Here is a 72,089-nt window from a genome sequence, read left to right on the forward strand (position 1 = left end):
TTGATTTTTTTCCCCCTCAGTCAGGTCTCTGTCTGGCATGTTTTTAATATCTTTGTGGAATAGTTGTGTGGGAGAACTCAGCTATACTATCTTGTTACTCTGCCATCTTGGTTGGTCCTTTTTGCTATGAAATTTCAAAACAGCTGGTACGCATTATTGCATTACCATAATTTTTTATCACTTAATAAATTATTTTGGCATCTGAAAGCAAGTATCCTTGGCACTTTTAATATTAGAAACAAATATAAATAAAATAAGAAAAAATATGGAGAACCTACTTCAAGTCCTTTTGGGGGAGAAGGAAGTTGGTAATTTTAGCTGCCAGACTGAACTGTCTCTGTACCAGGAAGGAGAAGAGCAGAGAATGGGGCATCATTTCCAGAAAGATCAACAAGCACATATGGTTTTTTACCCCTGGCTGAAGTTCCAGTTGACTGCTGCTAGACTCAGCCACTGTCAGTTAGCTAGGAAGCTCTGCACATTCAGAGTGACAGAACTTCAGGCTCCCCTTTGTTCTAGGGTTCTCGCCCTGGTTATTCTACTAGAGGCTTCAGAATAGGGGTGGGAGAAGTCTTTTTGGTCCCAGAAAACACAGGGATTTGAGGCATAGTAGTTGTCTTTAGCCTCCTCATGTTAACGGTGCAGATGTTGGCCTACCAAAGTCTCTGCCCTGAGGAAAATCTGGGGGTGGGGGGTAATTGAAAACCCAGGGTCCCCTTTCTCTCAGGAACCAGTGCTATTTTGCCTTTTAGCTGTCTCTACTTTGCTCCCTGCATTGCCCCCATCTCCACACATGCTTCAGTCCACCTCCCCCTCAAACACCATCCCAAATCTCCCTTCCTCTTATATGGCTCGGTAGGATGAGTATCTGTTGCTGTTTGTCGGTTATGGGTGTGAGGGGGCAGAGTTCAGACTGAGCCTAGGTAGGATTTGAACCCAGGTCTCCCTGACCCCAAGCCTGGTACTCCATCCACTATGTAACACTGCCTAAGAGCTCTAAAAGAGTTTTTAAACATGTGGTATTGTGGAAGATCACAGGATTTGGAGTTAAAGGGCCTAGATTTAGATCTTGACTCTCATACTTACTATTCTCTTGACTTTGGACATCCCACTTAACGTCTGTGTGCCTTGTTTCCTCACCTGTAAAATGAAGGGATTGGACTAGATCACCTCCGATCCCCTTCAGCTCTAAATCTGTGACCCTACAAAACCATGAAGACGATCATGGCAAAGTCAAGATAATTTAACACCTATGGGAGGTATCCTATAACTTTAAAGGAGATGGTACAGCCAAATTTTGAAAACCCTTATTTGCTGAAAAAAAAAAAGGTGGGGCTGGTGTCTTGCCATGAGCAACCATCCTACTATTCAGAACTCTGGTTTGGTTCAGAGGAAACCAGCTGCTGTGTGCAGTTGGGGGATTGCATGTCTGTCAAAGGGTAGACCCGCCCATTAACCAAGACCAGTTTTAGTTTTTATTTTTAAGAAAGTTTAACAATGACTAGGCAGGGGCAAGGGAGAGAAGAGAACAAGGCTAGATATATTCAGAGAACTAGACTCCCTTTGCACATGCGTTTAAAATGAAAAAAAAAAAAAGCAAACCACCGCATCCCCTGGTAGGAATCTTATCTTTTTTATTTCCATCTCTTTACAGGTAATACCACCTATGATGATATTTGTTATGTATCATCACTGTACTCCTAACAGAGCTGCTGAGAATGCAGAAAGTTATCCTAGGCAGTCTTCCCTAGGATCTTTTTTACAGCAACACCGGTGGACTTCTTATTCCCTATAAGCAAGGGAATTTGGGTAGTTCTAGGTTGGTTTGTTTGGGTTTAAGCAACTATTTACCAAGTAAGACTACAAAGCACAGATTAACACAAAGAGTTTGTCTGCACATGAATTAAACTATCTGCATGTCTTATGAAGAATGCAACATATACTAATATTCAAAATATTATTCAACCAGAATCCCACTTTTAAAAGATGATTAAATTAACTTTACAAATATTTTAGACGGCACTATAATGATCAATTTTTCTCATATTTTTTAAAATACACACTGCAAAAATATTTCTACTTTTCCATTCTAATAATACTGTACATAAAAAGCTATCAGATTGCTATAATTTACACACACATTCTCTCAGCTGTCTTTTTACTCACCCATATGTTTAACCTTTATTCAGGCTTTAGACCATATTGATCTGGCACTTCAAATAAAAAGGTAGTGGTTTTGTGTGTTTTTTTTTTAAAGGGGAATGATAGTCTTCCTTAGGGAAATGATTTGTTAGTAAGGCAAAATTATGCAACATGAATAGAACAGAAAAAGTCCATGACATGATGATGAATGATAAGTCACCAGGAGCAATTCTTTTGAAGGAAAGGTTCACAACCAAGCCAAGAAATTTCTTGCCATGTGAAAATGACATACATAACTTTTCTTTTAGCTTGGCTGCTCCTGTTACTATTCAGCAATCTCGGCATTTCAGGATTGTGAGGTTATAAGCCTGTTAGAAAGCAGAGATTCTTTAACTGTATTTGAATGATTTGTACTCCACTGGGATGGACACCACAGTATTGTTGCCTTTGTGATGGGGGCTGGACAACACCTGAATTTCCCTGATGTGAATCTTTACGTCCTAGTTTGTACTTTGGGATGATGATATTTAAAGTAAAGAGTATGCTGATGTTCTAATTTTTTTTCCTTTACTTTTTTTTAGAAAAAAAAATCTCTTCACTCCAGTTCCAGGTTATGGTGCTATCCAACTGTCCCCGTCTACTAAATGAGCTGCCTCAGAGGAATCGTTCCTGCCCCGTCGGATTCTTGACCAGGCAGTTGCAGCAGCACTGTATGGCTTGCCACCAGCTACTGTACTTTAAGGGCTCCACGTTGGACTTTGTGATCATCCCCTTAGAGCTGGAAAGGTAGAAAGCACAGGTAGGAATCAAAATCACCCTAGACCAGCTTCTCCGACAGTTGCTCTATTGCCAACACCCCCCAATGACATGCAAGCCTCCTTTGTGTTCTTGAAAGTGCTCATACCACAAAGGTGCTGGTGCATCAAGAAGATTCAGCCTAAGTTTTTTCTCCATGATGTAGACTGCTCCTCCTCCAAGGGGCTAGGAGGTCAGACTACAGGATTAAAATAGTCCCTCTGCTATTATACCATGTGCTGGGTGTTTGTTTCTCTCTTGACCATCAAAAGTTCACCTCAGATGAAAGAAAGTTGTGGTTGAAAGACCTGCCTCATTCAGAGTAAGGCACTGTCTGACATGGGGTTAGGATTGCAATGTAATTCCTAAATTCATTTCCCTACCCCTAGGGATATGACAGGGAGGAGAAAGCAAGTCTGACACTTTTAGATTCCCTTATGATGAATGTGTTAAGATGAAATATGCATATTAGGGTGATGGCCATTTTACTGATTTTAGAGATGAATATGCTTAAAATGGAAGATTAATTGCTTTTTTTTTTTATTAAAGATGAAGAAGCTGTCCTAAAATCAGACATGTACAGATACAGCTTTCTGCCTATTACCACATATATTTAACTTTCCAGTTAGACTTTCTACCCCTATTTTACAAGTACCTTCTTTTATCATTCCCATGAAGGGCACAATTCATACTTCTGGGGAACAAACTAAATCAGTTAACTTCCAGTTTTGATGCAGCTCTGAATTTTTTCTGTTGGAGCATCTACGTAATGTAAGATGGAGAAGTCATAAGAAAGCTTTTGCCTTGAAACAAACTAGAAAATCACAGCTAGTGAAATGGCCATTATCAGGGTTAGTCATTTATAAGGAGGCCAAATAAGCCACTGTTTTTTCTCTTTTTTTCTTTTTTCCCCAAAAGCCAGTTGCCTTTCTAAGCCTTCCATACTGAAACATCATTATTCACTTGTTTTCTCTAGCCAGTGATGTTTTTGTCTTTGTATAGGTAGTGAATGAATTTCAACCAGATGTTCAGAGGCTAGTAAAGTTATTGGCTATGAATTGTCCTTTTGCACATGTCAACTTTTGAATATCTGAACCAGGAGCCATAGGAGTACCTGGAAGAGGCCATAATTTAATTGTACCAAGGAGATGGCATGTAGGGAGTTGTCATTCATTGTTCCCTTAGGGTTGGCCAAATACCCTCTCTCTTTTTCCTCTTTGCCACCTAGGAGTTTCATAGTTTTGTATAGTCAAATGTAAATGCATCACAATTTTTTGAGTTGGTCTGGTTGTATGGTGCTTTTCTTTAGTTTTACTTCATTGTTTTTAGGAAAACAACTTCTATCCCAACACATATACTTAGTGAATGAGTCCTGGAATGTTAGAGCTAGACTTCACCTTTAGAAATTATCTGGTTTATGGTTTAACACTTTTTTATAGATGAGGAAACTGAAGCCTAGAGAGAGGAAGTGACTGGCCAGTTTAGGGGCAGTTAGTAAGAGGGACAGAATAAAAACCCATGTCTCCTGATGGCCAGTCCAGTGTTGTTTCTCTGAAACAGTCACTTTATGTGAACTTTAAATGTGATGAAATGTTATCTGAAATGATTCATTATTAAGCAGTTTAAGGCATATATAAATGCATACACATATATATGTACATATGGTATATATTTAGGTATATTTACATAAATATATACAAGTATAAATAAATTTATATTTATTTATATTTTTCTTGCGTGGCTGTGAGGTAAACAGATAGACTATCTATCTATCCATCCATCTATCTATCTATCTATCTATCTATCCATCCATCCATCTAGATATTTCACAACTTGGCAGAGAAAACTAGCAACTCTTTCATCTCCTCTTTTAAAATTTGATTATCTTAAGTCATTACTTATCAACCATGCTTTGGTCTCCAACTATCTCCATTAGAGACTCTGTAGAGATAAAAACCATTTGTGACTTCAGTATTACTGTTTGGGATCAGAGCCTATTCCCTACCCACCCACCCCCCTGCCCATTTCAGTCTCACACAGAACATTACTGTACAGTTGAACAAATCACTCTTCCATAACTATCTAGGCAATGAAAGTGATATTGTAGTCTAGGCCTGTATATCTCTAGCCCTCTTGATTTAAGGCCAACATCCCAATACATCTGCTCAGGAAGCATGAAAAGGCTCAGTCAAAATGTCTTCCTAGTTAGAAAGCTCCATGGCTTGGCTTTTCAGCTAAATGGTGCTTTGGATGAATTGCCTATATTTTAATGCAATGGGCTCAAAAGTCAGTGCCTTGGGAGTGACTTTTCCTGCCCTTTTGATGCCCTCAAACAGTGTTTCCACAAAAGAAAAGAGTGGAAAATATTAAATGTTTTGCCTTTTGCCCTGACAATCTGTCTTCCATTCTCTTGAATGGCCTCATTTTCTGGAATTCTTGATACCCTCCTAGGATGGTTTGACCACAGGAGTATACACGGCGGGGGGGAGGGTGTCAGGCCATTTATTTATAGCTATACCCTTTTGTTAAGTTCCTAGCTATTTTTGCTTCTTGCTGAGGCATCAAAGCCAACAGGTCTGATGGCAAAGTGTCCAGTATGTAAATAACAGTCATACTTGGGAATACCCAAACTGGCCAAGACAAACCATCGGGCTGAGAAGGGGAACCTCCATTGGAGTTTGCATTATATGGAATTGGTTACCACCATCAAACAGTATAATCCAAGTTGATTTGCCAGCTTCATAAATTCTCACTGAAACTAAGCCTTAGGATTCATGCTCAGAACCAGATGTTCTGAGCCTACATGGATCAGGAAACCTAGGACTTTTGGTCTGTTTAAAATTCCTCTACTGCACATCTTTCTGCCATGACATGACAGAGTATTTATTCCCAGCTTCTGCTGTCTAACCTTTAATGAATCTTGCAATTGACTCTTCCCTGAATTCAGTATATACACAATAAAACCCAAAGGCAGGAGTTCCAGGAAGAATTATGCAAAATTAATACTCAGGTTGTGAATGAACCTGCCATGAGAATAAAACAAAAAGGACATGGAAGTCTTATAACTGTGCTGGGAAAACATTTTCTGGGAGACCTTATTTCTAGATGGAAAAATATGACAGCATCTAAGTACCTTACATATAGTAAACATTTCCCAGATGTTTTTAAAATTTAATAGGTAGCATGATCAAATGCAGGAAGCAGTATCACGGGCCCTTCCCAAACAGTCTGATCACAAGCCACCACACAGACTAATGAGTAAAGTTATATAGTTCACTAACTATTTTATGTCCATTCCTACCAGCCTCTGAAGTCCTACTTCCTCTATGAAATCATCCCTGACTACTCCATGAAAGAGACTGGTCTCCCCCTTCTGTATGAATCTATTCTTTTTAAACACTTACTCGTGTTTTGATTGTTCTTTACTTTATAATATATTTATATTCTTGGAGGGCAGGGTCTGTATTTTATCCTTTGGTCTGGACCATTGGGCTTAGTACAGGACTGAGGACATAAGAAATGACCAATAAATACTTGTGGATTGGTTGATACACTCTTCTTCTCCATTCCCTATTTCCTTCCTTCACCAATCAGGGAAACAGCCAAGTGACACAAAGACGCGCAGCAGGAAGCCACCATCCCTTTTTGCCCTCGAGTATCTAACTCTTGCAGTTTTCACACGGCCAGGCGAGCACACTATTGTCTAACTCAACATAAATGCCACTGCTCTTGGGTTTTGTTTTGTTTTTAGCAAATAAGCACATCTAGTAATGCTGTTAGGTTGGAGAAGTTATTGCCAAAAAAAAAGACACCACAAAACTCAAAAAAAAGTGAAATTTAATAAAAGAGATGAGTACAAGGTGAACAGAAAGGTACAAAAACAATCAATAAATGAATGTATGAATGAAGCAGTTTGTAAAAGCATGTTAATGTTACAAATCAGAAAGTCCTTACCCAATGACACTCATAATCTTTAATGTAAACTGTTTCATTCATATTTAGACACACACACATAGAAAGTCTGCAAAATTCAAATCATCCAAAATTGTTTTACATGTAAATTTACTTCACAAAATTCATGATAGGAAAAGCTAAGATGATCCCAAAAAGTATCCCTATAATGCCAACCAATAGACATATGTAGGCAGAACCCTGAACATCCATTCCCCACAATTCCCCACTTTGGAATAGGCAGTCATTCTTTATATGTCAAGAAATAAGAGTCATGTTGGTTAGTGTCATACCATAATGGTAGATTGTTAAATAATACATAGATTTTCAACTCACCTCATGCACCAAGGATTACTAGTCTGGTTTCATTAAAAAAAAAAAAGCCAAAAAACTCAATCAAAAGCTCAACAACAAAAACCCAAACACAAATAAACACAAGAAAATTAATACATGTATAAGCTTATGCTGACATGTGTGACTTGCTGAGGGGCAGGTAATAGGTAAGGCTAATAAGACTGAGAGTTAAGATTTCATGAAACAAAGACAGCCTAGATGGAACCTCAAAGTTCACTTTTTTCTGTCAGAAACATCTGGAATCCATGTGCTTGTGGGCAGCCAATCAGGATACAGTTATTTATATCTCCATGCCCTTGGACATCCACATTCCAGACCTCAGTATTGCTGACCTCACAAAGGCAGTCAGTAGTTGCTGACTGGTCTTCTGGCTCATTTTCAAGTTCCAACATTCACACCCACACTCTATCTAGTAATAAACACATTGTTCTATTTTCCTACAGAACCTGTGAATGTATTGAACCACTGGCCCTCTCAACAAATTTAGCTGAGAGGGGCAAGTCATCATGATCTTTTGGATCTCAAACATTAAAGGAAAGCCAAGAAACTGCTGCGCTCTATGACTGTCTAACACGCACGAATTTGCCTTATTTTCTCCTGAGGTCTCCACTTTCACGATAATGTGAATTTAATAAATTCATAAAAATAGCTAACCTCTCTTCTCAAATAACTTGAGAATTAGTATATCTGCCCTATCCCAGGGTGAGCTCAGCTCCCAATACATAGATGCTGCTTCTTAGGACAGATGCAACAAAAGCCAGGCACCGTTCACACCACCCCACAAGTGGAAAACTGTCTTGGATGGGAGCAAAGGGGAGCCCAAGAATACAGTCTGGAAATTGTTGGCCAGATGAGTGGATGGGGTGGGAAAAGGGGAGGGGAAATAAAGAGGGAAGAATAAAGACTTTATTTTTCTTTAGAGATCATCCCTAAAAGTTATGCAACAAACCCACATCTCTTCATTGTCAAAAACAAAACAAAACAAAAACACCATTGCCCAAACAATAAATGAAAGATTCTAAAGGCACCAAGGAGAAAGGACATTTGTTTCCTTTCAGCAGAATAACCAATAGCATGTTTGAGTGCCTTGCTCTTTAGGGTTTTAACCCAATCTTTCCAATATCTGGCAAACCAAACTGCATTGTATCCACAGCTAGCTGAGAAAAGTCAGTGCTGCTGACTATTCCTCTACTGTTTGTATAAATCAGACATCTCCATAATTTTTCTTCATTTCAATCAGGAAAGCTAAATTATGACTTTAGAAGGAATGTTATCCAGATATTCTTCTAGCTGACTAGCTTCTTCTCTATAGGTGTATATGGAGCAGACTTTGTATCTCAAGTGACAACAAGCATTTTAAAAGACACAGGGCTAATTATTCTTCTATTTGCAGTAGGTACTACTGGTCACATACTATTATCATCTGCCATTCCATTTACACCAACAGTAGGAAGGACCCTATTTTACGTATCACTTTTGTCGGTAAAGAAATTCCAAGCACTGTCATAACATGAAGTTTATTACCCATCTCTCTGTGTATATTTTAATAATACATAGGAAAAGCTTAGAGATTTTTAGTGGTTTGTTTTAATGGGAAGTGTTATTTGTAAGAAATAATGGGAAGGGATATTATTTGGCTTTATTTGCATCAAGATACAAATTTAGAAGTGTTTAAAAAATTCTTAGGAAAATTAAACTATGATTAGAAAAATTAAAGCAATTCAAGTGAATCTCACAGCACAGCGCATATACCAGACTGTTTGGTTACACCTAGGCCAGGCACCTTGTAAGTAGCCATCTCAGCTCTGAACAGTTAAATACAACGTAGCTGGGGTCGTGGGGCTTCATTAAATCGTCACAAACTGCTCCATCAAGAGATGGTGACACTATAAATGGAAGACCAACCACTGGTTCTGAAAAAAATAAACCTTGTCAGTTTCAGTTCCAACACGAGATCATTTTTGTCTTTGCGTGGGGGTTGGGGGGGCAGCCCAGCCTGTGGGCCTGACGGGCTGCAGCCCCCATGAGGAGCATTCAGCCTTTGCTGTAAACACTGGAGTCTGTACTGGCTCTCAGTTTGTCCTCACACCATGTTATGGGAGAAGGATCACAAGATGGTAGGTAACTCAAGCAACTTAACACATGAAAGTCTAAAGTCCATTCGACATGTATATCTGTACGTGCTTTAACTGAAAAATAAAAATAAACAAAAAAACACACACATTAAAAGATATGCAGACCAAATCAAAGAGAAGCAAAATACGGCAAGACAGACAGTGGGAAAGAGCAGTCAGCTTGGCATTTATGACAACCAAATCAGAGAAACAGCTTCGGTTTGTAACATCCCAGGCAGAGCACCATGATCTGGTTGGAAGGAGCTTTGTAAAAATGGATTCATGTTTAACAAGCAATTACAACTAACCAAAACCTTTTATTACATTGTCATTCAAAGGATAGCTTGTGCACTGATGTGGAGCTCGAGCACTCCCTGCTCCCCATGAGGATGAGAGGGATGGCATTTTCCCCAAACCCCTCAGCCATCTCTACACCATTGCTCAAACTGATAGAAGCTTTCTACTATGTCCAGTTAACAGTGTAAAAAACAAAAACAAAAATCAACCTGGGCTTCAAAATTCCAACCCAAATGAAAATGCAAATTAACTGGGTAAGCACAAGGCATGAACGAGCAGGAACCAATACAAGCTATTTGTGTCCCTAGAAGCCACTGCTAAGAGTATCTTCTTTTCCCAACCTTGTCCAAAGGGCTCAGTGATTGTCTGACCAGCTGGCCCAAAAGATCCTCATCCCCCACTCATCTCAGAACCTGGCATCATGCTAGCTGGGCCTGGCTGCCCAAACCCTTGCCCTAGGCCAGCCTTCCTCCCAGCCCCTGAGCCCAGGGCTTGAACCACCTCTTCAGGTTCCCTCAGGTGGTTATTTTCTGGATGAGGTCATATGCTTTTTCTCTGCTATGCAGGCATTAGGCCCACCCCCAGTCTCTTTTTTTAGCAAATTTAATCCAAGAATCTATCCTGATTACTCCAAGATGGTACCACCCGATCACTCCTCCACTTCCTCTTTCTATGCCAGAAGTAAAATAGCTTCCCTTGACTCCTTAGGATGCTTCACTAACTACAGCCTATAGAAGAAAATAGGTTTCTGTGAGCATCTGCTGCTAGACGAGCAGAATGCAGACACAAAGGCTACCACAGTGCTGAACTTTCATGAAAATTAAGCAATCAGGGTACAAGGCAGAAATGAGGCAACAGTGAAATCCATGTGACAGAAAAAAAAACTTGGAGGTTCTCCCTCAGAGGGTATATTTTAAATAAATTCTACCCTGAGCAAAAACAGGGTTTATTTATCCTGTCAAACAATTGTCCCTAAAAACAATTCTCTATATACCCATGAGGAAATAGCTATTGCAAGGGCAAGATCCGGGTAGTCAAATGGGAGAGGGACAGAAGGAAAGGAGAGAGGGAGGACAGAGAGAGAGAGAGAAAGGAGAGGAAGAAAGAGAGGGGAAGAGAAAGGGAGACAAAGGGATGGAGGAGGGGGTAGGGGGGAGAGAGAGAGAGAGAGACAGAGACAGAGACAGAGAGAGAGAGAGAGAGAAGAGAGGGAGAGAGGAGAGAGAGAGAGGGACAGGGGAGGGAGAGAGAGAGGAGGAGAGACAGGGAGAGAAAGGGATGGAGGGAGAGGGAGGAAATAAGGGACAGAGAGAGAGAGGGAGAGAGGGGGGAGAGAGAGAGAGAGAAAGAAGAGAGAGGAGAAAGAGAAAGGAGAGGGAGAGAAGGATGGGGAGGGAGAGAGACAAGGAAAGAAAGGGATGGAGGGAGGGAGAGGGAGAAAGAGAGAGAGAGAGAGAGAGAGAGAGAGAGAGAGAGAGAGAGAGAGAGAGAGAGAGAGAGAGAGAGAGAGAGAGCTCCCCAGGGGGCAAAGCTGATTCCTGAGCACAGGTATCTTCTCTAGGGCAACGAGTGCTGTAGGAATGAAATCCTCCCTCTGACACACTGGGCCGGTTTCCCCCAAGCCTCTCCTGTCTCCCTGCACCTCTTAGGTTCTATCCTGAAGCTTTGATCTTTCTTTTTACACTGAGGAGGGTTGGAGGGTATAAGAGCAATACAAATAAATACTAAAATTTGCAAAGTATTTTGAATGATCACTGAGTCTCACCACAAAGTTGTGATGGATGTACTACAGGTATAGGCACTATCACCCCTGTTTTATAAACGGGAAAACAAGCTCAGAGAGGTAAGTGATTTGTCTGTGGTCATACAGCTACTGAATAGCAAAAGCAAGATTTGAACCCAGGCTTTCTGGAGTCCAAGTCCAGCACCATCCACTGTACCACGTGCCTTCCATGAAGAGATGTTTGCCCAGAGTCATATAGCAAGCTTATGGTCAATCTGAGATGAGAATTTGCAGCTCAAGGGCTCAAACCCTAGCCACGGATGCTCTGCCACACTGTCAACGAAGGAAGGCAGAGACAGAAACACACAGGACAAGCAACAGCGCTTTGGAATCTGGAAGGAGTGGATGGCTCTGGGGATCAAAGGGAGGAGAGGAGCTGGGGGGCAAGAGAGAAGACAAGGAAATGTCCATCCCTTATTACTAAAACATCTGGAAAATGAATCAACAGTCTCATTTGAGAGGCACAGAAGAGGGTTTACAGTCTATCTATAACAACAAAAGAGTCTAAACACTCCTACATAGCGTCTTTGGGGTAGATGTGTTGGAATCCCTGAACTCCCACTGAATGGTAGCCCCTTTTCTCTCATTTTTCAAGCTCTTCATTTCCCTTCTCCCCTCACACATGTGTATCCCCCCAGGGTTCGATGTGTGCTCCGCTCTCTCCCTTGATGCCACCCTCCTGACCCACCTCTTCAAACCTACGCAGGTAACGCCTCCAGCTCTTCCAGAGCTCCACTTTTGTATTTCCTGTCAATGTTCAACATTTCTACCTGGATCTTCTGGTAGCACCTCAAAGTCAAAACGTTCTAAGCTGAGGTTGTCATCACCTACCCAGAAGCTGTCACTCTCCTCACCTTTTCTGCTTCATTGCCCATCCTTCCAGTCTCATTACCTTAGCATCATCTTTGACCCCCTTGCTGCACATAACCTCTCAGTTGCCAGCATATTTATTCTACTTCCAAATTTTTTTATAGTTAGGCTCTCCTCTGCAACCACGATGGACCTCAACTCTTTTCTAGACACTGGAACAGCCTCCTAGTTGCTCTTTCTGCCTCCCACCTGCCTCGTGGGCTATTCAGATGTCAGTCTTCTATTCAGAACCTTGGAGTGGTTCTCCATCACCTACTGTATAAACTCAGTCCTGGAATTCAAGGCTCTGTACCCTACCTTTTCCAGCCTTATATCATACTTCTCCCCCCTTCATATTACCCATGTAAACTAGACTATCCTCCATTTCCCTCCTCCTCTGGTATCTCCCATCATGCTTTTGCTTACACTGTCTCTGACATCAAACTTATATATACTTGTTCTTTGACTGATATTTGGAAAAGATTCTCCCCACATCTGCCTATTGAAATCCCTTTCGTTCAAGGCCTGAGATGCCATCTCCTCCACAGAGCCTTCCTTGACCCTAGCTGAAAGGGATCTCTCCCTCCTCAAATTTCTTTGTGTTTGGCCTGAACCTCTCCTTTGCTCTCATCTCCACATCCCTTGTATCACAGTATTTGGAGACAATTCCCCTACCTTTCAACCGGGCCATATGTTCTTTGAGATCAGGGTCTACATCACTAGCACAGGACCCTAAAGATAGCAGGTCTTTGGTGAAAGTTCAATGTTTTTACATAATAGTTGATACTGACATAGTGTGCTTAAAGGTTTACAATGCGCTTTATAAATATTACTAATTTGATTTTTAATAGTCATTCTATGAGAAAGTACTACAGGCATCCCTACTTATAGCTGATGAAATGAAGGCTCGAAGAAAATTAGAGTGCCCGTGTTCATACACCTACTAAGTGCCAGGGGCAGGATTCAAACCCAAGTTTTTCCTTACTTCAAATCTGACCATCTTTTCATTATACCAACTGAACTGAAAAGACAACTTAGAGGCTTGGGCTGCAACTACAGTCTTCACAAATGATTAAAAGAAAAGGCGCGGAGCAATCCATAGGCAAATAGGAATCTAGTTAACTAAAAACTTAATGGCTTAATGTACACTGAATAGTTAGAGTCAGATCCCGTGGATTAGAAAAGCCCATGGGTGAAGGATCATTTGGAAGTAGTTTGGGAAGTCTAAAGTGGTGATCAGTGTCCAGCCTCCCTCACTACCAACATCCTCTGATACCTTCCTGATCCCTTAAAGCCTATCTGCTCAGTGCTAACTCTGATTTTGCCAACTCAGAGTTTCATCTCAGCTTCTTCTCCAACATGGCAACTACCAAGTTTGCAGCAACCTGGGATAAGACATGATACCTGCCTCTGAGGATGGACCTTCACCTGCACTTTCCCCATCTCTGAGGTTCAAAAGACCAGAAGAGACAGATATCTACGGTTCCTGAGACCAAGTCTAACACCCCAGAGGCTGAAACTGCAAAGAGCCTTCATCCGTTTCCACCTTCTCCAAAAGATCTTTCATTCCAAACCATAAGTGGGGGTAGAGGATATGGTTGTACTGAGACTCAAGATCTGGGTGAGGAAACTTACTTTATTTGAAACACTGAGGAAAATGACTCAGAGGCATTCCTACCCTTTTTGGGAACAGCTTGATGGGAGACACAGTGGAAGCAAAGACATGATAGGAGATACTGAAGGAGGAGGGAAATGGAGGATAGTCTAGTTTACATGGATAATACGAAGGGGGGGAGTATGATATAAGTATGACATAAGGCTGGAAGAGGTAGGGTACAGAGCCTTGAATTCCAAGACTGAGTTTATACGATAGGTCATCTTTAGACTTTGAAGTTCAGTGAATCTGAACACTCTAGAATTGGAATAAATCATTTTGCTGCTCTAAGGGATCTTCTAACTAGGACCCACCCTTGGTCTTCTATCCCCTGAGGAGTCCTAGCACATACTTCTCCTTGAGGGGCTCTCTATCTGTCTATGAGGCCAGGTTTTCTTGTTCTTGATTCTCAAAGCCCCAAAGGCAGGGTCATTGCATCTAGTTCCTGAACCATGACTGCCTTGAGAACAGCTAAGCAGTAGCTGATGTGTTTAATAAGGTAATCCTGGCTAGACAAAAATTTCAAACAGTTCCTCCTGACACATTTTCCAGCTGACACTGACATGACCTGATTTATGTATGTCCCCGTGCCCAAGTGGTCTTCCATCTCCCTGCCATAGATAATCAGTTGCAAGCAGATGTTAGTTGGATCACAGCATCACAGAATCCTAGGTTTAAGAGCTGGAAGGGACCATACAGACCATCAAGGCCAAACCCTTCCTTTTATAGTCAGTGACTCTGAAGCACAGGCAGGTTCAGTGGTTTGCCTGGGGTCCCATAGATACCAAATGTGTGAAGCAGGCTTTAAAGACAGGCTTCCTGACTGTGTGCAGCACCCTCTTCCCTATGGTACTGTGCTGAGCAACAGGGCCACTGTGCAGAAGCAGAAACCATGCAATCTTCTGGCACCATCTGGAAAACTGCCTGGCCTCAATCTGTGTCTCCCTTAGGCTACAGGTATCTCTGTCCTCCATCATGCTTGTCCCCTCCCTGGGGCAGCTCTTCTACCCATACCGTCTTCATTATATGCTGGGCCAAAACAGTTCAGCCTGGGGCTTCTGGCAGGACAAGACAGCTTAACTTTGACCTCCTTCCTTAAATAATCAGGCAGGAAAAGAAAGAGATAAGGGCAGGCAGGTAACCCCTATGATAACGCACCATTAAAATGCCTGAATTGTGGTTCTGGGCTTGAAATCTAAACCATTTACAACCATAGGACAGAACCAAGGTTTGCCAAGGAGGTGATCTTGGACACTGCAATGGATAGAGAGAAAGCAGAAAAGTGAGTGGGCTAGCGCCGGCCACTTACTTTTTCTTGTCTTTGTCCCTTCTCAGTGGTTGTTGTGAGGTGGCCTGTAAGGCTTGGGCCTGCATGGCCTCGACAGCTGCCTTCCTCCGATTGAAGGCAATTTTCTCCTCCTCCAATTGCTGTCGCTTTTCCTCCACCTTCCGCTTTTCTTCCTGGTGGGTTCTCTTTAAGGTCTCAAATCTCTCATGAAGCTAGAAGGGAAATCTGCTTATTGGAAGAAATGTCCTCCCCCAACGTCCTACCTGGTCCCTGAGATGGCCCTTATTCTCCCAGGTTGATTCTTTTGTGAGTCTTAACCCTTGTACCCAATTTCTAGGCCCCTATGGTGGGTTTCCAAGGGTGTAAGAATAAGACAGAAGTCTTTTTGGGCTACCCACCACCTCAACAGAGCATCCTCCCACACTCTCCCATCCCTCAGCCAACTGACACGCCCCACTCAGGGACCTCTGACTTGTCACTTACCTCCTTCTCCTTCTCCTTCAGCTCCAGCTCTGTCTCCTTCACCTTGTTCACAAACATCTGTCTCATCTCCTCTTCTTTCTTCTGCAGCTCACACAGGAACTCCTTCCTCCTAGTTTCATAGGTCTCCTGGAGGCTAAACAGGCCCAGGCATTGCCCAGGAAGAGGGGCCAAAGGGGAGGGTTACAGAATGATGGCAGATGAATGGAAGAGAGTTCTAACAGTGAAAGAAGGGTGGGCAGAGAATGATGGTTACCAGTGATATGGAGGGCTAGGTGGCTAGTAAGGAAGTAGGTAAAATGTGATTAGGTTTGAGGGGGTTGCAGAAACTCTTTTCTAAAGGTCCCACAACCTGAGACAAAGAAAGACAGACCCAGGAAGTCAGCCAAACTCGATAAAACCCACTCCTGTACTGAATGAAAATGATCAAACCCTCCCCCCGTTGACTGGAGTGATCCTGGTCCACGTTCCTTGAAAAACAGGGGCCTACTAAGAGGGTTTTGTTCTACCAGGGGAAAAGGTTCTTGTGTGGGACAAGCCAGGTATCACCTAATAGGCTTGCTCTCTGCCGCTGTGTCCTGGAAGCCCATCTCTTCAAGCTTATGGCGCCGGTACAGTTCATAGTGCCTGCTGTGTGTCTGTTCTCGAGATCCTCCATGTTCACACGGATCAGCATCTCTCGAAGTTTCACAAAGTCACAGTGACTCTCATTCTCCACTGAGGGCATGGGACAGACACAGGCACTCAAAGGGGACAAATGGACAGGCACTCAGGGATTACAGAGCAGACAGATGGGGTACCTGCTGGGTGATCACAGGGCAAACAAATGGGGCATGGATTGGGTTAGAGCCCTGTGATGGTACACTCAGTGAGGAAGAAGCTAAAGTTCATAGACTCACAGAACCTCGGAACTGAAGAGCTCCTTAAAGATTACATAGTCTACTTCCTCCTGTTTTACAGATGAGGAATCTGGGGCCAAGGGTGACACAATTCATACAAAAGCATGCTAGGGCAGCTAGGCTAGCACTCAAACTCCCATCCCCTGACTCGAACTTCAGTGTCGTTATTTTTGACACCACACTGCTTCATTTCCCTTCTACACTGTTGTTCAGGATCTAAGTGGACACAAATTAAACTTGTCCACTACAACTAGATTTTTTCATGTTATTCCTAACTCTGTGAAACCCGTGGCTACCCAGTTTAAGAGTATCCCACCAAGATCTAAAGAAAAGCATAGTTTGGGTTTGAACAAAGAATCCATTTTGCAATATGATCATCTTATCTGATAAGTTTTATGTTTTTCTCCTTAAATAACTTCTCCTCTCCCTTTCTCTTTCCTAGTCCAAAATGTCTAGTACTAGTCTAAACTTGAAGTAGAGATAGGTTTCTCTGTCACAAACACACACACAAATATGCAATATTTCAAATATTAGAGTGCCTGCTGCTTTTCCAGCCACAAAAATAAAAGTCTTTCAAGTATAAATAGTAGGTCTTTTTACACATCATTAAAAACAGTTGATACATATATATACATACATGTATATATATATATATACATACATATATATATATACATGTATGTATATATATGTGTATATATATGTATATATATATGTATATATATATATATATATACATATACACACACAGAAAAACTTTTACAATTCTACATGAATATACATGCACCTTACTTTGCAAAATCGATGTGCTCCTGAAAAGATGTGAGTAAATTGATTTCTTCTAACTGAAATTCTAAACTGAACCCTCCTCCCACACACACATTCCTCGCAGGAGGAGGGAGAAGGGTTCCTGAGGTTTGCCGCCCTCACTCACCCTGCACGACACCCCAGGGGTACTGCCGAGCTCGAACCAGTTTGTTCCCAACTTTTACCTCATCAGTGCTGCCAACCACAGCAAAGGGCAGATGGGCCTGAAATAAGATATCAGGATTAAAAGAATTCAGAGCAGATAGATTCTCTGCCTCCCTCAAAAATCCTGCTTCCAGAATTACAAGGAAGATTACGGATGACATGAAATCCGGGCCTCTTAGCTTTGTGTCCTCCAGCTAAGCAACAAGAGGAGAAACCCCTAGGTTTCTCAGATATGAGTATCCGTCAGGATCCCTTAAGCCCAGATGTTCTAGGCCTCAGTGTCTCTCCTTGAAGCCAGAGACAATAAAAACCACATCCTGGGAAGGCTCAGGACCCCCTTGACCCCCTAAGTCCTTATGTATGCCTCCGTGTCCTGTGACCACGACTTTGGCCTTGCCCGAAGGACCAAAAGTTTAGCAGTTACAAAATCTGCTAGGTATCCCACCCCTGCCCCTGCAGCAGTCCCTGGATCTAGGAATCACAGGGTCCCACTCACATTCATGACAGCATTGATCTCTGCCACCGCTTCATCATCTGTAGGGAACTGGTAGATATGGACCCCGTTTTTTTCCAGCTCACTCATGATCTTGTTCTTGAACTTGTGCAGTTCACTCTTTGAAATGGTATCAGCTTTGGCAATGATAGGGATAATATTCACCTGGCAGGGAGAGGCAAGTAATAGTGATTCGGGGGTTTAGAGGAGAGCTCTGGGAAGGGCAGCAAAAAGAGCCACTCTCTACAGGTTCCTCTGAACATTCTCGGGTCAGCTGTAACACCATAATTAGGCAGGGCACAGTTGCTGAACAGCTTGGCTCCAGAAATAGGGGGATGCAATGACAAAAACATATCAGATCCCCCCAGCGGCAAAAGAAGTAACTGCCACGACTGACAGAAATTGTTCTTCTGAGAAATTAACCACCTCTATACTAAATTTGGGTCCAGGCAGGATTTTTTTTTTTAGCTAAGAGGGTAAGATAGCCTTGCAGAATTCCCATGTTCTAAAGGGAATCCCTCCCCAATTGCCCAAGCAGCTCTACCTTCATAAAAATCCAGTATCTCATAGAGTAAGCAGCATGGGCAAGGGAACAGAGTTGAAAGAGAAGTAGACCTGGGGCCAGAGGCCCCAAGTTTGAATCTTTGCTCTGATACTTGTTACCTGCATGACTTTGAAGTCATTTAACTGCTCTGGGACTCAGATTTCTCATCCTTAGGATGAGGAGACTGATCTATATCAGTGCTTCTTAATTAAACCCCATATGGGGTCACAATCCATAGTTTAAGAAGTGCTGAAGGGGTTTCGAGTGGAAAAAGTTTAAGAAGCCTGGTCTAGGATCACCCCTGAAGGTCCGCTGAGCTCTAACTTGGTGATCTGACAATACTACTTGTCATATAAGTAAATGGTGAAAAAAACCTTCCTTCGCCCAGGGCAAAGTGGAAAATGAGAAGGCTGCACTCCTGATCTTTCACTCTGAGGACTGACATGCACCCTGTTTGGAACAACCCTCCCCAGATATTTTTTTATGTTCATATGTGTGTGTGTGTATGTATGTATGTGTATATGTGTGCATGTGTGTACATGTACATGTGTGTGCATGTGTACATATATATTCTTACTATGGTCAAGGACTCTCCTGGTCCTAGTTTTTACACACACACACACACACACACACACACACACACACACACACACACACACACACACACACACAGAGGGATCCTTATTTATGTTCTTTCTCTACCTATTAATATATCTTGTTTTCAGTGGGGTTGAGGATAAACTGAGAGATAGTCATGAATGGATAGAAGAAGGAGAGAGAGAGAAAGAAGAGAGCTGAGAAAAAGGCAGTAAGCAAAGGAGGGACTATGACAGATTTGGGGGTTGGAGGGGAGAAAATGAGGAGCTTTCTGAGAGAAGTTGTTTCAGACACACAGAAAATAAAAGAAAAGAGCCAGGGAGGGAAAGAGGGAAGCCAGGAAAAGGGAGAAGAAGGTGGTAGGATCAGCTAAGCATGGAGTACAGAAGCAGAGAATGGATGGATTGAGAAGCAGCATCAGCTGAGAATACTTATTAGAAATGGAACTGACTTGGGGAAGGGTCAGTGGAGAAAGAGACAAAAGGGTCATTCAGTAGCAGAAATTGGAAATAGGGAAGATGATGAATAGTGGAGAGCACTGTGTGAGGAGCTCAAAAACAGGGCTGAGGAAGACGTTGAGAAGGTCCTCTCCCTAAGCCTCGGAGGAAATCCGCCCAATGATGATGGCAGGTCCTACAGCTCTGGGAGGACACACGCCTGTAATCAGACTCCCGGCACCAGATCCGATGGGCATGATCGGCTGCATCCTCAGCTAACAGGACCTTTGGTTCCCTGCCTGGGGTGCGGGCACTGCAGAGTGGGGATGGGGGAGGGGTGCTTCCCACCTTGCTGTCCAGCTTCTTCATGGTCACCAGGTCCAGGGACTTGAGGGAATGTCCAGTAGGGGTAATGAAATAGAGACAGACATGGATCCTCGTGTCATGATAGTCAAATAGGGAGCGCTGAATCTTTAGCTCCTCCTGCAAGTAGTTTTCAAACTGCATATCGATGTAGTCAACTATAGGCCTGTAACTACAGACAAACTCCATCAGGCCTAGGGATGGACAGACAAATAGGCCAGGCCAAATCCTGGTGAAAGGCCCAGGAAACACAGCTACCTATCACTCACTTAGTAGAACTAGGTCTTTGCTTTAAAACCCTTGGGGCACATTCCTCCAGCAGCAATGGGACCCAAAGATGTTCTGACCTAGCTCTAAGATGGAAGCCAAAGAGTTCGGGACCCCTATTTGCTCTGCCACCCCAAAAGGTAACCTCCTCAAGCCTTAGCTCAGGGCTCAACTTGACTTACAGAGAAAGGAAGTGAACCATTGGACTTTGCCATCACACAGGCCCAGACTCGAGTTGTGCCACAGGAAGTGAAGGGGCCTGGTTTGGCTAGGGCTGCTCTGCAGGCTAGGTCCGGTTCAGGTCTATAACCAATGACAGAAAAAGTCTCTCCCAAGTATAAGAGGCCAGTCACTTGGATACTCACAACTACAATCTCTTCAGGAAATGCTGAAGGCTGATTCAGATCAGACACCACTTCCTTGGATCACTGGATTTTAGGATTATAGATTTAGAGCTGGAAAGACCTCAGAAGCTAGCTAGACTACCACTTCATTCTACACGTGGGGAAACTGAGGCCCCACATGCGTCAGTGTCACACAGGTAGAAAGGGACATAGCTTGGATTTTGGTCCTGTGCCTTTAAATCCAGCATTTTTTCACCTCACCAGGATGCTGCCTCTTAGGCTCAGTTTCTCCATGTGCAAAATTAAGAGTTTGGATTAGACGAGCCTGAAGACCTGTTTCTAATGCTAAAATTCTACGAATCTCTAAATCGAAGTTCCTCTCAGCTCCTCACGTGAAGCAAACTTCTGTCATTTCACTGAGCTCAGGACAAATGTCATGGGACTGACAACCCAGGGTACAGGCCACATGAAACAGGTAGTTTTCCCAAGATGGATTTCATAGGTCGAATCCCAATGGATAGTCTACATGGGATGGACTATAAAGGATAATTCCCTATGGAAAAGTCCTCTAGGATGTTAAGACAGGCCATACTGAACTAACCCTAGTCATGCTGAAAGTTTGGTTCCTTGATATCTGACAAAAAGGACAGAAATAGGTAATTCATTGTGAGTAGAATATGGTCAAAGAGGCTTTTCCAAATTGTCATCATCCTACTTTGTATGGAAAAAAAAAACCATGGTCTCTGAGCTGGTAAAATTGATATCAACTCCTAGAAGGCAGAATCATGGAAGCTATTTCCTTCAATGATACCGCATTTTCAAGAAGACAAAAACTGAATTTTTATGGTTCCATCATATACCATCTTGACATACTGAATTTTCAAAATTTTCTATCTACCTAGGGATTAGCTGTCCTAGACCCAAATCCATGGGACCATAGTCAGGGGCCCTGTGTGCATCTACAGCAGAGGACTCCTGTAACTCATCTAACCAGTTAAGGGAATGACAGCAGAGGAGGAGCCCCGACAGCTGGGTAGTCAAAGCTTGACCATGGTAGACACTGTTTATTAAAATAACAAGTGATGAGAAGGGGATGGGGCAGAATTCAAACATCACACCACTTGCCTCTCATCCTTATTAATCTGGTCTCCAAAACCAACTGCATCCACAATGGTCAATTTGAGGTGCACATTGCTCTCCTGGAGGTCATAAGTACGTGGTCGGAGGCGTACACAGGTCTCATAGTGTCCAGACTCTTCTGTCTCAAAGATTGTGTTGAAGAGCGTGTTCATTAACGTAGACTTTCCAATGCCTGTCTCCCCTGCGGAAGCACAGAATGCTGTCAGTGGAATGAAGGGGTTTTTGCTCTCCTCCTAACTTCTTTATTTTATTTTATTTTATTTCTTAATTTTTAATTATTTGTTTGCTTATTTGTTTGTTTGTTTGCTTGTTTGTTTATTTATTTATTTAGCTTTTTGGTGAGGCAATTGGGGTTAAGTGACTTGCCCAGGGTCACACAGCTAATAAGTGTCTGAGGCTGGATTTGAATTCAGGTCCTCCTGACTCCAAGGCCAGAGCTCTATCCACTGCACCACCTAGCTGCCCCCTCTCCTCCTAACTTCTAAAGCAGATTTTGGAGTTTGGGAAGGTATCACCCAGCCTCTTGAAGTCTGGTAGCTTTTTGTCTAGGGGTTCAGGGGACTCTGGTTAAAGCACAGGTCAGGGCAGATCAGGACAGAAGCTGACTTGTGGCAGAAGCCACAAGCTCAGCAAAGAATCAGCCTCCCCACTCACTGCTCCCACATGGAGTAACTTCCCCTTTAAGCTTCAGTAAACTTAGGAATATAAATTTTTCAAAAGTAAAAAGCTGGGGCAGCTAGGTGGCACAGTGGATAGAGCACCAGCCCTGGGAGTCAGGAGGGTCTGAGTTCAAATCCAATCTCAGACCAGACACTTGACACCTTACTAGCTGTGTGACCCTAGGCAAGTCACTTAGCCCCAACTGCCTCAAAAAATAAATACATACATACATACATACATACATACATACATACATAGCTAAGAAGACTCAAGCTATGTGACATCTGTGATGTAATGTCCAGTATGTGAAACACTTACATGATGCTTATGCACATGTATTTATCTGTATCACATCACTGAGTATCTCCTCCACAGACCATACAGCCGGGAATGAACAAAGCAATCAATGCCTAGAGACAAGGAGGGAGGCACCTCAACTGGGCTAAGTCTCTGAGTCCACGCTGGTTTCTAGCCTTCTTCCCCACAGCTCAGGGGCTTGTGTATTTATTCCTAAAGATGACGGGAAGCCATGTTGGATGCTTATCTCCTCTAGCTCTGCTGAACTGTACCAGAGCCATGCTCTTCTCCCCCAAAAGCAGACGATGCCCAGTTTGGGAGACTGAACTATCCCCTAGGGCCTCTGGATAATGCCCCTCACACTCCCCATCTTCACAATGTGACAGCACAACCCCAACTACGTGTATCTATGTCCCCATATACAGACAGAACTACTCAGACACTGATGGGGTTATGTTATGAAGCAGAGAGGTCCCTCCAGAAGACATTTGTCCCATGTCACCATTTTCAAGCCTCTAGTTTCTCTAGGTTTTCTGAAGCTTCCTTGAAGAATGCTCTGTCCTCCATATGTTGAATCTAAAAGTTTCTCCCTGATACCTAAGCCCTTCTTTTCTTGGTCTGTCTTCCATGGTCACCTGTACAATAATCTTATAATACTAAGAGATACCAAACCACCTCTCCTAACCTCCCCTTAGCCTTCTCTTCTCCAGACCAAGGATCATAACTCCCCTCCAGACTCTCTCTCATGTCAGACTACCCTAACATCCAGGTTTATTCTTTTGGTCATTTTTTACTATACCCTAACTCTGGCCTTCATGTGAACCTGAATTCTGAACCCAGCACTACTCTCCAAATTCCTTTCCTTTTGTGACAGTCATACTAGATGGTCCCAGAGGTAACCAGACCTGCATCTTCAGTATCCCTAGAGTAATTTCCTCTAACTATGGTTCAAAGACAATTCCCTTGCCAGGTTTTCTCAGAGACTTACCCACACAGAGGATGTTGAAGCTGAAGCCCTGAGATATGGACTTACTGACCAGCTGGTCTGGGAGACTGTCAAAGCCCACATGGCCCCCCAGAGTGAGAAGGCGCATTTCTTCCTTCTGCCAAAAGAGAGAGAAGTCAGGGCTAGGAACTACTGGAAGACAGGAAAAGAAAGAGTGACAAGTGAACAAAGACAAGGAAAAATCACAGTAAAATCTGCTTCCCAAAGGACTACAACCCTACCCCTGCCTGCACATTCGAGGTTCTTGCATTGAGATCCCCTTCTAGATCCAGAAGCCCAGAGGTCACTGTTTTGGACAGAACAAGAACCAGAAGCTACATTCTGTCCCATGGGGAGAAAGAACAAAGCACTTTAAAAATACTATACAGCATACAAGAAAAAGGAGAAAGGAGCTGAGGCCAGGGAAATGCCTTTAGTTGTTTATTTATTTATTTATTGTTTGTTTGTTTAAGATTCCTTAACTTAAATGAGCTGAACTCCAATTTGGATGGAAGTTTTCTCTCACGGCTCCTGGGAATGGAAAAAAGAAAATAGAACCACCTAAGCGACTGTTCCCAGGCTCAAAAGGCCATGTTTTAGTGACTCTGTCAATGAAAGTGGCCCAAACCATTCCCCTGCCCAATGGAAATGTATTTCTTCCCTGGGAATCTGCATCCGAAACCATCATCTCTCCTGGTCTACACCCATCTAGTTCTCCCATCACTTTCCCCATCCTTAGAGATTAATTTATTGGGAAGGGTATTAACAATAGAAGAGGGATATCAGTGAAAATAACCCTACCCACACTTCCTCCAGCTCTAGGGAGGGAACAAACAGAGTAACTATTAATGGTTGTAACTAGAATGAAAATGTCCCCAGGAACTAGGGTTTCTAGGCAACAACATCAACCTTAGGATTTCAGAACAGGTTTTCTAGAGAGAAAAGAAATAAGAGTATGCTTAGCAGAAGAAAGGAGCAAATCTATAATACTGGTAGGGGTATGGTAGAGGGACAAAGAGACTGTATGGCATCTGAACTTCACAGCATGATATCCTCAGGCTTAGTTTTGTTGTTGCTCGCTTGTTTCTGTTGTGTTCAACTCTTCGTGACCCCATTTGGGGTTTTCTTGGCAAAGATGCTGTAATGGTTTGCCATTTCCGTCTCCAAGTCTTAGTGTCATACAGTCAAAAGAAAAAAAAACCAAGAAAAAGGAGGAAAAAAAAGGCCTTCACCCTGCTGCCTCTGTTAGTTACAATTCTATTTTTCTCCTATCTCTCATGCTAAATGTCTCTTGGACTCCACCACATTCTCCACTTTTAAATTTCCCATTCTGTCCTCAATGCTCTGCAGTCTGGCTTCAGCCTTCCCTCATTTTCCCGAAAGCATTCGCCCAAAGGTCACCAATGACTTCCTAATGGCTAAGTTCTTAGCCTTCCTTGATCCTTTTGTATTATGTGGCACTATGGTCCTCCTCCCTTCCCAATCACTGAGGCTTCCTTCTCTATCTCCTTTGTTAACTCCTCCTCTTCCTCCTCCAAATCCAAAAATATAAATTCCTTAGCTCACCTGACCTCTTCTCTCTCTCTGTACTCTCTTTCTCAAAAAGCTCAACCATCCACATGGCCTGAACTCCTGTGCTTTTTGACTCCTGATCACCATCATTTCAAACAGCATGTCTAAGACAAATTCCAACACTTTACAGCAAAAAATGGTCCTCTTGTCAACATGCCTGTTAATGGCGTCACCATTCTCACATGCATCTCTTCCTTTCCATCTCCAAAGCCACCATGTAATCTAGACCCTCACAACACACACCTGTGTTACCACAATGGCCTCCTACCTATCCTCTCTGCCTCTAGAATCACCTTGCCCCCATTTCCACCAGTATTAAAACCAATTTTCCAAATAAACAAGTCAAATCACAAAATTTCCTCCTTGAAAAATCTTCAGTGGCTCACAATGAGGACTGAATCTGTAGCTTTTTTTCTTTTAAATGGAGAAGCTAAAAATGCCCAGGATTAAAGACGTGTTATGTTTGCACAGATGGCTGCTGTGTTTGTTCATCTTCCTCCTTCCAAGGGTGACACAATTGGGACATGATCTAATGTCCTGTAGCTCAGCCAAAAACCAAGAAGCCAGCTGTACTGAGAACCTTCCCCACCCCTCTCTGCATCCCTCACCAATCCTCCCCTCCTCCAGCTCCCTTCACTACTCACCTCCCAACCACTGGCCGATGAATGAAAGATAGATGTTTTTGTCCCTGAGTCCTCACTCATAGACCCTGGGTTCAGCCATAGTCACAAAAAAGCAATCTCAGAGCCCCAAGATCCTACCCTTGACATGGTATCCCAATTCTACAAATGGCTTGGCCGGTACTAGACTTTACAGACAACACAGTAGTAACATGCTGGCCAGGGGCTGTTGAATCCAAATGGGGATTACCTAGATGCAGTGGATAGGAATGTGCTTGGAATCAGGAAGACTCATCTTCATAAGTTCAAATCCGGCCTCAGACACTTACTAGTTGTGTGACCCTAGTCAAGTCACTTAACCCTGTTTGCCTCAGTTTCCTCATCTGTAAAATAAGCTGGAAAAGGAAATGGAAAACCACTCCAGTACCCTTGCTAAGAAAACCCTAAATGGGGTCATAGAAAGTCAGATACAACTGAAATAATTAAACAACATAAAGAAGTGGTAACATTTAGTTACGCATACCTCAAGCAGGGCTAAGGACACAAGGAATGTTCAGTCCCGGTTTAGGGGCCATTCTATAGCTATAATTAAGAATACTCTATGGAGGGGCAGCTAAGTGGCGCAGTAGATAGAGCACCGGCCCTGAAGTCAGGAGGATCTGAGTTCAAATTCAGCCTCAGACCAAACACTTGACACTTACTAGCTGTGTGACCCTGGAAAAGTCACTTAACCCCAATTGCCTAAAAAAAAAATACTCTATGGTCAAGGGTCAGATCCTTAGCATCATTCTCTAATGTTTGGGCCAATCAGCCTTCACATAAGAAACAACCACCATATATCAATAGCCCTTGCGAAGTAACTCCTACCAGCTCTATATACACCAAAGGCTTTGCCAATGCAAGTTGGCTTCCCAGGGATTCTAGATACTCTTTGGAGTTGTTGCTGTGGACAAAATCAAAATTTCCCCGTTTCCTAGCCCCCACAACTGAACAAGTAGTACAGCTGCATTAGCAGAAGAGAGAAACAGTAATTATAACTCAGATGATGCAGCTTCTTCAACCCCCAACTCAAGCCCACCTGTTTCCCAGTATTCTTTGCTTCCTAAGACTATTTGGCTCCTTAAGTTCATCTAAGTCCTAATTACTGATTCTTTTATTTCTGCCACTATGCTGCATGTCCTCTTCTGATAGCTACTTTTTCTGTTCTTCATATCCCTGACTGCACACTGAAGTCTGACCATAAGAACAGGGTTTTCCAGGATTTATTTTTAAGGCCCAAATCCCTGCCACTAGCTACCTGTATGACCTTTGACAAATCACTCAAACCTTTTTGGGCATTAGTCTCCTCATCTGTAAAACAAAGGGGTTGGACTGGTTTCAAAAGTTCCTTCCCAGCATTCTAAATCTATAATCTCATTATGAACTATAAACATGCAAATTTAGAAATAATACACACAGGACAGTTAATCAGAAGTGTATGTAAAATTACCCAGTCCCAGGAACATAGTGCCAAAGCTTCCCAACATAATCTTGAACTGAGTTACTAGGTCTAGTTTGGGTCATTACCCTCCCCAAGCCTACAGCTTTCAACAGCTGACTGGCAACCTCATCATCCCACAGCACTTCTCCTCAAACCTGGTATTGCTCAACTGGGTATTTTTGATCAAGCTTTCTACCCATTTTACAACAGCTGGCTCATTCTCAGCCAATAAGAAAACATCCTGATTGCATAGTAGGTTTTCGATGGCTCAGCTATTTCCCCAAATATTAGACTGTAAGCTCCTTGTGGGCAAAAACTCTTTTGCTTCTTTTTGTATCCCCAGCACTTAGCATGGCGCCTGGCACATAGTAAGAGCTTAATAAATGTTTAGTGACTGATCCATCGACTGATCTACATATTTCCCCTTCCTCCGCTTAAAGTAGGGAAAAGGATAGAAAGAATCACTAAATTTGATTAAAGTTCATACCTCAAATTAGACCTTACAAAGTAAACAGAAACTATCTTTCCTAGCACTGTCTTCGAGAGGCTGTGTAGTTAGAGATGCATCAGTTATACAGAACGTGTACTCAACCTCCTGGCCAGAGTTCACAACTCTCTGATTATCCCAAAGGCTGGCCAGACCCACTGAAGTGCCCTGGTTCCCTATCAGGCCTCTCCTCCTCCAATGAGATACATTATCTTATCATCTAAGTAGCATCTTTGATTCAGGAAAACCCCACTTAGTAGCAATCTCTTCTTCTAGAAATCCCTTTGAATATTCTTTTTATTTACTTAGTTGTGTCCATGTTATATCTTAACTCACTTGCCTGCCAGAGTCAAGTGTAGATTCTTTGAGGACAAGGACTATTTTATTGTTTGCCTTTGTATCACCATGCCTAGCACTGAGCAGATACTGAATAGATGTTTGTTGAGTCAGCTGAAGAGCAAAAAAAGAAGTAGCAATCACAGTCAGGATCTGTCGGACATTTTTTGCCTAACAGATGTGGCTTTGCTAGCCCGACACACAAGTTAAAAGGAAAATGAGGGCTAGAGAGATTCAATAGCTAGCACAGCAACTCAACAGCAAATTCAAAAATAAACCCCAAGTTTCCAACTGTTTCTTTTAGCCCCTATGCTTCCAGAGTCCAGAGGTTCTCTCAGACCCTGGATAGCCTTATTCCCTTTCCAAACACTATTCCCTAGCTGTGGTCCTGCTAGTCATTCCACCCAGCGCTGAGCTCAGTTAGGAGAGCCTCCAGCCAGCAAACTTACAGACTGAAACGGAACTCTCCCTGGGCTCTGGGAAGAACTCCAAGTGTTTTCCCAGACTGCCTGGACTCTAATCCAAATTTCCCAAGCCAGGCTAGGTCATTAGAGAAATTAATTCTGGAGTTATCCAACCCAGGTTGGAGCCACCCTGAGAGCACATGGGCCACTGGACATCTAATGAGATTGTAAGGCTCTAATGAGACTTATCACCATCTGCAGAGTACATGGGAGTCAAAGACTAGTTAGTGCTACCCTTCCCCAAAGGGCATCAAACTGGACTCACTCCTTAACAAGGCCATAAAAAGTCCTGGGGTAACAAGGGACAAACTTGCTTCAATACGCTTCTTTGTTTTCCTTACCTTCACTCGGGGACAAACAAATTATCTTGCTCTATGCTACCTCCTTTTTTCTAAGTATTCAAACATAGTTTGCTTTTTATTAATTTGCAGTTTAAAAAAATAACCAAAATTTGTATCAGGCAGAAAATTTGCAAAGGTGTGTGTGTGTGTGTGTGTGTGTGTGTGTGTGTGTGTGTGTGTAGAATCTTACTGGAGCTTCACAACAACCCTGTGTGGGGATTGTATTATAGATATTGTTGTCCCCATCTTATAGACGAGGAAACTAATAAGTGACAATGGTGGCCTTTGACTCTAGTTCTTCCTAATCTCAAGTACAGTATTTTACTCACTATTTTTACACTGCCTCCTTTTTTAAAAAGGCATTTTAAGTTGATTTCATACACATAGTTCCGTATCCCTAGTTTGAGGATGACTTTGTTGGGAATATGATAGAGGGTATTCTTTTCAGGCATGGGTTATAACGCCTCTGAGATACCTTCATATTCTGAGATTCTCTAACCTCTGCTGAATGACCTCTAATTAGGGGAACTCTTTGCCTTCCCAGGTACCCCCTTCTACTCTGATAATTTGATACTTTGATTTTCATTACATTGAGCCTAAATCTTCCTCTACACGGCTTCCATCCTTCCTCCTAATTGTATCCTTTAGGCCCACCACATGACAACCCTTCAAATCCTTGTATCGGGTCCCCCCCACCTAAAATTCACATCCAGGCTAAATATGGCCGCAGTTCCCTCAATGAATCCTCAAGGGACAAGGTCTTCAGAGCCCTCACCAATCCCTGCAAGCCCATTACGGATGACCTCCAGTTTATTCACGTCCTTCCTAAAACACACACCCAGTCTGAGCAGAGCAGAAGCCACAGCACAGTCACGTCCCCTGCTCTTTTCTTTTCTTAATGGAGCCTTAGCTTTTTTAGCTGCCATACATCACCACTGCCTCAACTTGCAGTCTACTAAAAGCCCCAATCTTCTTCACATGAACTTCTCACTAGTCTCCGTTCCTCCGTTAGACAATGAGGGATCTTGACATGCTTTTGCTCCCCATACAGGGTCTGCCCAGTGTGACAAATAGGACTTCTCGGGATGTGCTTGTTCAACGAATTAAATTCAGCCACCAATGATAAAGCACCTCCTACGTACAAGGCTCTGCCAGGTGCTATTAATAACAATTATGCTGCCTGCTTCACTTCAGGTTAGAGACTGAAGTGAACGTGGTCTGTGCTTCCACCTCCCCCCTTAGGGTTTCTTTTTTGGGTTCTCACAGCCCCTGCCCAGCCAAGGTGTCTGTTACAAAAAGAATTGTGCAAGAGCCGCTGTAGTTTTGAGGTTTCAAGGTCTGTGAGTAAGTGGCGCAGCCTACAGCTGGGAAGTCAAGGAGGAAGCCCTTAGTCCTATGGGATCAGGAAACCAATACAGTATTGTCACATCTCAACAGAAGGGTGGGCTGCCACAAACACCTCAAAGCCACAGGCCACAAGTTCAGGTATCACCACAAGAAGGAAACCCTTGTCTGGCTCTCCATCACTCATGTCCAATTTGCCAACTATGGCAGCCTGAACTCTATTCAACAAAACAGTTCTGTCTCTCCCAAGCCCACCATGAAAGGTTTCACTACTGAATTAATACGGTGGGTATGAAAGAAAATGTGGGCATATCAAGCTCAAGGCACCCATACCCTACACGAAGCAAGCTTTCCCTCATCTCTGAGAGCAGGACATAGGGCAGAGCTTCCTCAATCCTAGGAAACAAACAAAAGGGCAGGGTCTTTCCCATCTGCTGCCCCCCTCCACCAAGGTCCTGGGGCATACAAGTACACATAAAGAGATGTACTGGCTTCCCTGAAGTTTTCTGATTCCCTCCTGGTTTCTCTAATCAGGGGCTGATCCTCTGCAGCAGTTCTCTCTGCCAGAGGCACAGTAAGAAGCCAGGAAAACTCACGAAGTGATGGAGGAGCATGATGCTATTTTCTCAATGTGCCACACTAACTAGTGGATTAGGGTGAGAGGGAAGCCATCTCAAAGCGAGATGGGGCCGCTCCATTTGCCCACCGATCACCCCCAGGTTTCAGGGCTTCCACAACTCTCAGCTCAGCCACAGCACCATCAGCCAGGAAGTGTGGGTTTTCAACATGCTCTAACACAGGCCCTTCGCTATTCTGACGTTCCCACGCGTCTCCTCCCCCACTCAGCTCTGGGCTTCTGCCCAGAGCCTGGGTCTGACAAAACTGAGCAGAATGAGGCTCCCATCATGATAGGGATCAGCACAGAAAGCATTGAGTCTGATGGGAAATCATCATAAAATGGATTCAGCATGATAGGATCTGGGCTTGGTGATACCCAAATTGATGGGAGTTAGGTCTAGTATGATAGAACTAACAGGATAGCACCCAGAATCTGGGCATACAGTCTACTCTGAAGGGCTGAAATGTGAAATAACTTAACTAAGTGAGTACTACACACAACATCAGGAGAATTGTGGCTAGTCATATATAATACTTGCATTGTAAGGGACTCTTGTACTCATGTTTTCTCCCTCTATTATCAGGGGAAGGTATCTGTAGAGTTCAAAATGGCAGATCTAAAGCCTCTAACAACTCTGGTTTCTGTCACATCACCCTAATAAGCATGAATTAGTAAGCTTTCCACAGAGCAGCTCTATAGCCCAAGGCCTCCAGACTCCTTCCCTGGCAGGGGTACATCAGATCCCCTTCCTCACCCCCAAAACCCCTGAGAACTCAGATGGTTCTAGAGAATGGGGGAGGGGGAATGAAGGGCTCAAAAAGGAAAGACATCTCTTCCATGGGGACCTTGCGGAATGAAATATTCAGCCACTTGAGTCGTGGGAGTAGTTCTAGAACAGGGCACTATAGATGCCTTGATTTCCATTAATAACTCCAACTATTTGTTTATATTCCTCTGGCTGGTCTAATCATCTGCCTCAGAGAGAGGCCCCAAGGGGACCCATGGGGCAACAAAGGAGCAGAGAGGCTGGGAATACTCAAGGCATTTTAGAGATAGGGCAACCCTTAGACCCTTTCCCCTGGAGTTCCTCTGCAGCTGCTCCTTATTCCAACTGACTGGACGTGGGCCATGGAGAAGATTGTTTTAGTTACTGCTCAAAACATACACTTAGCCCCAGGTTCAGCAATCCCAGGTTCGGATCCTCAACTCTGACTCCTCCCAATCCATCATCACCCCTACATCCAATCTGACCAGGTCCTGTTGATTTCTCCTTTGCAATATCTTCCCATCTCTTCTTTGCTTTCCATTCTCCCTTTCCATCTACTACAGTAGGCAGGCCATCACCACTTTACACTGGGATTACCCAAAAGCCCAACAGTCCCTTTGTTCCCAGTAGGATGGATTTGTTCCAATCCATCCTATATTTGCTGCAAGAAGAGTGGTTTTTCAGTTAACAACCATTTCGTTGTCATTTTCCCAATCAAAAACTTTTAATGGCTCCCCATCGGTTAGCACATCTGGTACAGATATTTCTCTACCTTATTCTCTAGGCCACGATTTATTTAGCCAGGGAGCCTCACACTCTCATGTGGATCATTCACTTGCTCCAGTATTGATCCTTGAATATGCCATGCTCATTCCCACCTCTGTATTGGTCACTTTGCTTTCCCTGTCCAAAATGCCTTCTTTGTTCCTCTCCAATTACCCATCTTTCAAGAACCAGTTCAGGAGGCAATGTGGAAAGAGTACTGGATCCCATCACTCTCCCTCCCAACCACTCTGGACAACTTACTTTACCTCTCCCATAATTGGACTAGATCTTCTCCAAAGGCTCCTCCAGCTCTAATGTCCTGATTCTAAATCTGGCCTCCTCCATGACTCTGTCCTCCTCCCCTCTCTACTGATCTCTCTCTCTCCCCTAAACATCTATCTCATGACTTATCTCACCATCAACAGTTTAAACTCTTTGAGGTCAAGGATCCTTTTTATCTTATACTCCCACCTCATCTGGGCTGCTGGCTGACTAATAACAGTAACAACAGTAATAATAGCTAGCATTTATATAATACTTTAAGATTTGCGAATTGTTTCACAGATGTTAATTCATTTGACCCTCACAACAACCCTATGAGATAGGTTCTATTATTATCCCCATTTTACAGATGAGGAAACTGAGGCACTGACTTGCCCAAAGACACAGAGTCAGGATTTGAACTCAAATCTTCCCATGCTTTGTCCAGTATACCACCCAGCTGCTCTGATTAGTCCTATACTCATTTATAACCAATCCCATCTATTAATGCTTTTTGAGGGAGCCGGCATGAGGAACATACTCCAGGTAAGGTAAGACAGAATAAAACACAGTCTTTGTTTTTCTTGGAGCTCACCCCCTGAAGCACTAGGTCCTCCCTTAATAACAATGATCCCTCACATCTGAATGCCACGTCTGATCCTCATTCGAGTCCTGTGAGATAGGAAGAGCAGGTGTCATTATGCCCATTTGACAGAAAAACTAAAGCACAGTGACTACCTCAAGTTATAATGAGTTGGTAAAATTGAAACCCAAGCCCCTAGAAGATCAAGTTTTTGTCTTTAGTGTTGCTCTTTTTTTTAAACAGCAATCAATGATTTTGTTTTTGTTTTTTGGTAGGAAGAGGGGGAAAACTGACCTTCTCTGTCCCAGAGACCAAAGGACAGTTTTCTCATCACAGGTAGGAAGAGTTTGGACCACCAAGGGGAAAAACACCTTAGAGGGACGACAGTGAGGCACCACAGGCAGAGATAATGGAGAAATAGGAATGCAATTGTGGATTCTCTTTGGTGAAGGTGGAGAACAGTCCCCACCTCTCTCCATCCCTTCTCCTTTTCTTCTCCTCCCACTCACAGGCTTCAGAGTGGGAACAGGAACTCCAAGAAAACACTGGTGCTTTGGGAAGTGTTAGGATTACCAGGGTGACAACGGAAGTGGCAGATGGTACTGGGGATAAAGCAGAGATGATGCTGGGGGTGGGGCTGGGGGGAAGGCTGGCTAGGAGAGATGCCAGGCAAGAGGCAGTCATGCCAAAAAGCAGAATTGTTTCCAATCTCTGAGCTTTCCTACTTGTTCAACTCAGTTTTCTTTCTTGTCCAGCTCATAATCACAGGCAGGTTCTGCGAGACAGGTCAAAACCTAACAGGTTCTGATAGGCCTATATCATAAAATACAAGCTGGTGCGACATGTCACAAAAAGTCACACTGTGTGAACAGCACAGTACTAGATACCAAAAAGAGGGGCCCCAAAGACCTCATTTTTGACCTGGGAGAACTAAAAGAGATGAGGCTGGACTGAGGGGCCTCACTAAGCAGAAGCAACTCTACCTCTTCCACTTCTCAGAACAAGAAACACCAGATTCTGATGTTCTAAGGAGCCATCAACCCAAATCCATCACTAAGGTAAAGAACTGCCCACTAAGGCCCTAAATTGCCACATCTTTCATAACAAACACCTCCCAGCCCCAAGGGCAGCATCCAGTCCAGCCTGCCAAGCAGGGTTTCCCACCCATCTGTAAGGTTAATCACAAAGCTGATGTAGAAGGCAGGTCCTAAGGCCACCAGGCTGCCATGTGGAAGAAATGGCCATAAACAACATGGGATTGGGGATGCTTATAAATGCAGCTCGAAGTATTTAAAAAACAGTAATTTGGCTTCCATCAAAGTTCTGTTCCAATGCCTCATTATAGTATGGAGGCTACTCAAGCTCTGAAAGGTCCTAGCAAGCTGCAAAAGCTCTGAATACTGGCCCAGCAATGGCCTAACACAGAAAGACAAGCGTAGCTAAGCTCAGAGAGGCTCACCATCAGGTCAGCTGCAAAGTGGTGCACTTTGGGGCCACAGCAGCCCTCTACTAAGTCATAGAGGGGCTATCATTTACACTCACAAAATCATATAACCTGGAAGCACTGAAGTAATTAACCTATCACAACCAGCCCTTTTAAGTGGACCAGGGAAGATAAGGTGCAGCCAGAGGAGGATGAAGTGGCTTTTCCAAGATATGTCAGATGAGGCTGGGGTAAGATCCCCGATTCTAGGGCCTAGTTCTGTCCATTACTGTCCAATGGCCCAAGACAGGCTTCCCACAAGGCTCATTTTAAAAGAGGCCCATTTCATAAGGCAGGGTAATAGAACACAGGTAACTCAGATTTGGGTCATAGCTCTTTGTTATATGACTTTGAACGGGCCACTCCCCTTCTCTAGACCTTAGTCCTCCCAAGTACAAATGGTACCATCATGATATGAACTGGGCAATCAGGAGGGCCACATCCTAGTCTGGGGCCCTTCACTTACTAGCTGTGTGATATTGGCCAAGTCATTTCACTCATTCAGGTCTCAGTTTCTTCTGCTAGACTAAACTGCGTCAAAGGTACTATCCAGTTCTAAAATTCAATGATTCTAAACTCTAAAAAAGTACTTTGAGATCACTTTGCCAAACCACAACCTGGTAAGTGACATCTCATTAGTTTTATTGTGAGGTTGCTAATGACATCACTTACCAGGATAGGACGGGGAGTCTCTGAACATAAGAGCCTGGAGGATGGGGGTAGAAAATAGGGGATGAGCACAACCTAATAGAAAATAGTGATTTTTTTTTTGGTCTTTCACATACAAAGGACCAATCTTTATATCCATCATTAACCACATTTATAATGCTCTTATAAACCCAACCTAGTAACCACTGGATACACTTCCAGAGATGGGCCTAGTGGGAACGCTGGTCATAGTACAACTTCAGTTATCACTTTTTAGGCAGACCAGTCACATACAAAAACACACATTAGCTCTCATACTACAAAAAAAGCAGTGAATCTACCATACACAGCTCTGGGTTACCACTTAGTCTTATGGTCTGTTCTGTTGATCAAATCTAAACCAGTGCCGGCCCATTAAGACCAGAGGTCTACATTCTACATGATTCTACAAAGTCTCCAGTGAATTCAGGAATCTTCTGAGTCAGCCCCACCTAGGCTTTCATTGTCACGGACACACTAGGTGTCATACCTAGACACACTTCATAGACAACAAGGGGAAATTCCTAACAAGGCACTGGCATAAATCCAAGTCTGAGTGAATTATAAACAACCTTTACAAGGTTACCTGCTGAGACGGACCAATAGACAGACTCTACCAGTTCACAACTGGGAGGGGCACCCTGTAACCTTTGTGGACCAAACCTTCATTCATTTTGAATTTGGAATCAACCCGACCAGGGAGAAACTGACACAGACCTAGAAACCAGAGGCCTCCCAAGTCATTCACGCCATATCTATCCACACCCATCTGTGGATCTCACAGATAAGACTCCGTCCTTTATCTCTTCCCAGGGACAGTCAGGGCCAGATCCACCGGAGCTCTTATTACCCGGGTGTTTGCAGCTGCTATAAGTTAATTTGGTTTTGGGGAGGTATTTTTGGAGGGGTGGCTCAGTTCAAACCATAGAGGCCTTTTGCTTCCCACACACAGTGCCACAAACACCGGCCGAGGAAAACGTCCCAGTGGAAGAGGGGCAACTAAGGGGCTCTGGGGTCCCCGGGCCCCGCGGGATGCCAGAAGTCTCTGCCAGTCACCGATTCCAAGGGGCAGGGTGGTCTTTCCGCCCATTGTAACCCTTTCCATCAGAGCCCCCTCCCACGGACCCCGACGCCACGCGGAGTGTCCGGGTGTGTCAGCGTGCGGCGCCCCCGGGGCTCGCCCCACCCCGCGGATCAGGCTCGTGCGCCCGGGACGTGGGCTCCGCAGCTGCCCCGCAGCGGGGAGCCGGCGTCAGCCAGAGCAGGCTCGGGAGCCAGGAGGGGTGCCGGGCGCGGTACCGCCCGCGCAGAGCCCCGCGCCCCGGCGTGGACTGGCCCCGCGGCACTCCTTGCCCCCCTCCCTCCACTCAAACTTTGCCGACCCCCGCGCAGCATCGCACGCCGCCCGCCAGCCCCTCACCGAGCGGCGCTCCAGGTCCGGAGCCGCCATGGACGGACTCGAGGGAGGCCGGGACACGGGAACCGTGGGGTCGAAGCCGGCTCCGAGGCTCGCTCTCCACTCGGGTCGCTGCGGCTGAATGGATCCAATATGGCCACTTCCTGGAAACTCCCCTTGGAGAGGAGAAGAGGCTGCGGGGCCGCCTCCCGCCACCGCTGCCCGCCCCGGCCCCGGGAAGCCCGTCTCCGCTGCGGCTCCGGCCTCGCCTTCCAGCACAGCCGAAGCCCCGGGCTCTGCTCAGCCGGGAGCCCACCCTGACTCCAGCACCTCGGCTGCTGCACGGAATGCCGGGACTTGTAGTTCCCGAAATTTGGGGAGGGAAGGAGAGGGGCAGGGCTTGGGAAGAGGCGGGCGGGAAAACCTGTCATCTCCCTTCAGGAATTGGGCTTTCTGGAGCAAATGTGCCAGGACGGGGTTGCAGGTTGGCCGCGTGTTTTAGGATTGAGAGCAGGCGGTGAGTGTTTAGATCGTCTAGTGGAAGCCCCCTCCTTTTACAGATGAAGAAACTGAGGCCCAGAGAGAAGTGACTTGCCCAAGGCCACACAAAATAATCAATACTAGAGCCAAGATTCAAAAACCCTGGTGTACATGCCAAACCTGTACACTATTACTGCCTCTCACTTTACATTAGTGTCTTTCTACTTGGAGCCTGAGGGCCGATTTGAGTTGCTACATACGTTTCCCTCTGCCTAGTCACAATAATTACAGAATTTCAGAATTGGAAGGTACCAAAGATACTATCTAGTCCGACTTGTACCTATACAGGACTTTCCAACATGCCATTCCCAACAAGTAGGAATGAAGACCTTGGGAGAGTATCTCAGACTCAAATGCTCTGTCTCATTTCTCTTGCACTTCCTGGGGCTTTGTCCAAAGTGCAGCAACTCCATGTTTCCATAGAAGACTGAAACTTCCCAGTGGAGCTGAAGAATCTTCAAATAACTTGGCCCACATACACAGGTCAAATTTAGGTATGGCCTACAAGGGTATCTAAAAACCCAAGTAAGCCAAAAGCCACTGTAAAACAAACCACTGCAGAGCCCTAGAGATTCAGGCTAAGTTTCCATTTAAGGTCCACTATTTGATTATCCATCCCCTGCTTACTACCTACCTCTGACACCACACCTGAACTGCAACACTCATACAACCATAAGTAAGGCAACCACGATGGTGGGGAGACTTGAAACCAGGGGGTCTCTAGCCTTGATGTGGGAAGTCAAGATAATCAATAAACTTTTATTAAGTGCCTACTCTGTGCCAGGAACTGTGCTAAGCACTAGGGATGCAAAAGGATACTCATGCTCTCAAGGACCTTACTGTCTAATGAGGTAGACAGCATGTACAAAGGAGATATATGCAGATAAATTGGAAAGAATCAACAGAAGGAATTAAGGGGATCGGGAAAAACTTCCTTTAAAAGGTGTCGTTTTATCTGGGGCTTGAAGGAAGCTCAGGGAAGCCAGGAGGCAGAGATGGGGAGGGACAGTATTCCATGCATGGGGACAGCCAGAGAAAATGCCCAGAGTCAGGAGGTGAAGCAGCTTTTATTCAAGGAATAGTAAGGAGGAAGAAGTGAGGTGGTGCAGTGGATGGAGCACTGGCCCTGAAGTCAGGAGGACCTGAGTTCAAATCCAGCCTCAGACCAAACATTTGACACTAGGTGTGTGACCCTAGGCAAGTCACTTAACCCTAATTGCCTAAAAATAATAATAAAAAAAATTTTTTAAAAAGGAATAGCAAGGAAGCCAGTGTTACTAACTCTCAGCAAATGGTAGAGAGGGGGTTGTAAGTTATAAGAAAGCCGGAAAGGTGGGGGGGCATGGGAGGTAATGAAGGACATTAATTGCCATACAGAGAATTTTAGATTTTATTTTTGATCCTGGAGGTGATAGGGTGCCAAAGGAGACAATCTCTAACCTTCAGTTAGCTGAAGAGCTGCATTGTTCTGCTTTGAAGAATGAGGATAAAGGAATAGAAGATACAGGGACGCAAATTTTGACTCTTTTTAAGGAAAAACTACCTAGTAGAGATATCTGAAAGTAGAATAGGCCACCTCTAAAGATTGAGTTCCTATCAACAAAAGTCTTTTTGGTAGAGGTTAGACTAGCTGCCTGAGGTCTCTTTCACCTCAAAGATGTTATAATTCTGTGATATTTGTTGTTGTTTGTCCTAAGTTTTTGAAAGGGGCCAGTGACATCACCGGTGATGTCTTAACTTATAGTGAGTTGGATTTAAGTGGGGCAGAGTTGCTCAAAGTCATCAGCCTCTCTCTTCCAGAGTTATCAAAGTCCAGTGGCTGGACAAAAGTCAAGACAAGATGCAGTGGATGACCTTAGTGTCAGTGATGCCTGACCAAGCTCTTAAGGGCTCCACAGAACCTGCTTCTGCCGCCTTCATGGCCATTGAAACAAATTGTTCTTATCTACCCATTGCACCGGGGAAAGTCTTTACATGCGTGGGGCAGACGCACTGACAGATCTGAGGCCTGTTGGTTACCCTCACCCTGGTTTAGCTGAGAGTTTTACTGGGGTATGGCTGCTGTTCACGCCACAGGTGTGAGAGCTGGCTGAATCAGGTGGAAACCAAAGGTGGATAAGCAGCCCTGAAAAGGGCTCAGCAAACCCTCACACCAGAGGTGCCAGTCCTCGTGACACCTCATACACCTCCTGTGATATTTAATTGAATTTTAAATTCCACTAATTAGTTATTCAAATACATTTAAAGGATTCTAAGAAGCATGCAAAAGGAAACAAAGATTATAAATCATTGTCTTGTTATCTGTGTAACTTCTATTGCTTACTCAATCCCAAAAGATATGTATTTTATTGTGTGGGTTTTTTTAGGCAACTGGGGTTAAGTGACTTGCCCAGGGTCACACAGCTAGTAAGTGTCAAGTGTTTGGTCTGAGGCCAGATTTGAACTCAGATCCTCCTGACTTCAGGGCCAGTGCTCTATCCACTGCGCCACCTAGCTACCCCATGTGTATCGTATTGTTAACAAAGTAGTCTATATCCTCATTTTTCTAATCCTTCTTTGATCTTTAGTGTATATATAACATAGATTTGCTGCCATTATTTTGGTCCTTAATTGTGGTCAATGTGTGTGTGTGTGTGTGTGTGTGTGTGTGTGTTTTGTTTCTACTTTCTTCACTCTTAATGACCTACTCCTCTACCCCACCTTGGCCACACAGAAAGATGGTCATGTCCTTGATCTTTCCATTACCCACAAATGTAACACTTCCAAGTTTATGAACTCTGAAATTCCCTTATCTGATCACCTGATGACAGGTGTCATCCCACCTGTCCCTCTGGCTTGTACTCCCACTTCCTGTTTTTCGTCCACATCGTGACCTCTAATCCCAAACCTTCAGGGCTATCCAGCCCTGTACTACCTACACTCTCTTCCCTTCCCAATACTGATTCCTTGGTGAACCAGTTCAACACTCCACTCTCGTCTGCACAAGTCTATTGCCCCCTTATCCTGTCACCCATCTTGAGCCTCAGCCTGGATCATTCCCACCATCTACTACTTTCACTCTTACAAATGCGCTTCTGAAAGAAGCTGGAGAAAATCACAAAACCAGGTTTATGGGGTCTACTACAAATTTATTTTATATAAGCTAAAGTGGGCCTTCACTGCTGCAAAGCAATACTTTAGCACCTCCCTAATTAAATCACTATCCCACTAACCACAATGGCTCTTTCCAACTTTTTCATCCTTCTCAACTTCCCATGGCTCCTTCTCCACCTGCCCTCTTAACTGAAAACTTTGCTTTATATTTTAATGGGAAACTGAGACCATTTGCTTAGAGCTCCCTGTTCTCTCCTCATCTCACATTACCCAAATGCCTTCTGCCGCTATCTCCTCCTTCATCCATGCCTCACATAAGGCAGCCCTTTTCTTTGCAAGGCAAACAAATGCTGATGTATGTACAAGTTTTGCCATGCCATCCGGCCTTCTCTAGTCCCCTCTATCATCCCCACTGTCACTTATCTTCAGTCTCTCCCTAAGATGCTTGTATCCTCCTTTCTCAAAAAACCCTTCCCTTGATCTATCCATCCCCACTAGCTATCTGTCATCCTATTATTTCTCCTCCCTTTTTCAGCAAAACTATTTGAGGCCATCTACAATAAGTGCTGTCATGTCCTTTCCTCTAACTCTCCTAACTCTTTAGTTTGACTTCTGACATCATCATTCAACTGAAACTGCTCTCTCTAAACTTACTAATATTGCTTCATTCCAAATCTAATAGGCCTTTCTCAGTCCTCATCCTTCTCAGCAGCCATTGACACTGTTGGTCACCCTCTTCTCTCTGATACCTTATTCTCTCTAGGTTTTCAGGACATCCTCTCCTTGTTCTCCTCCTACTATCTGTTCCTTCTCAGTCTCCTTTGTAATTTTCATCCATGTCATGCCAGCTAACCATGGGTACCTCATAAGGCTCTGTCCTGGGTCCTCTTCTCTACCCTTTCCATATTATTTCACTTGGTAATCTCATCAGCTCCCATGGATTCATTATTTTTATGCTCATGATTCTCAAATATACTGATGACCTTGCACTGCTCTGCTTCACTTAAGTCCAATTCATTTGCAAGTCAAGACATCATTCTCTTGATGTCATTGATCCTCTTTAAGAATGAAAACATCAACAACAACAATCTCTACTGACCTCCAGTCTCATCTTTACCTGCTTATTGGACAACTTGAACTGAATACCCTATACGCCTTTTAACCTCAATTTGTCCAAAGCTGAATTCATTCTCTTTCCCCTTAAACTCTCCCTTCTTCCTAACTTCCTACTATTACTGTGGATCTTCCCAATCTTCCCAATCATCTAGGCTCACAGTCTAGGTGTCATCTTCAACTCCCCACTCTCTATTACGGAAGACATCTGTAAAGTGCCTGGCACATAGCAGACACTTAATAAATGGTGGTTCCTTCCCTACCTTCCCTCTCCCTTTTGATTTCACCTTTGTAACGTCTCTTCCATATGCCCTCTTTTATGATACTACCACTACCATGGTGCATGCCCTCATCACCTCACTCCTGGACTATTGCAACAAGCCTGCTGGTTGATTTCCTTTCCACCTGTCTCTCCCCACTCCAGTCTATCCTCCATTTAGCTTTCAAAGTGATCTTCCTAAAGTGCAGATCTGATAATGTCACTCCTCTATTCACCAAACTCCAATAGCTCCCTATCATCTCCAGGATCAAATCTACAATCCTGTTTGATATTCAAAGCCCTTCATAATGTACCCTTCCCCCTCATCTTTCCAGTCTTCTTACACATTACACCCCTCCCCACCACATGCTCTGAACAGATTTCTTGCTGTTCCTTGAACGAAACACTCTATTTCCTAACTCTGGACTTTTTCATTGGCTGTCCTCCATATCTTTCCTCTTTCCTTATCTCTGTCTCCTAGCTTCCTTCAAGTCCCAGATAAAATCTTACCTTCCAGGAGAAGCTTATCCCGATCCCCCTTAATTCTAGTACCTTCCTTCTGTCGGTTATTTCCAATTTATCCTGTTAATATAGCTTGTTTGTATGTAGTTGTTTGCATAATAATAATAAAAATAATAGCTAACATTTCTTTGTGCCAGGCATTGTGCTATGTGCTTTACAATCTCATGTGATCCTCACAAAAATCCTAGGAGATAGGTGCTGTTATTTCCATTTCACAGATGAGGAAACTAAGGCAAACACATTAAATGACTTGCACAGGGTCATACAATTAGTATGTGTCTGAGACCCTTTTTGAACTCAGGTTTTCCTGACTCCAGACACAGGGCTCTCTCTACTGTGCCAGAAGCTGCCTGCCATATCCATGTTTTCTCCCCCATTACATCATGAGCTCCTCAAGGGTAGTGAGTGCCTTTTGCCTTTCTTTATATCCCCAGCACTTAGCACAGTACCTGGCACATAAAAACCGCTTAATAAATGTTTATTGACAGTTGCCCCTTATTTATCTTCTTCAAGTTTATTATTTCTCTTGAAATAACAATATTCCATTAATTCATGAACCAATGTAGGGAGACAGTGGCTTTTTGTGGGCCAAAATATAACACCATATAATTAGGATTTGCTGTTGACAGAGATAAAGCCATAAAATAAGGTAGTTATCCCTTTGACTTCAGGCCCAAGACTGAGCACCAGGGAAATCTCAGCACCTCAATGGGTGCTGGTCCAGCAGAGCCTTTGTTGGGCTTTCAGTGTGTTAGGAGATAGTGGGTAGAATCTGCCACACACCTTACTTGGTAGAGTGACCCCCAGGCTAAGACTGGGTCTTTATTGACTCCCATGAGATTGAAGCCTTTTGTCACATGAGCTACCTGGGCATGCCCTGAAGATCCCCTCTGGCTGAACTGATAGTGAATTTGAGCTAGGACAAGAGACAACCCAAGGAGACAAGGTCGGCTTTTGCCCCCCTAAATTCACCTTCCTGCATTTATTAGGCCTGTCACATGCAAAGTTTTATTGCTTTGGTACTTTATTTTGGTCAGGGGAAAGCCTTAATCTTCCTACATCCTACTTTATTTACCCATTCTCTAACTGATAAATATCAAATGTGTTTCTAGTTTCTTGCTTTTGCAAATAGGGCTGCTAGGCATGTTTTATAAGGGAGTTCCCTGGAAGTGTTTCCTGATAAATGTGAAAAGCATACCTCTTTCCCTGTGGCACACAGACATGCCCTTTGGAACCTTAACAGGGTTGATGGAGGATTTTCCTGATCAATGTGATGAATGTGCCTTTCCTCCTATAGAACATATTAAGAGAGCAAAGGCAACTCCTGATTGGTTCCTAGTGACTGAGGCTTCTGTTTGGGTGGATGCCACCAAGGTAGTGGGTTAGCATGGACTCTTAGGAGGATAGACTTGTGAGAGGTGCCATCCCTTTGTGCCAGCCTAGTGTTGGTATTAGCCTGTAGAACTGCTCAGCCTTTTTTCAACTTTTCCCTGCTCATGGGGCCTACCAACAATACAGCAAGCAGAGCAAACAAAGAAAACCTGGGTTTGGAGGGGAAGCTGTGCTCTTATACAGGAGAACAATCTCTTCCCAGAAAGATCTGCTTGTGTCAGCCTTGGGGAAGCAGCACAGGGCACAGGCAGACATGACCATGCAGTCTGAGGGTTCCTGGAAGGGCATATTCCCAAGAGATGGCAGCAGCCAGGGCCATATCAAGAGTTCCTGAGGAAGCACATGACAAAGATAAACAGGTTTAGTCATGTGGCCCAAGGCAGGAGTTTATGAACCCCAACATCCTGTATAGATTTTGATTTACTCAGTAGTGTAATCTTAAAATCTCACCTACCTAGAAGGGAGATTTCTTGGGCTACACTAGTCTTGGCTGTTGCCTTACCAGTAATCCCAACCTTGAGAGTTCATGGACCTACGTATCCTCTTAAAAGAGAAGGGGAGTTCCTGAGTAGTGTGTCTCCTGGAGGAAGGAGGACAGACCATGTAACCTCAGGAGCTACAGAGCAGAGGTGAGGGAACAGAATACACACACACACACACACACACACACACACACACACACACACACACATACACACACACACACAGATACACACCACTATTATTGTGATTCAGAAAGTGCAGGTCCAATGGGAAAGGGGTTGCCGGTTCAGGAGTCCTAATAGAATGGGATAAGAAGTTATGAAAAGTTGTGATCTCCACCAATGGAGCAAATCTCCATGGTGTGACCAAATAGCCATCAAAGAAGCAGCATCAGAGATGTAACTATAAATTTTGGCACCTGGAGTGAGCAGCATTGAATGTGGCCTTAAATCTGCCATATGCCCCCCCACACACACACACACATACCACCAAGGAAGGGAGCACAGCACCAGCCTCCATGGAGGGAGATACAGATATAGGGAAAGGCTGCTTGAGTAGCCAGCTAAGGGTCAGGAAGGAATTCCTCATTGACTTACATGTGGCCATAAGAATTAGAATCATTAATCACATTTTTTCATATGGCTATTGATAACTTAGATTTCTTCCTTTGAAAACTGCCTATTCTTATCTTTTGACATTTATCTATGGGGGGATGGCTCTTAGTTTTAAAAATCTGAACCAAATCCTTATATATCTTGGATAAGGAGACCTTTTTCAGAGGAACTTAATGCAAAGATTTTTTTTCCAGCTGTTAGTTTTGTTTTTGTAAAAAAAAAAATTCAGGGGGCAGCTAGGTGGTGTAGTGGATAGAGTACCAGCCCTGAAGTCAGGAGGACCTGAGTTCAAATCCAGCCTCAGACCAATCACTTGACGCTTACTAGCTGTGTGACCCTGGGCAAGTCACTTAACCCCAATTGCCTTAATAAAAAAAAATTCAATTTTATTATAAAAACCGTCCATCTTGTTTTCTGCGATTCTATTGCAGTTTATTCGTGATCTAAAGATCTAAAGAGTAATTTCTTCCCTGTCCCTCTAATTTTGGTGTTATGTGGTGAGGGTGGAGGGAGAAGACAGAAAAATATCTCATATTTCAGCTATAGAAGTTTTGCCTTTGAAAGTCATCCAAACTGCAGTTTTAGGAGCTTCAGAGCAAAAAAAAGATGTAAAAGATTTTTGGCCCTTTTTGCATTGTAATTACAAGGGAAGAAAGGTGGTACGAGTAACTGTGAAGATAGTACTTCAAGGGGGTCAAGACACTTCCTACCACAAGTACTTGCAAAATTATATTTTGATTATGTACCATCTCAGAGCTTTGTCTAATATCAGGGAAGTCCTTTTCCCCCTATTCTCTGTACCTTGTTATTTTCTAAGTTGTATTATAGTTATTTGTCAGCTCCTAAGAACAGGGACTTGGTTCTTTTTCATCTTTATACTCCTTTATTGTCCTCCATATCTTTTCCCATAAGAAATGTCTTCTGGGACTTCAATTCTTGTCTTGGCAATGTCCACTGACATAGAGGGTCTTCTTGGCATAATGTCCCTCTATATAACTGGTCTCTATGATAAATGAAAATATTCCTTAAGCACTTACCATGTGCTCGGTCTTAATTTAAGCAGTGAGGATACAAATACAAAAAGCAACATAGTCCCTTGTCTTGAAACAACTTGCAATTGATTAACATATCCTTTCCTGGAATGGTAGTGTTGATTTAATTACTGTTCCCAGAGCAAAAGATGGACAGAGAACCTATGTATATATGGCAGGAAGATAGCTGTTATCCTGTTAAGTCACGGGATATCTGGATATGGTAAACTCAGAAATCAGGAACAGAGGGCCCTGGAATGGCAGCTTTGTTGGTTCAGTAACAATATTATTAAGTAATTAATATTAAAATAGTGCCCACATTTACATGTTATTACTTTGTCTAGACCGATAGTTCTCCAACTTTTTCATCTCAGGACCCCAAAGAGCTTTTGTTTAAATGGGTTATATATGTCAAGATTTTCTGTGTTAGAAATTAAAACTAATAAAACGTTTAAAATATTTATTAATTCATTTAAAATAACGAACCCATTAGATGTTAAGATAAATAACATATCTTTATGAAAAATAATGATTTTCAAAAAATCTAGTGAGAAGAGTGACACTTTAAATCAGTCAAAAAGCACTCATTAAGCACTTGCTATGTATGAAGCATTGTGTTGAACACAAAAAAAAAAAGACAGTACCTGCCCCTAAGGAGCTGACATTCTAATGGATAAGATATAACACACAAAAGGAAGCTAGAAAAGAGGGAGAAGTGCCAGGTGTGGAGACATGATGAAGTGGGGAGTGAAGCTGGGTGAGAGATGAAGAAATAGCTGGCCTGGCAAGCTGCTTACCTTAAAGGGGAGGTTTTATATATTTTTGCAAATCTCTTTAAGGTCTGGCTTTATAGAATTTAGCTAGATTCAGGTGTCTGCTTCAGCATTCAATCTGTTGAGATGTCATTTGAAGTCTAGGAAGAAAAATATCTTCACACATATCAACCACAGGGCACAATGGATGGAGCTTAGAGTCAGGAAGACCTGAGTTCAAATCCAGCTTCAGATATTTACTAGCTGTGTGAACATGGTCAAATCACTTAACCTCTGTTTGACTCAGTTTCCCTCAGTTTCCTCATCTGTAAAATAGAGATAATTACAGCACCTATCTCCCATGGTTGTTGTGAGAACCAAATGAAATAATAATTGTAAAGCACTCAGCACAGTGCCTGGCACATAGTAAGTGGTGTATAGATGTTAGCTATCATCATCATCATCATTTGTAGTTGTTAAATGGAAGAGTAATTTTACCAGATAAATCATGTACTCTCATGAAAATAATTTTGACCTTCAGGGACCCCCAGTGAAAACTGCTGGCTCAAGTAAACCTTCACTACTTGGCATATTTTTTTGTTCCGAACTTAACCAACACCAAATAAACTGAGCATTTCCACCAATCTAGAGTAGAAAAAGGATTATATATGAAACTTGTATACTTGCTTTTTTAAAAACACATAATTCAACATGTAACTTTCAAAGCTATCTCACTTGTCTGTGATTCTAGAAGGAATACAGTAATTTCCGCAACCCATGAAACCAAGAAGCCCCAGGGAGTCCAAAAACAAACAAACCAGCCAAACAAAACCCCTTTCACCTAGTCAGAACAAGGTCTGCAAGGTCTAAAGCTCTCTTTTCCCACCAGCAGAGAGTCTGAATATAAAATAGTGCCATTATTCCCTCCCAGCATAACCAGCACCAGCACCTTGACCTGCCCTGAGCTCCCCATCCCTGCCCCCAATACCTGGTCCTGCTTGACCCAGAGAAAGAACCCTATAAAACCCAACCTGCTTCACTCATTTGGGTACCTAACTCCATCCAGCATACCATGCTGTGTACTTCATCCCTCTGTTGTTTATCTCTTCCTTGATGAAGCTTGGCTGGCCTCACTTTCTCTCTATCTTTCTCATGCTGTGTTTTGTCCAGGGGTGTTAGGCCTCCTAAATAAGCCAATTCTCTGTAGAGCATGAGCCTATCACTGTGACTAGTGATTCAGCAGCCACAAGTTTTTAACTTAGGGAATATAGAAAGCAAGAACTGAAGTGGAAACCGCATGCCTCATCAGCAGAGTCCTTCCCCTCCTCTCTGACAGCAAGCAGTAACAAGGAGCCCAGAACAATTGGGTGCCCCTCGGGCTTCTCCTCCCAGTAATGTAAGTGGCAGATAAAGGAGATTGCTGCTTTTCCCAGTACAGCAGTTTGGTATTCCAAACCTTCCCACATCTTGTGTTAAGACAATTTTCTGTCCTCTTTTGTGTATTAAAAAAAAAGGTTCAGTGGGTCTCTTTTCTGGCCACTCCTATCTTTACCCTCTTCCCTCTTCCCCAACCATCCTCCACTGGAAAAAAGAAAAAAGAAAAAAAAAGAAAACCTTTTTGTTACCCTTTAACAAGTATGCACATAGACAAACAAAACAAATTCTTACACCAGCTGTGTCTGAAAATGTGTGTCTTGCTGTGTTTGGACTTGAATCCATCCCCTTTGTCAGAAGGTAACAGGGTAGCTATTGTGTTTCATCATCAGGACTCTGGAATCATGATTCGTCAATGCATTGAGCAAGATTGAGTCTTTCAAGTGACACAAGGTATTCTGGGTAAGAGTATTTTAGCCACAGTTATTAAAGCTGTGCCATAATGTTCTAAACTGGGACAGGCTTTGGGGCTACAGTGTGCCTAATATTATGCGCCAGGCACTGGAGATACAAAGAATGAAACAATTTCATTTACATAGGTATATACACATATGATACAGTTGCCCTGGAAGGAGTGGGGAGAGCAGGAGAGGTTTCCTGTAGAAGGCACAGTCTCAACCTAGGGGGACCACAGGGTTATGCCTAGGCTGGCATCATGAGGATTCCACATTCATTGGGGAACAGTTCCAGGAACTCTAAAAACATACAATCCACATCCTTCTTATCCTGTGGCTGTTAATGTCTTGCCAAACTCTCTATTTCCTTTGCTCCTATTCATGCGCTGTTGAAAAGAACTAAGAAAATCATGAAACCAAATTGTCTAGGTCCATGACAAATTTACATTAGAAAGTGAGGCTGACAACTTTGTACAACTCTGCCTCACTTAAATCTAATGCATGAGCAAGTCAAGACATCACCTTATAAAGTCACTGGTCCTCTTCAAAACAAAGGGTGAACAACAACAAAGTATGATCTCAACTGGGCCCTCGCTGCCCCACGGCCATCCTTTTAAACCTCTCCAGTTTGCTATACTACTCACCACAGCAGCCATTCCAAAACTTTTTATTCCTCCTCAAGCACCATCTTCTCCCAACCCTCCAAACCAGGGGTGGGGAACTTGCAGTCTCAAGTGCAGCCCTCTGACCAAATCAAAACTTCACAGAACAAATCCCCTTAACAAGAGGGTTTGCTTTGTAAAACTTGGACTCAGTCAAAAGGCTGCACCTAAGGATCTAGAAGGCCACATGTGGCCTCAAGGCCTCAGGTCTCCCATCCCTGCTCTAAACTGAGGTCCCCATATAATTTAATCAAAAAAACTGAAGCCACCTGCTGAGAAGTTCTTTTTACTTATCTCTCATTATTCAGACTAACCCACTATCTCTCTGCCTTCCTTCCTGTCTGTCATTAAGAGGTAGCCAGCCCTTCTGCTTGCCAAGGCAAATCCCCTGATTCCCTCCTTTCCCAACTTCTCCAGCAGACTATTCCCATTGTCATACCTACTCTAATCTTCAGTCTTTCCCTGTTTATACATACCCATGTCTCCCCATCCTCAAAAAACTCTCACTTGATCTGACCAGCCCAATTAGCTACCATCTTTTCTCTGCTTCTTGTCTAAACTCCTTGAGGAAACATTCTAAACTAGTGACATCAAATTGAGATAGAAATGGGGGCCACTTATCCATTCATAAGGATCTCTGTGGGACACATTCTGACTTAGTTTTAAAATGGAAGATTATCTATAGAGAACTAAGTCAAATTTATAAGAATACAAGGCGTTCCCCGATTGATAAATGGTCAAAGGATATGAACATCCAGTTTTCAGATGAAGAAATTAAAGCTATCTATAGTCATATAAAAAATGCTCTAAATCACTAGTGATTAGAGAAATGCAAAAACAATTCTGAGGTACCACATCACACCTATCAGATTGGCTAACGTGACAAAACAGGAAAATGATAAATGCTGGAGAAGATGTGGGAAAATTGGGACACTAATGCATTGTTGGTGGAGTTGTGAACTGATCTAACCATTTTGGAGAGCAATTTGGAACTATGCCTAAAGGGCTATAAAAATGTACATACCCTTTGATCCAGCAATACCACTTCTAGGTCTGTATCCCAAAGAGATCATAAAAATGGGAAGAGGACCCATAGGTACAAAATATTTATTGTAGCTCTTTCTGTGGTGGCAAAGAATTGCAAATTGAGGGAATACCCATCAATTAGGGAATGGCTGAACAAGTTGTGGTATATAAATACTATAGTGCTATAAGAAATGATGAGCAGGCAGACTTCAGAAAAACCTGGAAAGACTTATATGAACTGATGCTGAGTGAAGTGAGCAGAACCAGGAGAACATTGTACACAGTAACAGCTACATTGTGTGATGACTAACTTTGATAGACTTAGCTCTTCTTAGCAATGCAAGGATCTAAGACATCTCCAAAAAGTTTCATGATAGAAAATGCTATCCACATCCAGAGAAAGAATTATGGAGTTAGAATGCAGATCAAAGCATACTATTTGCTCTTTTTTTCCTTCTGTTTTGTTTTGTTACTTCTTTCCTGTGGTTCCTCCAATTGGTTCTAATTCTTCTTTACAATATGACTAATGTGAAAATATGTTTAATAGGAATGTATATGTAGAGCCTATATCAGATTGCAAGCCATCTTGGGGAGCGAGGCAGGGAAGGAGGGCTTGTGGAAGTGATTGTTGAAAACTAAAAATTAATTAATTAAAAATAAAGTGGAATATTATCTACATTTTATTTATTTTTTGTTAAATATTTCCCAATTACTTTTTTGGGGGGGTGAGGCAATTGGGGTTGGGATTTGCCCAAGTTCACACAGCTAATAAGAGTCAAGTGTCTGAGGCCACATCTGAACTCAGGTCCTCCTGACTCCAAGGCCAGAACTCTATATAGCTGCTCCGACAATTACATTTTGATCTGGTTTTGGACATGCTGAGGAGTGTTGTAGCCACAATGTTGATATTGAGGGTTTCACCTCATACCCTGCTAAGTGTCAAAGATGACCAAAAAATGGCACTAGTCAAGGCTAGAGGAGTTGTGGGATGATAGGCAGATTACTACACTGTTGGTAGAGCTGTGAAATAGCACAACCATTTGGGAAAGGAATTTAGAATTATGCAAATAAAGTGACTAAACTTCACACTCTTTGAACTAGGGACACCGTTACTGGACTTCTACCCCAGGAACCTATTAATAAGCAAAAAGTCCCCATATACTCTAAAATATTTACAGCAGCACTTTTTGTGATAGCTAAGAATTGGAAACAAAGTAGTTGCCTCTCAACTGGGGAATGTCTAAACAAATTGTGGCACCTGAACGTAGAGGAACATAACTGCTATAAAAAATTATGTGTATGATGAATACAGAGAAACATGGACAGACCTATATGAAATGACAATAAGTGAAGTGAGCAGAGACAAGAAAATAACACACATAGTAACTACAGTAATGGAAATGGAAAGAACCATACACCAAAAAATCAAAAGCAAATGTGACAAAATTATAAAGATCAAGCAGGACTCAAGTGAAAAGATATGAGAAGACACCCCCTACTCCTTCATGCAGGTGGGAGGCCCACAGGTGTTATACATTGGATATGTTTTCAGACTTTTTACCATATCAATCAGTTGTGATGGTTTTTTTCCTCTCTAAAAAAATACTATTTGTCATATGGGATGGCTCTCTGGGAAGGGAAGTGAGAAGGGGAAGAATAACCTCCTGGGATAATCATGGTGATATAAGTAACAGAAAATATCAATAAAAACTTATGACAAAATTTTACTTCAATATTTTCCCTCCAATTACATGTAAAAACAATTTTTAACATTTATTAAAAATTTTTTTGAGTTCCAAATTCTACAATTTGATATAGGTTATACATGTATAGTCATGCAAAACATATTTCCATATTAGTCATGTTGTGAAAGAAAACACGGACAAAAAAAACCCAAGAAAAATAAAGAAAAAATATGTTTCAATCTGCATTCAGATTTCATCAGTTAGTTCTTTCTTTCTTTGGAGAAGAATAACATTTTTCATCATCAGTCCTTCAGAATTGTCTTGGATCACTGTATTGCTGAGAATATCTAAGCCGTTCACAGTTGATCATCATACAATATTGCTGCTACCATGTACAATGTTCTCCTGGTTCTGCTCATTTCACTTTGCATCAGTTCATGTAAGTCCAGTTTTTTCTGAAAGGATTCTGCTTGTCACTTCTTATAGCACTACAATATTCCATCACAATAATGCATCACAACTTGTTCGGCCATTCCCTTCAATTTCCAATTCTTTGCCACCACTAAGAGAGCTGCTATAAATATTTTTGTACATATAGATCCTTTTTCTTTTTTTTGTTCTTATCTCTTTGCGATACAGATCTAGTAGTGGCATTGCTTAGTCAAAGGGTATGCATGGTTTTACAGTCCTTTGAGTATAGCTCCTAACTGTTCTCTAGAATCGTTGAATTAATTCACAACTCCACCAAGAATGCATTAGTATCATAATTTTTCCACATCCCCTACAACATTTGTCATTTCCTTTTTTTGTCATATTAACCAACATGATAGGTGTGGGGTGGTAGCTCTGAGTTGTTTTAAGTTGCATTCCTCTAATCAATGATGATTTTTTCATATGACTAAAGATAGCTTTGATTACTTCATCCGAAAACTGACTGCTCATATCCTTTGGTCATTTATCAATTGAGATAAGGAAAAATTTACAATGAAAAAAAAAAGAAACAAGGCTAAGGAGGAGGAGAAAGCCAGTAGCATGAGTTGGGTCTCCAAATGCAGTAGGATCTCATTCCTGTAGAAGCAATGTGGCTCAGAGCCAATCTCCATAGCTCACTGCACATAAAGTTGGGCAGTACTGCTGCTCATTTGGGGCCTTCTAAGAGGCCTAAAGCCAGGGTCCTGGCAGCTCACATTGGAGCCACAGTTGGAGACAGAGCCATTGCAGTGCCTAAGGTAGCCAGCTCCGGAACCACAGCAGGAAACAGGACAAATTCAACACCTGGGTAGCCAGCCCCCTTGCCAGTGACCAGTAAGAAGGTTAAATCCAGCACTTAGAACCACAGCATCCTGGTGAGTCAACACTAGTGCCATAGCAAGAGACAGAGCCAGCAAAGCACTCAGGTAGTTCCAGCACTGGACAGACTTCATAAAAGGCCTTAAATCAGAATTCCTATTGGAGCAAAACACAGGGCTGTTGAACAATCAGCCCCAGAACAACTTATGACTTACGTCTGGAGTTTGTCAAAGTCACAGCAAAAGACAGAGACAACCACTGGTTGGGATTTGTATAAGGATAAGAGGACGGATCAGACATCAGGTCAACAAGAGACAGACCTAGAATCTAGAGATTTAGGCAGAAGGCATGCACTAGCCTTAGCCATCAGATCCAGAACTATATCAGAAGTGGTATCCAAACTACAGAGGGATCAGGGTAAGGCACCATCTGCCTACTTTATCTAAGAGTATGGGAAAAAATGTGGGCTCTGGCCCTGAAATAAAGTCCAAGAAACAAGCACAATGGAGAAACATTAGGGATTAAGAGAAGCCCATGAGATAAACCTAGAAAAAGAATGACTCCACAAATCCAAGTAGAACCTGAAAGAAAGAATGCCTTTTGCTACATGGACTCCAAAACTGTCTAGAAGAAATAAAGCAAGAGATAAAAAGCTAAAGTATAATTGAAATTAGAGTCCTTAAAAATTGGAAGGAGAATAAATACCTTGGAACATTATGCAGAAACCCTTATCAGAGCAGTTGACTTCCTGGGAAAAAAAAGGAGCAACTCAACTCACTGATTTCATGAGACAATAAGAAAGATTAGAACAAGTCAAAAGATTGAAAAATAAAGAATTATAATCAGATTCCCTGATCAATAAGCTGGATACTGTATTTTAAGAAATCATAAATAGATACCACATCTATTAGAACTAAAGGGGTAAAGTAAAAATAGGAAGAATCCACTGAACATATGTCTTAAAATAAATCCCAGACTCAAATACACAGAAAAGTAAAGAATCCACTGAACATATCCCTTAAAATAAATCCCAGACTCAAATACACAGAAAAGTAACAGCCAAAATCTGGGGCTTCTAAATCAAAGAAAAAAATACCATAAGCAGGCAGAAATAGAGAGCGCAGGTACTAAAGAAACACAGTCAGAATCATGCAAAAGTTGGCAGCAAGAGGAGAAAATCTTAGAATATGATATTCTAAAAGGCAAAAGATAAAGCTCACAACTAAGAATAATTCTGGAAAACTAAGCATAATCCTACAGAGTAAAAAATACATCTTTAAGGGAATAGAGGATTTTGAAGTATTCCTCATTGAAAAGACCAAAGATATGTAGAATCTTTGAAACATAAAACACAAGAGAAGGTAGATATATTTAGATAGAAGGCAAATATATTTGAGCAAGCTAAATGATGATGCCCCTCCTGGATCACTAGCCTTGTTATGGCAGAGGGGCTTCCATAGCTCATAGCTCATAGTATGAGCTATGCTGTGCAGGGTTACCCAAGACAGGTCATAATAGAGAGTTCTGACAAAAGGTGATCCACTGGAGAAGGAAATAGTAAACCACTCCAGAATCTTTGCCAAGAAAACCCCACAGGCAGTATTAACGTGATAAAAGACATGACACCAGAAGATGTACCCCTCAGGTCAGAAGTAAATTATAAAAAGAACATTGAAAATGGGGAAACTGGTTTTTTGGAACACATTCCTCAAAGTACATCCAAAGAGGGGGAAAGGGGGAGTTGAATGAGGTTAATACACAAGTTAATATAAATCTTTACAACAGGACTAGCTGATGCATTTTAAATCTATCTTAAAAACAATATAATCATCAATACCTAATGAATCAATCTTAACTTATAGAACTCCTATTCTAATAGTGTTAACTAAACCAAACTTAATTCTATCCTATTTATCTTACTTATAGACTATCGCTGATACCCATAAATCACAATGAACTGAGTAAATACTGACTAAATTGAATAAGGATACCAAAATTATTCTCAAAATTCCCCCCTTAGATCCAAAAAAAAAAAAACCACCAAGGGTTTTTTTATGGATTGCTAAGGCCTAAAAACACAAAAGGCAGTCCTCTATGGGTAACACAAAATACCAGAGAGAGCAGTCCCCTATCAAGACGCTAGGATGACAAGAAGAGGGGAAAAGGGACACATGTAACTTATAACATACTGATTAAGTAACAATGAGTACGTTTTGCTAAAATATATTGTATATTATAACCAATACACAGTAGTATGTAGGATCATCAAATAAGAGTCGAATAACTATTAAAAAAAACAGCAACAAACTTTGCAAGTGATATAGATAGGGCCAGAAGAATCACGATCTGCTACTGATCACACCTTTTGAATGTCCTGCATAAAAGCTGTCTCTTCCCATAGTTAATGAAGTGATTGTGGCAGGTCGTGCAGACAGTAGGTGTCATGATGGAGACAGGATGCCAAGTTCTTACAGGTAATGCAGAATTGCAGCCACTGAGTACAAGAGGTTTCAAGAACTGGCAGGGTGGGAAAAGATTGAATGGGGTTGTGACACTTCAATCATTGCTAGTGAATGATGAGAGGTGGGCGTGGGAGGTTGAGATATTGAGGTGCAAACAGCAGTAGATGTATCAGCAGTCACCTGGGGAGGCGTGGATCCAGAGGGCTGAGGGGCAAGCTTGGAGGAAATAGCAATGAGGTTGGTATCCACATTCACAAACAGGCAGACATGCATAAGTAAGACCACTGAGGCATGTAAGATGTTTGGCAATAGTGAGGCACTTGCATAGTCCAAAACACATGAATTTAAGTGAGCACTTCTTTCAGTGACATGCCAGGCAATCTAGGCACATAGGTTGATGGGGCAATCATTATTGTTCTTACACTTGGGAAGATTCCCTTTCTTCACCGCAGCCTTAAATAAGTATGCATGGCTATCACAGCACAGGGCCCCATAACCATAGCTGGAAGTAAACCTACTGCAAACCACACAAAGAAAGATTAAATGATGAGGGGAGAATTCCGTCAGCACAGGGCAAGAAAGTCCCAATGTAACAAGAGAAACTGCAACCTGTTGGGATGATGATCTGGGAGTGTGGTCAGTCAGGAAGGATGAGAGAGAAGAAAGGACATGAGCTGAGTAAGGAGGGATGACAGGCAAAGCGAAAACAAGGCTTCCATCTTACTCATACTCAGGCAGTTGAGACAAATGACCAGGACAGGCCATAATCAAATTCTGTAAAAACAAGAGTCATAAATGAAGTCTGTTCTTTTCATGAATGTACAGAATGGACATAGCGAAAAAGGAAGCCTGAGAAAGCAAGGTCAGTTTTAAGAGGACCTCCAACAAACACTCACTCACCGAGGTATCTGTGAGCAGCCAAGCTTAGAAGCAGAATGCCCAACCAAAAGCACTTATCTAAGTGACATGCTGAATTCACAACTCTTCCTGGTAAAGAGGAAAACTGGGCAGTTACTGCTTTACAAGCATTGGAATTGGTTTTTCTTCAGTGGATGGCAACCAAAGAAGGTGGCACAGGCCTGACAGGTAAAAGTTCCATAATGATTATTGGCAGGGGCATCTCCACACACCAATCGAGTGCCTAGGTAAAATCCTGACCAATATGTAGAAGAGATAGGGGTTGAGAAATCTTGAGGAATGCTTTCCTCCTCCTTTATCATGCCAGAGGTTAGAATATAATGACATTCCACATCACAGCCAAAAGGTATGAAAGATCGCTTGGCCATGGTGATGGGTGAATAAGGAGCCTCTGACACACAGGAAGTGGGTAAAGCAAGCCAATTTTCCTGGTTGTCTTGGGTTTTCAGACGGCCGTCAAAGAGTAGAATAGTCATTATGCTAAAATAATCAAACAGTCAGTATTAAAACTAGCTACCATAATGTGATTAAAGTGATAAAGTCAGCCTAGGAAGCAGTAAACAAGGTATCAAATTCTTTCCACTGTTCCAAAGGGTGCATAATCATGTGTGCAAATGCATTTGTCTGCTCTGTGAGGGAGCCAATAGACTTGTAGATAAGCCGGGCAAAGCTGTCAACTTGTGAGTCCTGGGATTGCCTTAAAGCCACAGCTAATTTCCCTATTTCTAGCAATAGATTGGAAGCAGTCTTGCTAATTTAGAAATTCCTATGACTTGAACATGGCTTTGTCTAATTAAATGCTTTAGAAGATCAGATGAAGAAATAGGCTTCCTATTCTTCTTCCTCTTTTTCATACCTAAGTAGATAACATTTTCATAAACAATAGGAAGTACACTTCTTTTGGCTATGCTTATCAATAACACAGTTGTCAGTTAGGGTAACACATTTAAGGAGATGCTCTTTCCCCACACTTTTGTTGAAAAACACTTTATGGCAGTCACAAGTAAAAGCTCCAAAATAAGAGCCAAGAGCAAAATCTCCACAAATGCCACAAGAAAGACCTGAGGGAATGGAAGCAACAGACGTAGAAGCCTTAGCGTGAGCTTCTGGGAAGAATGAAGTACAGGCAGGCTCCTCGGAGTCAGACACTGGAGAGATGGACAAATGTTCATTGTCCTGTTTAGACTGGGAGACATCCATAGCTTGAGATGCGGGGTGGGGGGGGGCTGGCAGAAGACTTCTGGTATTAAAAACAAAGTGAAATATGAAACATAAACAATAACAATTAGATACAAAAGCGAACACACACTACTTTTTTTGTAACATACAGACCACAGGTTAAGGAAGAGAGTCAATTCATCAATTTATGCCTGCACAAGTGAAAAAACAGGCTTTACTCTTCTGTGAGTGATAAGCCAGACTTCCTTCTGAAGAAGCACCAGGTGGTTTTCAGAGTCCTAGGGAATGATGCCAGCTCAATAACATTGTTTAAGGTACAGGGTTGGGCAATCTTGTTTAGTGGATTTGGTAATTTCACATTCATTGGTGGATTTCCTACATGACCAACTTTTTCTGCACCTCTGAGAGGTTTGTACTCCAAAAAAGAGTCTACAGTTAGAACAGGTAGGACCTTTAATAGTTTTGCCAGCATTGGTAGCTTTGTTGCCATAAACCATGCAATAGTCCTGCTGGAGCAATCTAAAATCCTCATGCACGAGCTTGGAAAAAACAGCAGTTAAGTGAGGCAGTCCAACTACTCATGTGACAGACAGAACTCTGTGGGGGCCTGTTGGTTTCAGCTTTGAAAGGGAAAGTCAAAAGGAAGTAACAATCTTTTTTTCCTTTTTTTAAATTTTTTTCCCACTTAATAGTATTTTATTTTTTCAATTATATGTAAAGACAGTTTTAAACATTCACTTTTATAAGATTTTGAGTTCCAAATTTTTTTCTCCCTCTCTCCCCCTCCCCTCCCCAAGATGGCACACAATCTGATATAGGCTATACATATGCAATCATATTAAACATATTTCCACATTCGTCATGTTGTGAAAGAAGAAGCAGAACAAAAGGGATAAACCACAAGAAATAAAAAACAAAAAAAAGAGAAAATAGTATGCTTCAATCTGCATTCAGACTCCATAGTTCTTTCTCTGGGTGTGGATAGTATTTTCCATCATGAGTCTTTTGGAACTGTCTTAGACCTTTGTATTGCTGAGAAGAACTAAAGCTATCAAAGTTGATCATCAAACAATGTTGCTATTACTGTGTACAATGTTCTGCTGGTTCTGCTCATTTTACTCAGCATCAGTTCATATAAGTCTTTCCAGGTTTCTCTCAAGTCCACCTGCTCATCATTTCTTATAATAGTATTCTATTGCATTCATATACCAAAACTTATTCAGCCATTCTCTAATTGAAGGGCATGCCCTCAATTTCTGATTCTCTTCAGTATTTTTTTGGGGTCTCCTTTAGCAAGCTGTTGACTTGTTTTTCATGATTTTCTTGCATCACTCTCTTTTCTCTCTTCCCAGTTTTTCCTCTACTTCTCTTACTTGCTTCTCAAAATCCCTTCTGAGTTCTCTCAAGGCCTGGGACTGATTCATATTTTTCTTGGAGGCTTTGGATGTAGGAGCTTTGACTTTGTTGTCTTCTTCTGGTTGTATGTTTTGATCTTCTTTGTCACCAAAGTAAGATAATATAGTCTGACTCTTTTTGCGCTGTTTGCTCATGGTTCTAGCCAGTTACTTGAGTTTTAAACTCTTTGTTAAGGTAAGAGTCTGCTTCCAATGTGGAGAATGTACTGTCCCAAGCTTCAGGGGTTTGTACAGCTGTTTTCAGAGATATTTCTAGGGACCTGAAAATTTTCAGTTCTTCCAAGGTACTGTGATCAAGGACAAGCTGTTTACTCCTTTCCTGGCCTGTGCTCTGGTCTATTAGTGACCACAAGCACTCCTTTCTGTCCTGGAACTGTGAGGAGGGTTTTCTCTCTTCTACTACAAGCTCCACCACACCAGCACTCCTCCTTGCCCCAGGACCACCACCCAGAACTGTGACCCAGATCCAAGCACGGGCAAAGCGAGAGATTCCTGCCTCAGCACTGGCAAAGAGATTCCTGCAATCCCCCTCTGATCAGCCACTCGATTCCCCCTCAGTCTGTGGGCCTGAAGCTCAGGACGCAGCCACTGCCCCCGGGCCGTGCTCCACACTCTGTGCTTTGGAACTGGCTCTGAAACCTAGCTCCTCTCTCACCACAGAAACAGACTTTTCCCACTGACCTTCTAAATTGTCTTTGGCGTTTGTAGGTTGAGAGGTCTGGAAACCGCCACAGCTGCCTGCAATTCAGTCCTCTGAGGCCTGCTCCAGGTTCCCTGCAGCCTGCGTGCCCATGCCGCACTGCACTCCTCTCACAGCCCAGCACAATATACCTTTCCAATCAATCATCCAGGTTGTCTTGGGCTGGAAATTTGCTTCACTCTGTCTTTTTGTGAGTTCTGCTGCTTTAGAATTTGTTTAGAGCCATTTTTTATAGGTATTTGGAGGGGTTTGGGGGAGAGTTCAAGCAAGTCACTGCTTTCACTCTGCCATCTTGGCTCTGCCTCCTCAATTTCTGATTCTTAACCACCACAGAAAGAGTTGCTATAGATATTTTTGTGCATATAGGCCCTTTTCCCATTTGTATGACTTTGAGATACAAACCTAGTAGTGGTATTGCTGGATCAAGGGGTAAGCACATTTTTATAGCCCTTTGGGGCATAGTTCCAAATTGCTCTCCATAATGATTGGATCAGTTAACAACTCCACCAGCAGTACATTAGTGCTCCAATTTTCCCACATCTTCTCCAACATTTATCATTTTCCTGTTTTGTCATATTAGTCAATTAGACAGGTGTGAGGTGGTACCAGAGTTGTTTTAATTTGCATTTCTCTAATCAATAGTGATTTATAGCATTTTTCATATGACTATAGATAGCTTTAATTTTTTCATCTGAAAACTGCCTGTTCATATCCTTTGATCATTTATCAGCTGGGGAATGATTTGTATTCTTATAAATTTGATCAGTTCCCTCTATATTTTAGAAATGAGGCCTTTATCAGAGACACTGGCAGTAAAAATTGTTTCCCAGCTTTCTGCTTTCCTTCTAATCTTGGTTGCATTGGTTTTGTACAAAAACTTTTTAATTTAATGTAATCAAAATTATCCATTTTGCATTTTGTAATGTTCTCTATCTCTTGTTTGGTCATAAATTGTTCCCTTCTCCATAGATCTGAAAGGTAAACTATTCCTTTTTCTCCTGATTTGCTTATGGTATTACCTTTTCAGTCTAAATTATGTACCCATTTTTATTTTGATACACAGTGTAAGATGTTGGTCTATGCCTAGTTTCTGCCATACCATTTTCCAGTTTTCCCAGCAGTTTTTGTCAAAGAATGAGTTCTTATCCCAGAAGTTGGAGTCCTTGGGTTTATCAAACAGTAGGTTGCTATGGTAATTGACTACTTTGTTTTGTGTACCAAACCTATTCCGCTGATCTACCACCCTTATTTCTTAGCCAGTACCAAATATTTTCGATGATTGTTACTTTATAATATAGTTTTCTATATGATATAACTAGTCCACCTTCCTTTGCATTTTTTTCATTAATTCCTTTGATATTCCTGACCTTTTGTTCTTCCACATGAATTTTGTTATTTTTTCTAGCTCTACAAAATAACTTTTTGGTAGTTTGATTGGCATGGCACCGAATAAGTAAATTAATTTATGTAGAATTGTCATTTTTATTATATTAGCTCAGCCTACCCATGAACAACTGATATTTTTCCAATTATTTAGATCAGGCTTTATTTGTGTGAAAAGTGTTCTGTAATTGTGTTCATATAGTTCCTGAGTTTCTCTTGGCAGGTAGACTCCTAAATATTTTATATTGTCTATGATTATTTTAAATGGAATTTCTCTAACTCTTGCTGCTGGGCTTTGTGAGTAATATACAGAAATGCCAATGATTTATGTGGGTTTATTTTAAATATCCTGCAACTTTGCTAAAGTTGTTAATTATTTCAAGTAATTTTTTAGTTGGTTCTCTAGGATTCTCTAAGTATAACATCATATCATCTTCAAAGCGTGATAGCTTTGTTTAGGAGGTAACAATCTTTACACACAGTCCTGGCATTCAGATAGCTGAAGCTTTCCACAAACAAGGGTCAGAGCAGGCAAAGCCATGTCAAATAACAAATAGGGTCTTTGAAAAGAGAATAATCAGTATTTGTAATTGAATTTTGAAATCATCCTGGAAGTCAATTTAGAAGTACATGTAGTACAACAGTTAACACACAGGCAGAAAAGAATGATACTGCACAGAATAGCGCGAGCCCATCTGAGAATAAAAGAGAGGATTCCATTGCCTTGAAGATAAGAAGTAATCAAAGAAAGCCAGGATGAGGGATCCCACCAATTCCCACTACCTGGGGTTATATTCCTACTACATGGGGTTTCATGTGCTATTTGTTGAGTATCATTCATAATTCTCTGAAGCTTATGAACACTTGTGATAATGTCACCTGAATGACTAATGTATGAACAACAAGATCGCTTAATGATGATACAAGTACCGCCTTGTGCAGAAGTTAAAATACTAAGTGCTAAGCAATTCTCCAAAGCCACATGAGCCACAGAGTCAATTTCAGTCTACAGGGCAGAGATGGCAGTTGTAGTGCATTGGATAATTTCAGATGTGTCCTCAGCAAGTCTCTAAAGTACAGCAGACAAATTCCTAACAGAGCAATCACTGCCAGATTGGGAATTAGAGCCCATAGAAAATGATAACCTTTACCAAGTTCTGCTACCGGATTAGCACTGCCCACCCACGTTGGGCTCCTCTTAGATTGATGATGCCACCAGGCTTCCATGTTTCTGGTGGTTTTTACCCCTACCAATCCCAAAGAACTAGTTTCTAATAGTCAAAGATAGAATTAAATAGGCTATCCCGCAAGTTCCATACCATCCCAGTAGAAAAGAAGAGAAAGCAACTCCAGCAGACAAAAAACTGGCCAGAGTTTACCAATCCCCATGATAACTGGGCAATCCTTCTGGTACCATTACTAAGTTTCTGGACATTATAGGTGACCATAGCAAAGGAAAAATTTGTGGGGTGGTCACTATTTCCTTTAAATATCAAGTTAGGGCAGAGATAAAGGAAGACACATTACCAATATCTGGAATAGTAAAAGTAAAATTATACCTGAGTTCCCCACATACATTTTAGAATCCTTGGTCCTACTTTTGTTAATACAAAGAGTAAAGTTCGGTATAGGACAGACCATAGCAAGTGAAGGGAACCTAGCTTTCTAAAATTCTCTCAGGAAGGGGCAGAGCCGACATGATGGAGAAAAGACAGCAACTCCCATATTTCCCTCCACACAACTTTAAAATAAAACTGCAATGAATTCTGGAGCAGCAGAATCCACAAAAAGACAGGGTAAAACAATTTTGCAGCCCAAGATAACTTAGAAGTTCAGCAGGAAAGGTCTGTTGCACCAGGGTGGGAGTGGAGGATGATTTAGCACAGGTGATACCTGGGGAGCCAGCAGCAGGCCATGGGCAACTAAATTGGCAGCAGCAGCTTCTGAAGCTCTCAGCCCATAGATGGTAAGAAAGTTGGATCACTGGTCAGAAGGAGATCACAGAGGTCTCTCTTTTTTTGGGGGGGGGCTAGGCAATGGGGTGACTTGCCCAGTGTCACACAGTAAGTGTTATGTGTCTGAGGCTGGATTTGAACTCAGGTTGTCCTGAATCCAGGGCCTGTGCTCTATCCACTGCGCCACCTAGCTGCCTGACAGAGGTCCCTTTGCTGGCACTGGGTAGAGGAGTCTGTTGCATTACCCATATATGGAACTGGGTTGCAGTCCCAAGGCAAGGAGGAGCACTGGCACACTAGAGATTGCAGGGACCCTGGTCGTAGTTCCAAGGCAGAAAAGAATGTGGTTGCTCACAGACTAGAAGAGTAGTAAATGCACCTCTCTTTAGATCATACCACCTTGGAAGAAATGAAAACTTACAGAGCCCCAGAACTAGCTCTGAAAACAGCTGTATAAAAACCTAAAGCTTAGAGTAGTTCCCCCTCCACCTTAGGAGCAGAGCCCAGCTTTAATATAAAGTTAAAAATCAAGAAACAGGCTGGGAAAATTAACAAACAACAGAATCTGACCATAGAAAGTCACTGTGGTGACAGGGAAGATCAAAACAGAAACTTAGAAGAAGAACGGAGTCAAAACTGCTAACATCCAAAGCCCCAAAGAAAAAATGTGACTTTGTCTCAGACGCAAAAAGAATTCCTGGGAGAACTCCAAAAGGATTTTAAAATTCGGAAAAAGAAATGAGAGTGATGCAAGAAAATTATGAAAAAAATGTGTCAACAGCTTGGATAAAGGAAACCCCTTAAAAACTCCTTGAAAAGCAGAATTGGCCAACTGGAAAAGGAGGTATAAAAGCTCAATGAAGAAAATAATTCCTTAACAATTAGAATTGGCCAAATGGAAGTTAATGACTCCATGAGATAGCAAAAAATAAGCAAACAATTTTAAAAGAACTGAAAAAATAGAAGAAAATGTGACCTATCTCACTGGAAAAACAACTGACCTGGAAAATAACAGATCAAGGAAAGATGATTTAAGAACTATTGGTCTACCTGAAAGCCATGATCAAAAAAAGAGCCTAGACATCATCTTTCAAGAAATTATCAAGGAAAATTGCCCTGATATTCTAGGACCAGAGGGTAAAATAGAAATTGAAAGAATCCACTGATCACCTCCTGAAAGAGATCCCCAAAGGAAAACTCCTAGGAATATTATAGCCAAATGCCAGAGCTCCCAGGTCAAGGAGAAAATGCTGCAAGCAGCCAGAAAGAAACAATTCCAGTATTGTGGAAAAACAATCAGGATAACACAAGATTTAGCAGCTTCTGCATTAAGGGACTGGAGGGCTTGGAATATATTCTGGAAGTCAAAGGAGATAGAATTAAAATCAAGAATCACCTACCCAGCAAAACTGAGCATTCTTGATGAAAAGACCAGAGCTGAATAGAAAATTTGACTTTCAAATACGAGACTCAAGAGAAACATGAAGAGGTAAACAGGAAAGAGAAATCATAAGGGACTTATTAAAGTTGAACTGCTTACATTCCTACATGGAAAGATGATATTTGTAACTCATGAGACCTTTCTCAGTGTTAATGTAGTTGGAGGGAATATATATATAGACAGAGGGCACAGGGTGAGTTGAAGATAAAGGGATGATTTCTAAAAAATAAAATTAAGGGGTGAGAGAGGATTGTACAGGAAGAAGGAGAAAGGGAGAAGTAGAATGGGATAAATTATCTCACATAAAAGAGGGGAAAAAAGCATTTACCATGGAGGGAAAGAAGGGAGGGGTGAGAGGGAATGAATGAATCTTATTCTCATTGGATCTGGCTTAAGGAGGGAATAACATACACACTCAATTGGGTATGGAAATCTATCTTACCCTACAAGAAAATAGGGGGGAGGGGGTAAGAGAAGGGAGGATGACAGAAGTGAGGGCAGATTGGGGGTAATCTGAAGCAAACCCTTTTGAGGAGGGACAGGGATAAAGGAGAGAATAGAATAAATGGAGTGGGGTGGGATAGGATGAAGGGAAATATAGTTAGTTTTTCACAACATGGCTATCATGGAAGTGTTTTACATGACTACACATGTATAACCTGTATCAAGTTGCTTGCCTTCTCAATGAGGGTGGGTGGGAAGGGAGGAAGGGAGAAAATTAGAAACCCAAAGTTTTAAAAACAAATGTTAAAAATTGTTTTTACATGCAACTGGGAAATAAGATATACAAGCAATGGGGTATAGAAATCTATCCTGCCCTACAGGAAAACAGAAGGGGAAGGGGATAAGAGAAGGGGAGGGGAGAGGTAGAAGGGAGGGAAGATTAGGGAAGGGGCATTCAGAATGCATACCATCTTGGGGTGGGGGAGGGGAGAGATGGGGAGAAAATTTGGAACACAAAATCTTGTGGAAGTGAATGTTGACAACTAAAAATAAATTAATTAATTGAAAAAAAGATCAGGTCACATCAAAATAAAAAAAAAATCAAGGAAAACTTCCCTGACAGCCTAGAACCAGAGGATAAAATAGAAATTGAAAGAATCCATCAATGACCTCCTGAAAGAGATCCCAAAATGAAAACTCCTAGGAATATTATAGCCAAATCCCAGAGCTCCTGGTTCAAGGAGAAAATATTGCAAGCAGTCAGAAAGAAACAATTCAAATATCATGGAGTCACAGTCAGGATAACACAAGATTTAACAGCTTCTAAATTAAAGGACTGGAGGACTTGGAATATGATATTCTGGAAGGCAAAGGAACTAGGATTAAAATCAAGAATCACCAGCAAATCTGAGTATAATCTTGCAGGAGAAAAATGGACAATTATTTTTAAGCAAATGATTTCCAAATCTACATATTTCATCCTCATCTCTTTCCTAAACTTCAGTCCAATATCACCAACTGCTTATTGGATATCAGCAAGGTTTAGAAGAACAATCAAGAACTGTTTAATTCTTTGTTTTTGCATCCTTAGTATGTGGCACATAGTAGGTACTTAATAAATGCTTGTATGATCTTGGACAAGTCATTTAACTCCAATATCTACATCTGTAAAATTAGAAGAAGGTTGGACAAGACAGCTTATATGGTCCCTTCCTACTCTATAGCTATGATGCTATGGATGTTTCACAAATTCAACATGTCTAAAATGGAACTCTATCTTTCCCCTTGTGGAGGGGGGGGGGAAATAGAACCACAATCATTTTACAATAATGATGATGGAATAACAATGTGGAAATCCCCCAACCACCTAGTGGCCTAATAGCACAAAGTTTTTAACTACTATTAAGGGAGAAATAACATAATAAGCCATGCAAAGACACAGTAAAGCAGAAGGTTCCATTCGCTGTTATAATGACTACTTGTTGTCCTGGGATAAGAGATAATTGCAGTTTCATCTAAATATATTTTCAACAATTATAAAAGTTATGGTTACCTTTCCTGGTCTCCTGCCCTGGAACAGGGAATATTTTCTTATTTGCATAATAAATTCTGCCAGTTGCATTCCAAATTGTCCCCTTTCCTCTCCTGAATGATTTCCCCTTTCTCTAAACCTCTCTCTCCTATGAAAATGCTTGCTTATCTATCCTAGATCGGGATGTAGGAGGTGTTCAGGGAGGACTAGCACCTCTGGTGTGAGAGTTGCTGAGCCCTTTTCAGGCTTCTCATCCACCTTTGGTGTTCACCTTCACCCAATCTGTGGTTCCAAGAAGCTGTAGCATGCGCAGCAGCCACACTCTAGTAAAACAGTCTCAGTAGAGGAGCTAAACCAGGCTGAGGCTAACTGAGAGATCTCAGACTCTTCGGCGAGTTAGTGGGGTGTCTACCCTAAGCATGTGAAGACTTCCCTTGGTGGAATGGGCAGATGAGAGCAATTTGTTGCAATACCCATAAAGGCAGCCGAAGCAGGTGCTATGGAGTGCTTAGAGCTTGGTCAGACATTGAATAGGCCAAGGTCATCCACTACATCCCCAGGCCATTGTCAGTTGTCCTGACTTTTGTCTTTCCACTGATGACTCTGGAAGAAAAAGTGAGGCTGACAACTTTATAAAACTGTACCTCACTTAAATCCAACTCGTTAGCAAGTCAAGCCATCACCGATGATGTCATTGGTCCTCTTCAAAACAAAGGACAAACAACAGGTTACCATAGAAGGCTGTTGATTGGCTATGTGTTCTAAGTGAGCCTGAAAAGTTATAAAAACTAAATTGTACCCAAAGAGGCTCCAGCTGCTATCAGCAAGCTGCTATCTTCCTTGGCATGCTAATAAATTTCTTTGCTTTCAGTTTGGCTTCCTATCTTTAACACAGTCTTCCATGCAGCTCTCCCAAGAAGTCTCATTTCTCTTGGTTTTAAGAATTCCCCAATACTCTCAAACCTAGCCCCCCTAACTTCCCTACTTTTATTGAGGACACCGCCTTCTTTCTAGCCGCCCCAAATCATAACTTTGGAGTCTTCCTTGAATCTTCTTTCTCCCTCATTCTTCATATCTAATGAGCTGCCAAGTCTATTTTACCTTCACAACAACCTCTACCATTTACTCCCTTCTTTCTGCTTACATGATCACCTCCCTAGTTTAGGACTTCATTCCCTCTAGCTTAGCCTGACCTATCTCAAATAGCTTTCTGATTGGTCTCCTTTTGCCAATTTATCATCCACAAAGTGGTTCCTCATTAGTTCTACAATACGATAGTCTAGCATTGTCTCTCAAAATATGGCTCTAGCCTTCCCAGACTAATTTCACATTACTTCTCCTCACATGCTCTATGTTCCATCAAAACTAGGCTACTTGCTTTTCCCTGTATGCAACACACTATTTATCACCTCTATGACTTTGAGTAAGCCTGGAATGTACTCCCTCCTCATCTCAGCCTCTTAGAATCCCTAGTTCCCTTGAAGGACCTTTGAAGGCTCAGATCTGATATCACCTCTTACATGACCTTCCCTGATCTCCCCACAAAATTACTTTATATTTATTTCATATGTACTTTGTAATGACTTACCTATGTGTATACTTCATTTTTCTCTCCTTCCTTCTTCTTTCCCCTCCCCCATATAACACATTTGTGGGTAGGAACTTTTACATCTTTTATCTTCATATCTCCACCTTGTGCCTAATAGCAATTTTTAAAAATATTTGTTTCATCAGCAAAAATACACCTTCTTACCACCCCCTGAGAAAAGAAAAATAAAACCTACTGCAAATATGGATAGTCAATCAAAACAAATTTCTGCATCAGCCATGTCCAAAAAAAAATTTGTCTCATTCTGCACTCTTGAGTCCCTGATCTCTCTATCGGGAGGTGGGAGCATGATTCATTGCTGGAATCATGGCTAGTCCTTATAATAGCTGATAAAAGATGCTAATTTAAAAAAAATTCTTTGCATTTACTATATTGTTGACATTGCATAAGGTGATCTCTTAATTCTGTTCACTTCATGCTGCATCAGTTTTGTACAAGTTTTCCAAGGTTTCTCTGAAATCATCATTTCTTGCAGCACAATAGCTTTTCACCACATTTATGTACTTGCTCATCTACTACCTAATTTATGGGCACCCCTTCAGATTCTCATCCTTTGCCACCTCTAAAAGAGCTATAAGTATTTTATACATGTTGAGTTTGTTTTGTTTAGGGCTAATCCCTCCCATAATTTACTATCCTTCTAATTTCCCCTCTTCCCTTTCTATTTCACTGTTGAGTGAAATGTATTTCTGTAACCATCTCTGTGTGTATTCTTCCTTCTTCAGACCAGTTCAGACAAGAGTAAGATTTGGGTGTCAGCCATTGCCTCCCATCACCATTCTCCTTGTTCGGGTAGACTTCAACCTTTGCACTCCAATTACATGAGATAATTTCCCTATGTTTCCTTCCTCTCTCACCCCAAAGGTATTCTTCTTCTCCTCTTTTTTCATTCTTTTAAAATCAAGACATAACAGAACACTCCCAAGACTTGTTTAATCAGATTCTCTATGACCCCTGATGATGATAGGGTTCAAAGGGGACACATGTATCATCTCCCCATATTTGAAAGGTAGCAGTTTATCCTTGTTTAGTCCTTTTATCATTACTTATTCATGTTTACCTTTTTGTATTTATCTTCACTCCTATGTTTGAACCTAAGAATTTCTACAGTGCTCTGGTCTCTTCATCAGGAATGCTATTTCATTAAAGATCCATTTTTACCCCCTGTAGCACTATACTCAATTTTGCTGGGTAAGCTATTCTTGGTGGTAAGCCCATTGCTTTTGTCTTTTGCAATAGTGTGTTTTAAGTTCTCTACTTCTTTATAGTGGTGGCTGCTAAATTATGTGTGATCCTGACTGGCTCCTTGGTACTTGGAATTCTTACTTTCTGGATGCTTGCAGTAAGCTTTTTTTTTTTTTACTTGGAAACAGTGGGTTTTGGCTATGATGTTCCTGGGAGTTTTCATTTTGATATTCTTTCAGGAGGTAATTAATTGGTGGATTCTATTTCCACTTTTCCCTCTGTTTCTAAGACATCTGGGCAGTTTTCTTTTAAGGTTTCTTGTAAGAGGATGCCCCCCAAATGATAAATGGTCAAACCCCAATGGATAAATGGTCAAAGGATATGAACAGGCAGTTTTCAGATAAAGAAATTAAAGCTATCTATAGTCATACGAAAAAATGCTCTAAATCACTAGTGATTAGAGAAATACAAATCAAAATACACCTATCAGATTGGCTGACATGACAAAACAGGAAAATGATAAATGCTAGAGAAGATGTGGGGAAATTGGAACATTAATGCATTGTTGGTGGAGTTGTGAACTGATCCAACCATTCTGGAAAGCAATTTGGAACTATGCCCAAAGGGCTATAAAACTGTGCATACCCTTTGACCCAGCAATACCACTTCTAAGTCTGTAACACAAAGAGATCATAAAAATGGGAAAAGGACCCACATGTACAAAAATATTTACAGCAGAAATTGAGGGGATGCCCATCAACTGGGTAATGGCTGAACAAGTTGTGGTATATGAATGTAATGGAATACTATTGTGCTATAAAAAAATGATGAGCAGACGGACTTCAGAAAAACCTGGAAAGACTTATAAATGATCTGATGCAGAGTGAATGAGCAGAAACAGGAGAACATTGTACACAGTAACAGCCACATTATGTGATGACTAACTTTGATATTTGATAGACATATCTCTTCTTAGCAATGCAAGGATCTAAGACAACTCCGAAAGATTCATGATGGAAAATGCTGTCCACATCTAGAAAAAGAACTATGGAGTCTGAATGCAGATCAAAGCATATTATTTACTTTCTCTCTCTCTTTTTTTGTTTCTTCTTTCTCATAGTTTTCCCCCATTGGTTCTTCACATGACTAATGTGAAAATAGGTTTAATATGAATGTGTATGTTGAGCCTATATCAATATGGGGGAGGGGAGAGATGGGGAGAAAATTTGGAACTCAAAATCTTATGGAAGTGATTGTCGAAAACTAAAAATAAATAAATAAATCTATTAATTTTTTTTTTTAAAGAGGATGTCTAGGTTCTTTTCTTTGGTCATGGAATTCAGATTGTCCAATGATTTTAAAATTATTTTCTCCTCAATTTGTTTTCCAGGTCATTTGTTTTTGTTATGAGATACCTTACATTTTCTTAGATATTTTCAGTCTTCTGAAATGTTTTATTCTTTAAAAAACATATTTCTTGTTGCCTCATGGAATCATTGGCTTCTGTTTGATCCATTTGAATTTTCAGAAAGTTTGTTGCTTGGGCAGAGTTTTGTATCTCTTGTGCCAAGCTGTTAATTCTCTTCCAATTCTTTCTTCCATGGCTCTCATTTCTTTTCCATTTTTAAGTGCTCTCATCTCATCTATCTAAAAAATTTAACTGTTAAAAACTCTTGTTTCATCTTTTTTTTTTAGTTTTTATTTGGTATTTTATTTTTCCCCTAGTTACACATAAAAACAATTTTTAATATTCATTTCTAAAACTTTTGAGTTCCAAATTCTCTCTCTCTCCCCACCCCTCATCCCCTCACTGAGAAGGCATTGCTTCATCTTTTTCAGGAATTCCTGTTGGATTTGTGCCCAAACTGTGTTTTCCTATGAGGATTTGCTTGTAGATATTTTAGAGTCATTCTTTCATTCTGACTTTGTGTCTTAAGCTTTCCTGCCACCTTAATAGCTCTTTATGGTGGGGTTCTTTTTTTCTTTTTACTCTTCCAGACTATTTCCTGACTTCAGATGTGATGTTAGGGCTGGGCTCTGTCATACCTCTAGAGAAAAGATCTAGGCTGGTGCTGTTTCTGCTTTCTTCGGATATAGAATGTTGTGTTAATTCCAGGATCTCAAGAACAGGTTAGGGACCTGCAAGCTTCAATGGTCCCAAAGTAATCTAATCCAGGGCAAAGTTTGATTGCTACCCCCCCCCCCCGTTTGAGTTCTGCAAATTCCTGACTTTGGGGTTTGGGTCTCAACAACAGTAGACTGAAGTCGGACTCGGTCACTATAAGCCAGCTAGATACTTCTGCTGATTTAGAGTGACACAACTGTAGGTTCTCCTTTGGTCTGGGATTCCTGACTCAGTTATTCTTCTGGCACTGAGCTCCACCCCACTCCTGGGTTGTGAGACACACTGCTGCTGCTTGCTTTTGAACTTCTTTTCTTGATACACAGTGCAGGGTTTCCCTGGGAATGATACCCTGTGCACAGGTCCCCTTCTCACTTGCCCTGGGTAGTGGATAATTCTTAATTTTTTTTTTGTGAGGCAATTAGGGTTAAGTGACTTTCCCAGAGTCACACAGCTAGTCAGTGTTATGTGTCTGAGGCCAGATTAAACTCAGGTCCGCTGACTCCAGGGCCAGTGCTCTATCCACTGCACCACCTAGTTGCCCC

General features: G+C 42.1%; 1 protein-coding gene across 1 annotated transcript; it reads right to left on the reverse strand.

Moving 5' to 3' along the window:
• Positions 1–1,452: 1,452 nt before the first annotated feature.
• Positions 1,453–37,266, reverse strand: SEPTIN8 (septin 8). The gene is given in 12 exon segments (XM_020991132.2): positions 1,453–2,920; positions 15,249–15,439; positions 15,711–15,843; positions 16,257–16,356; positions 16,359–16,424; positions 17,541–17,637; positions 18,075–18,236; positions 19,998–20,132; positions 20,462–20,582; positions 21,749–21,944; positions 23,709–23,823; positions 36,934–37,266. Coding segments are annotated over 12 exon segments (1,470 nt in total). The 5' UTR covers positions 36,964–37,266; the 3' UTR covers positions 1,453–2,796.
• Positions 37,267–72,089: the final 34,823 nt, after the last annotated feature.

This window comes from Phascolarctos cinereus, unplaced genomic scaffold (assembly GCF_003287225.1).
Source record: "Phascolarctos cinereus isolate Bilbo 61053 unplaced genomic scaffold, phaCin_HiC Scaffold_2;HRSCAF=192, whole genome shotgun sequence".
In the NCBI taxonomy this organism is placed as follows: Eukaryota; Metazoa; Chordata; class Mammalia; order Diprotodontia; family Phascolarctidae; genus Phascolarctos; species Phascolarctos cinereus.